Source organism: Bidens hawaiensis, unplaced genomic scaffold, assembly GCF_021521415.1.
Source record: "Bidens hawaiensis isolate Kalapana, Puna unplaced genomic scaffold, B.hawaiensis_p1.1 tig00045888_1, whole genome shotgun sequence".
Taxonomy (NCBI): Eukaryota; Viridiplantae; Streptophyta; class Magnoliopsida; order Asterales; family Asteraceae; genus Bidens; species Bidens hawaiensis.
In genome coordinates, this window is record NW_027498155.1 from 21,946 (window position 1) to 72,520 (window position 50,575).

General features: G+C 34.5%; 4 protein-coding genes across 4 annotated transcripts; all 4 read right to left on the reverse strand.

The window, feature by feature from the left end:
- Window positions 1–7,782: 7,782 nt before the first annotated feature.
- LOC143595930 (protein CDI-like) lies at window positions 7,783–9,774 on the reverse strand. Its single transcript, XM_077074822.1, has 2 exons — window positions 9,288–9,774; window positions 7,783–8,370 (listed from the first exon to the last, which is right to left on the reverse strand). Exons 1-2 carry the CDS (start codon window positions 9,768–9,770, stop codon window positions 8,089–8,091), a joined length of 765 nt encoding a protein of 254 aa, XP_076930937.1. The 5' UTR covers window positions 9,771–9,774; the 3' UTR covers window positions 7,783–8,088.
- Window positions 9,775–14,569: 4,795 nt separating this feature from the next.
- On the reverse strand, window positions 14,570–17,584 carry LOC143595931 (auxin-responsive protein IAA1-like). Its single transcript, XM_077074823.1, has 4 exons — window positions 17,400–17,584; window positions 15,774–15,958; window positions 14,951–15,065; window positions 14,570–14,843 (listed from the first exon to the last, which is right to left on the reverse strand). Exons 1-4 carry the CDS (start codon window positions 17,582–17,584, stop codon window positions 14,771–14,773), a joined length of 558 nt encoding a protein of 185 aa, XP_076930938.1. The 3' UTR covers window positions 14,570–14,770.
- Window positions 17,585–23,453: 5,869 nt separating this feature from the next.
- Window positions 23,454–26,419, reverse strand: LOC143595932 (auxin-induced protein IAA6-like). The gene is made up of 3 exons (XM_077074824.1): window positions 25,964–26,419; window positions 24,836–24,911; window positions 23,454–23,693 (listed from the first exon to the last, which is right to left on the reverse strand). The coding sequence occupies exons 1-3, from the start codon at window positions 26,286–26,288 to the stop codon at window positions 23,624–23,626; spliced, it is 471 nt and encodes a 156-aa protein (XP_076930939.1). The 5' UTR covers window positions 26,289–26,419; the 3' UTR covers window positions 23,454–23,623.
- Window positions 26,420–34,327: 7,908 nt separating this feature from the next.
- Window positions 34,328–39,776, reverse strand: LOC143595934 (N-terminal acetyltransferase A complex auxiliary subunit NAA15-like). Its single transcript, XM_077074827.1, has 25 exons — window positions 39,584–39,776; window positions 39,422–39,504; window positions 39,164–39,313; window positions 38,940–39,055; window positions 38,728–38,833; window positions 38,535–38,606; window positions 38,323–38,438; window positions 38,106–38,238; window positions 37,922–37,999; window positions 37,793–37,846; window positions 37,651–37,721; window positions 37,515–37,569; window positions 37,339–37,434; window positions 37,135–37,263; window positions 36,957–37,039; window positions 36,637–36,867; window positions 36,326–36,455; window positions 36,131–36,238; window positions 35,918–36,049; window positions 35,738–35,794; window positions 35,561–35,658; window positions 35,408–35,466; window positions 35,208–35,319; window positions 35,004–35,104; window positions 34,328–34,914 (listed from the first exon to the last, which is right to left on the reverse strand). Exons 2-25 carry the CDS (start codon window positions 39,491–39,493, stop codon window positions 34,754–34,756), a joined length of 2,520 nt encoding a protein of 839 aa, XP_076930942.1. The 5' UTR covers window positions 39,494–39,504; window positions 39,584–39,776; the 3' UTR covers window positions 34,328–34,753.
- Window positions 39,777–50,575: the final 10,799 nt, after the last annotated feature.

Genomic DNA, 50,575 nt, shown 5'->3' on the forward strand with positions numbered 1-50,575 from the left:
ACTTCGTCATGCCAAGCTCTAACTTTGTTCACCTGCAAAATGTAAGAAAATACGTCAGCAACGAATGCTGGTGAACACGCTGACGCAAAAATAACTCTTTTACTTTACTACCCCTCGAGACTACGCATGCCTCGGCCCAACGTGGCTTAGGAATAACAAAGTCAAATAACACATTATAAATATGAGCCTCTACGCTAGATCACCTCAGCAAACACCGCAGCGTTTGACTTAGTTAAGCACCCGTAAATATACACATAAGGTCGTACTCCCTGCAGGAGAGCGTCCTACGACCAAGGGTGGTGCGATCATGCCCATACATCGCATAGTACCACCTATGTAAGGATCAAGACATACGTATACCACAGCCTGAGGGCTAGGTTTATACCCTTTATTTATAACGGTTTTAGGAACACATAGTTCCTTGTAAACAATTTCAAATAACAAGTTTGACTCATTTTAAATAAGTAAAAGTTTGGGGGCGTATTCACCTTCTCTCTTTAGGATCGGCTTCACTCACCATCCAATGGTCTTTCCCTTTCTTTATCTCGCACCTATAGTACGAGTATAAATATTTGTTAGTCGGATACACGATCCGGCTTAAGACCTTTAGTCTTATATCTCAATCCTCGATTGAACCTTTAGTTCAATTCTTATTTACTTGAAAACCTTTAGTTTAAAAGTAAGTTATAAACCTTTAGTTTATATTCAAACCCGACGTTTCTTCTTCTCCAAGAAACGTAATCATTTTCTTTTATTATTTAAGAATACTCATTATTCATTAAATAATATTTTCATAACAAAGATTATATATACATATATACTTACACACATATATATGTAATCACAATATTCAATACACAATCTTTTATTCATTTCTTTGTTATGTTTATATTTCTTTTCTTTTATCGAGGTATCGAGTATAACCTCGACTTAAGGCTCAGCCTTTAATATAATATTGAATTATATTGAATTCCTTATTACGCCTAACCTTAGTGGCATATAGAAACCCTAGGGACTCGAGCAGCACTCCAACGCCACTTTAATCTTCTCGGCACGCAAATCGAGGAACGTCAAATCTTCAACACTTGATGACACGACTTTCAAGACTCATTGTCATCTTAACAACACCTTCTTGATTGAGTGTGGGTGGAGGGTGGTATAAACTTCGAGGAAACGTTGTTACACAAACGAGGGATCTGCACGCTTATCGAGGCAAATCGTTATATGTTCTACAGAGAAGTGAGAGAGCAGATTTGGTGTGTGAAATTGATCTGCCCATGGCCGCTATTTATAGGCAATATTTTGGATCCCATCGCATACAGCGATGGGTCCTTTGGCTGGCCCGTCGCGTACCGCGATGTAGGCCCGGCCAGTCATACACTAGACCTGCCACGTGTTGACACGTGGCAGGCACCGCTCCACGTGGCGGCATTGTTGCCACGTGGTGACACGTGGCGGCAGACGTTGCCACCGTGTGCCACGTGTCACACATTGTCAGTCACCTCATCGCGTACCGCGATGGGTGTTTTCTTCTGACATGTCGCGTACCGCGATGGGTCAGGAAAATCAGAATTTACATTTTAAACCCTCCACTTTGGAATTTGACAATTTTAGTCCCTAGACTTTGGAAAGTTGATACTTTGAACTCGAAATTTTCACGTTGTTACCTTTGATTACTGTAATAACTCATATCCGAACTACACGTACGCTGTCGACACTATAATAATTTCCTGCACAAGCAAAGACAAACAATACCAAGTGTAATACCGAACTTAAACAAAAAGAATAAAAAGAAAAAAAAATTTGAATTTTTTTTTATAAATATTTTTAACTAAACAAGCAACGCCTCACTGTTCGAGCCACCACATCAGAATGCAAGATCTTTTGAGACACCAATTCAGGATTGCTATGAAGGAAGTCAAAGTAACTATCAAAGCAACTTGCATAATCAATGGAATAGGCAAGTGAGTCAGCATGGGTCGAATGATAACTCCATCAATGAAAAATTGGATACAGTTATTGAGTTAATGATGGATATTCAAAAAGGCAACGAGATCAGAGATAAGGAAATCAAGGCATTGTCACAGCAGGTTGGACAATTAACCGAAGAAGTGGCAGTCATCAGAAGATATCAAGGTAAGCTTTGTAGTGATACTCGGATTTGTCCAGCTCACAAATCGTCTAACACAACGAGTGTCCACATAAATGAGGTAAGTGCTCGTCCTCCTTCTGAAATTTCTATTGTTGAAACTCATTCACCACAATGTGTTGAGGGTGGGGTGAATGATATAACTGAGTCTAAGGGTGATAGTGAACATGATCAGGAAGTCAAAAGTTTTACAAAGTCTGAAAGTGATTCAAATAACATGTTTTCTGAAATTAGTAATTTGAATGTGAAAGTTCCATTTCCAATGGCTTTACTTGCACCAAAAAACAATTTAAGTAAACGGGAACAACCTAAGAGTGAAAAGTGGGAAAATTTTGAAAAAGTGAAAATAAATATACTGTTGCTTGAACAAATTAAAGCGATTCCTGATCATGTTGAGTGTTTAGAAGAGTTAAGTACCCACAAGCGACGTCACAAGTTTCCTAAACAACTTGATTTAACTGCCAGTGTGAACGCCGTTTTGATGGGTACCCTTCCCCCGAAACTTCAAGATCTAGGAACACCTATTATTTCAATACAAATAGGTGATTTTAAATTAGACAGGGCTTTGTTGGATCTTGGAGCTTGTGTAAGTATTTTACCGGGGAGTTTATATGATCAGTATGATTTTGGGCCACTACAAAAAGTTAAAACAACAGTGGTGTTGGCTGATCAAATTCCTAAATGTCCTAGGGGGATTGTAAAGGATGTGATTGTGAAAGTTGGTGAATTCTATCATCCTGTGGATTTCCTCGTGTTGGATTGTGTAAAGAATACACAACCGAATGTTATTATGGATATACCGTTTTTAGCTACAACAAAGGCTATTATTAATTGTGGTGAGGGAACGGTCAGAATGAGGTTCGGGGAAAAGAAAATGAGTTTGAAGGTGTTTTCTAATTCGTTTAATCATAAAACTGAAAAGTGTGGATCTCCTGAGAAGGAGAATCAAACAGAAAAGAAAGAATGTTTTATGATTGACAGGTTAAATGAAGAGAAGGTAAAGAAGAAGCCAAGAAGGAGAATAAGAAAAAAGATGGAGTTTGATTGTTACAGAGAAATATGAAAATTTTATGATCAGGTCTGGGAAAAATCTCATGAAAGTAGAACAAGTTTTGGAGCGGAAGGAGGCAAGAACCCTACGAGACTACCATGAATGGCACATCAGGTATGGTCCGGCTGAAGACCTTAACCAAAATTTAGTGCTAACCGGGAGGCAACTCGGCCTTGTATTCAGGTACGTGTATATTATGTTGTATTTAAAACTTTGTGGGTGTAGTTTCCTATAAACCCTCACGAGACCTCACTCGTCCACCCGGGCTACCGGGGGGGGGGGGGTTTAAAGGGCTTGTTGCATACGCTAAATGCAATCGTGATTCCTACGAAAGTGAGTTAGGTCTTATAACAATTTCACTAGTTTAACAAATTTAATTATGAAATTTATTTAATTTGGCTTGGTAATTAAAATTAACGGTTTTGCAAACGGTTTAAAAGACCTATCCTAATGGTTGTGAGAAGCGTGTTTCTACATGTGTGAGAGTTTGCAGATACTGTTGAGTGAATTGAATAGCCGGGTTTGTAGAGCGCAACAAAGAGTATATCTGAGTGGCTTATTTTTCTTATCAGGTGATTTTGTTTTCATAATTCTTTTTGTTTTATTAGTTTTATTGTTAAAAGTGTAATTGTATAGTTGTATAATTTTTAGGACCATCACATTAAGCCCAGTTTTAAAATTTATAATCAGTCAACTTTAACCCCGTCCTCGTTAATGTTCTTTTAAATGCTAAATTTTAAACATTGAGGACAATGTAAACCTCAAGTGTGGGGATGGGGGAAAAACTAAATGCTAAATTTTAAACATTAGAGTACCTTGATTGTGCGCAAAAGCCGGGATTGTAAATAATGTATTGCTATTATTAATGCCAAGTAGAGGTCTTTGGTCATGGTCAGTTTTTAAGCTTCTCGAAAGTCTTCTCATGCAAATGTTTTTCAAAAAGAAAAATATAATGGACCGTTTAGATGGGGATAACGAGTCATGGGGACAGGTACACATGTTTATATCGGCAACCTTATTCCTCCGGTACGTGTGTGAGTTGACCACATATATATAATACACATATAATACATAGTATATACATATGTCATACGAGTGCCATTATAGAGAGTAACCAGTATGTCCATGATATCTAGAACTTGGTTGTCTCATGCATTCCGAGATCTTAATACCACCACCTGTATGGAGAAATAGGACTGTAGAAACCACATATAATGGCCTTTAAAAATAATAATAAATAAATAAATACTCCCAACCCTATATTATCCCCTAAGAGCCAAGTTTGTGCCTTTTCCCTTTCGTTTGTTTAACCCACATTACAAGCCGTGTTTGCCTTGGCCTTTATTATTTTTAACCCTGTGGATGAAATTCGGTATGTCAAGAGTTGTATATAAGTTGTTTGTAGATCATAGTACACAATGTACGTATGCCTCGATTCAGTTGTTTGTATGTATTGATGATAGTATTTGTTTAAAAAAAAGAGAAAAAAAAAGTTGGAAAATTAAAGAAAAGCTCAAAAAGAGTTGATGTTTGAGTTACTGTCGTTTGTAAATAATAGTGAGTGAGTTGTTTGTTTGTTTGAATATATTGGGTCTCATCCACCATAAGCTACTAAATAAATCCGCTTCCACACCCTAACCTAAGCCACAACAAAACCCTAAGTTCTATTCTCTATGCAATCGGTGGGTAATGGGTGGAGATATGACTTGCTTTCAAGCTTATTACATTGTGTTCATACTTGGTATAGAGGGCGGAGAGACACTAGCACATTTTTTGTTGGTCCAGATATTAAACTGAGAGGAGAGATAATATATTATGAGGGGTGTGAACATGTGTGCCTTAACCGGAAACAAAGTACACTCATTTGGGCGGTTTCATAATTTAAAAAGTATCATTAAATTGTTTGGTGGGTTATCAACCTTGACAGTGTCAGTTCTTGGGAATTGGGTGTGACCTTATATCTTACTAGTATTAATCATGGTAATTGATGAATTATCGGTCGAGGTGTATGTGTTGCATGAGAGTTTGCTTGAGGGCAAGCAAAAAAATAAGTGTGGGGATGACCGTCGTTTGGTAATACTGTAATATGCGCCGTGCCGGAAAAACGGGCGGTGGCCGTAAAAACGCGGTTTACCCCATTTTACACCGTTTTCACCGTTTTTCGTCCTGTTCGATCCAGATCTGAGCTAGGGTGATCCCTAAGCTCATCTTAAGCTCGGTTTATACCCGATTCCACCCGGATCTCGTGACTTAAACGGTTTAACGGTGTCGGCTCATCATTTCGTGACCACATCTAATGGGTTTAAGCTCAAACAACATCATACTATCATTACCTTGGATCAGGATCGGTTTTCCTTGGTGATTTCGGCTAGATAGAGAAAAACTAGAGAGAGAGAGAGAGAGCTTAAGTGTGTGTTTTGGTGGTGTATGGAATATGTGTGAAATGAATGATTAATGGGTATTTATGACTTATATAATTATGGATCATGGGCTTAAGCCCATGGTCTTTTCCTCTTTCTTTCATAACCCAAATCCATAACCCAAATCCATTTGACCCAACACTAGCCCGACTCATAATAACTCGTATTATCATTTATTAACCGAAACTAGAAAACGGGATGTTACAAAACCCTATGCACTTGAATGGTTTGAAGAGGATTACATATCTTATATTTTAGCGGCTATATCTGTTTTTGGTTTCACCCCTAGCAACTTACACACATGAACGATTTCACGAAGTATGTGTCAAGATAGTCCAAAGTCTCGATAGTTAACTCGTGATCTCTTAGGTTTATTCAATGAAACTGAAATCCAAATTAAATTTTTTTTACTGGTTTCGCTAGTAGAATTAATTATAACTGAATGAATTGCATTTCTATCTTATTTGGTTGGAGAATAAATTCTCATCAAGTCCTTCAAGTAAAAGTGAAGAGATAGGGTTCTGGACCTCATCTGCAAGTCCAAGTAAACCATAAGACGGTCTTGGATCGCACTTGCGTGTCTAGTCTTATCACCTTACAAGAGGCATCCGTGGGCAGAAGACTTGCCACTCGTAAAGGAAACAAACAGTACATAACAGCTAGTCCTTGAGCCAATCACAGTTTAAGACTCCTTAAGGGTGACAGACAAGACAAAAGGGAACTGCAATTGCACGTTGAGCCAATCACAAGGCACCAGTATTGTACCTCCGGATAACAATCGTCCATATCTGTCAATTGTCACAACACCAATCAAAGACCTCGTATGTGCTCTCCTATGATAATATAAGGTTCCCCTGTTAGTGACAGTTTGACCAATCCTTCTATACCTCCCCGGTTTTAAAATATCTCACCTCTTCGGTTATAAATATCTCACTTGGTCCAACGGTTTAAGGACACTCTCTTTCACACACTCACACACACACACACATTACTCTAGAATTGATATTGATTCTCATGCCGGAAGGTGGTTACGAGAACCCCCCCCCCCCCTCATCTTCCTCGTCTCGTAACGAGTTCATGGTGTTCTGTTTTGCAGGTGCAGCCGGATTAGAACTTGTGGTGATTAGATTAAACCCTTACACAGTCGAGCCTAGGCTTAAACCCTTGAGTTAAACCTTTGTTTCTTCAAAAAGAATTTCACCTTCGTTCAAACTCTGAAGAATGGTCACCACCCATGGCCATTCTCACTTTGGTGGGATGGTAAGGTGGTTAGGGGTGTGAAATAGGAGGTCATATGTTCAACTTTATATGGTGCAAAAAGTTAGTCGTTTAAAAAAAAGAAGAAACAAACGGTCACCGCCCCTAAACTATAGTCGTGCTTCCAAGACTGTCTACGCGCCCGCTGTCATTGTGACAAGACCGATCCATGAGCCGCGCCGGCTCATTTAGAATTGAGTTTTTTCAAGTGGGCCGCGGAATTTTTGAATAAGTCGTATTCTTGAGAACCAGATGATAAGTAAGATACCTACCTACTCACCTGCTCCAACAATTAAGAGCATGTGCTCTCTTTCAATAATTCATGGATATAATTAGAACCATGTTGAATTTTTGTGATTCATATCAATGTCATTGTAGTCACACTATTAAAAAATCTTAGCTGTACCTCATGAAATTGAAATCCAAAATTCATTTTTTACTAGTGTAGCTAGTAAATTTTATTTTAACATAAATAAGTTTGAATTGCATTTTTATCCTGTTTGGTAAGAAAATAAATTCCAACTCTCACCAACCCTACCATAGCCTCGCCACCAACACTGTTAACGCTTACTCAAGTTACCCCTCAACTTTATGTATGAATTGCAAAATTAGTTCAAATTTTTCTTCCTCTTCGTTTTATGTATCAGATAGCTCTAAGAAAATATTATGATACGCATAGGTCCAAAAAAGTATTTTGGGATACCACTGAATTTTTCTTATATATAGTCACTGCAACGCACAGTCGCACGCCGCCACAATTTAGCATCACCACCACCACCCTTTCCATATTCTTTAACAATTTAAATAATCAAAAAGTTTATTAGGTCTATCAAATGCATCACAAATTCCAATTCTTTTAACAAATCTAAATTCTAAATTCAATTCTTAAGAAAAAACCCAATAAAAGCCAATATGTACACCCATTCACACTTGGTAAAAGACTATTGAATTCAAGGCATTCTAGTTTACAATTTTACATCATGACATCCAAAAACACCTTGTCGCCTTTAATGCAGAAAACAGAAAGTACTTAAATAATCCAAACATGTACAACAAAGGAAGCAAACAACATCAAGAATTACACCCAAACAAATGCCTAAATCATCCACTTATTGTAACTTAATACCCAAGATCAATAACACCACATATTATCAAACACATGATATGCAACATTACATATATAACCAACATATCTCCATCTCCATCACATATCACCCAAGTTTCTTTTCTTTTTCCTTCACCTTCTCATACTCTTCCAATTCCTTTAGCCACAAATCTCCAAACTCACAATCTTTGTAAGCCTCGAACCATGGCCCTCCGGACGTGTAATGTATCGCCTTTGGGTACGTACTTGGATCACCATCGATAACACGGTTATGACCCACTAGAAAGTTCCAAACAAACGGAACTGACCCGATTTCATGATCTTCTAGCCACTGAAACCTATGGAGATACGCACCCGACTCCTTATTCACAACCTCCGGCGTCAAAACCTATTAGACACAATGTAATAAGAACAATGCCATAGATAGTAATTTGTAAATATGGGTTTAGTATATAATCACAATAAAACCATAATCATAATTATTAGGGTACGCATGAAACCGAAAAACTGAAATAACCAAATCAAACAAATACCAACAGTTGGGTTTTATGTTTTGTAAAACCCGAACTTTCGGTTCGGTTTTGATTTTGCGTGTAACTAAAAACGAACAGAACTTAAAGATTTTAATTTTTTATTTTATACTTTTAAGAAATTTTATAATAGTTTAATATAAAGCTCAACCCACATCTCTAGCCTAAATGTATAATAATCAATTAATCATTAACTAACAAAAATTAAGGCATTCATTAATTATTTTTGGATAACTCTTTTTCTGTCCAAAATTTTCAAGCCTAAATGGAAAACAGAAACCGCATCAAACTCAAACCAAAAACCGAAATCAAAATGTTTCAAAGATTCAAAAACTTGAAACAAGCTCAGCTCGGGCCTCAAATAGCTAGTTTAGTCATCAAGTCTGGGCACGAGCCTTGTATGGGAAACTCGTTTAGGCTTGTCGAGCCTTAACGAGCTTGTGTGTTTTTTAAGTTTGACCTCAGTTGGACTTCAATATATTAATTCCTCATTGCACAGTGGAGCTCGAGCTGAGCTTTGGCTTGTTTAAGGTACTGTACAAGTTCTAGCCGAGCTTAGGCTTGTTTGAGGTATTTCTTAAAATATATAAAATAATTAAAAACATATATAAATAAATTAATAAACAATAAACAAGCCATTCCCTGAGCTTGAAAAATAACTCACAAGCCGAGTTCATGCTACAGAGCTTTAGTAAGTCAAAATGAGCTCAGACTTGGCTCGTTTAATCCTGTAACACAATCATTTACACACACACACTTAAGAGTTTAACTACACCTTATTCTTCGGATGGCCGCAGTTATACAACACCATCGACGACCAATTCTTCCGCGGGTAACTCGTCTGAGCCACACCGTCCATCTTCGTACTCTCCTTGGGCGCGTAATCATGTTGCACACACATTACCGCGTACTTGTCATCAACAACCTCACTCAACTCCTTAACATCTCCAATGTACAAAAAATCACAATCCACGAACACGGCCCAGCCCTCGTACCCCGCCAGAAACGGGGTCAGGAAGCGCGTGAACGAAAATTCGGTACTCTCAAGTTTGTTACGTTCCCGCCAAAAGTAGTTATTTTTTCGAAGTTCGGACTGTTTGATTGGAATGACTTCTACAGGTATTGAAGAGCGTCTCATGATCGAGTAGCGGCACACCTCGAACGCCACGTGTTCGCGTGTGTCGTAGCCAACGAAGATTCGAAATGGTTTGTTCGGATTGACATTGGCATTGACATTTACATTGACCGCGCCAGACATTTCAGCCTGTAAACATAAAAAGATTTGAATAGTAAGAAATTGAATATGTTACTGTTGGAAGAACTAAAAGATTGTAGATCAAGATTGCCTGTTGGGATTGAGGTGTTATGTTAAAGAGTGAGATGGCAATGTTACAATAAGGTACTTTTATAGAGTGGAACTAGAGCAGAGTAGTAAATAATTAAACATTTGTTGCAATCATCCACAGACACAAAAAATTCAATAGTCATGGCTAGAGGTTGGCAAATAAACTGTCAAACCGGTTAGCTAAACCGACCTGAAAACCGAACTGGTTTGAAACTGATTATGTAGAAACCGGTTTGGAATCGATTGAAACCGTAGGTTTGGAACCGGTTTGTAATTTTCTTCATCAAAACCGGTTAACCGAACCGAAACCGATCAAAACCGAGCAAAAATCGGCCGAAACCCGAACTGAAACCGATTGTAAACCGGTTTTGATTTCTGTTGACCAAATCGAACCGGTTTTAAGTTTTAAACCGTTTTGTGCACCTCTAGTCATGGCATCATGGGTGTTGTTCATTATTGTCAACAAATGGTTACTTTTTTTTATTGATTCACCATCATTTACTTGATTCGTTCCTATATTAGGGTTTCCTAAGCTGCATCGATCATTTTCTTTTTTTTTTTATAAGTATTCTAGCCGTCCAAGGACTACGATCCATGGCCACCGATCTCCGATGTGATCTAAAAAATATATATACTTTATACAAAATAAAATTGTATACTTTTAAATTATTTGAGTTGGTTTTATTAAATATTACTCGTTCCTAATTCACATTTATAGTTTATTGATTTTAAGAAACAACCCGGTAATATAAAATATTTATACTAAACTTAAGGCTGATGATGATGAGAACTTTTACGTTTATTATTAGTATTATTATTGCATAATATAATTGTAGTATTTAATTATTTAAATAATAATAAAAGAATAATTAATGAATAGATGAGATTTCTAATGATAATGTTTGCTTGTCTTTTCTTGTTTTATATTTGTCACGTTTATTTTTATTATTATTATACTATTAGTGTTATTATTGTATAATTTAATAGTAGTAGAATACTAGTTAAGAAAAAGAATCTTTCTTACTATTAAAGCAATACAAGGTATTCATATGACATTCAACTAGTATGTCCACATAAGCTTTAAAGTCATCCGGTTTTCATTATAGAATTGGCACATAATTCACTAACTAATTTTTCTAGAATCATAACCTAACTAATTAATTTTTTCTATTATCATAACCAACGATTTCCTTTCAAATGATTTAAAAACCGATTTTCACAACAATTAATTATTTATAACTTATTTTGTGTTCCTCTCTTTTAGCATGCCTATTATTTTAGCAAATTCAATTATTTGTATATCTATATAGTTTCTCATTCCATCATTTATGCATATTTTTCCTACATTTTATGATTTTACAGAGAACAAGTTAAAAAATACTGATAATATCTACATATATATGACATTTGAAATATTTTTCACCCGTGTATAACACGGACCAGTATCCTAGTTAGTAATCAGTAGATGAGATTTTAATAATAATCGTTTGTTTGTCTTTCTTATTTTATATTTGTTACGTTTGTTATTATTATACCTCTAGCATCATTATTGCATAATTTAATAGTGGTATTTATTAAGAAAAATAATTAGTAATGAATAGAAGAGATTTTCTTTTGACGGTGATGTGAGAACAAAAGATGACAAGGTGGGCCATCACACAATTAAAAAATTGCTCCAGGCCCATCAAGAAAAAGTGAGTTGGTGAATTAGGGAATTAACGGAGTTTTTGTGAACAATCAAATAAAGACGGTTAGGCATCAAAATAGTAGAAGGACTAGTTTGTAATAGTTGAATAGTATAGGGTGTTTTTGGTTAGGTATCACCTAAGTCTTTAGCATATAATGCTTGTTTACTTGATCATCTCTTGGGTTCTTGATATGAAACCCTAGAAAGGACTTAGTATCTGCAATATAAATGCTACATGATGTTTATAATGTTATATAATGGATTAGAATGTTAGGGGTGTTCGAAAACATGATTATTGATCGAGTTTTGCTTAGACCTGAAGTTTAACATATTTGTACTCGCTTATTGATTGGACTGTAACTCGTTGATAAATGCTTAGTTTTGGTCGATTCTTGATTCTAGATTATAGTACGTCGACTCTAGTTTTTAGAAACTAGGTTTTGTAATCTTCGGACTGTGGATCATAATTTTTCTAATTTTACAAAGTTTCATGTCTAAACTGATTTGGAGAGTTGTTTTCTAGTCCGGATTCCCGCTATCATAAATTGTTATTGACAAAGCCAAATGGGTTGGTTTCGCTTCTGAGACCTAGTATTATGAGTTAGGAAAACAACCTAATTGGTCTCGTTTGAATTGGTTAAGTGTGGTGGATTAACCAAGTCCGTACTTTTTGTTACTCAATTTGATGAACTGTTTGTACATATCTGTAATGATTAATTTATTGTTGTAATTTTGTGCACTATAAAAATATAATAAAAATTATTTGGTAAACATAACATATATATACTACTGTGGTAAAAATTGTAGAATTTATTTTCATTGTATGTTTATTTAATAAAACTGGTTGTACATGTCTACATATGTCTTGTAAAGTGCATGATAAGAATTTGAGTTATATGATGCATGCTTATTTGCTTGATCACTGTGAGATGCAGGATCCATAGTGCATTTTTCTTTTCTTTGGATTGAAACCAGGAAACAAAAAGGTCGAAGTAGTTTGGACAGGGTGGCTTCAAAACCAACTAATTTTAATGTAATTTTGCCTTTTGTTTGTTGGTTAGTTTTTTCTAACCAACATCTTTTATAAAATCACTATTGCTGTATAAAAAAAGGAAGCATGTCAGAACATCTTAATACTATTAACATTAATGTTATCACCAACGAGTCATCGGGTCAAGTTTATGTACATGTGTGAGTCTTTACATGAATCATAGGGTCATGTGTTGTTGAACACTTATAATTTAACACTTGTATTAGATAACATTAACGAGTCAAATGCATTCTTTTACTTTACGTGAAAAACTTTTATACATTCATACTTTACATTACATGTTTCAAGGAGAAATTACAAACTATTTTCATTTATTGTTTTCGAGAAGACACGCAAGTGCATTATTTAGTTTTTCACTAAAGTCCTTATATTTGTGAACCATTAGAGATGTGATTTTTGCGAGGTAATTTTAAGTAGTACTACTGGGTTTGACAAACCTCACTCGCGCTAGTCGCTCTAGCACGACTGGAGGTCGTAGAAACATGTGTATTATTGACCTATCATTCTTGCTAGTGTTTTGTGACAGACCTGGTTTAAAGGCAACAACATTGACAAACTACATTGTTTTACATATATAACTTTTGGACTTACCAAACTTGGTTGACACCTGAGTATTTTACTTGCCCAGGTGGAGTTTGTAATGGGGGTTGTCCAATAAATGCCACATAGATTCAAACCTAGGAACTTGGTATTATGAGTGCTCTGAACACCACTCCTCTCTCCTTCACTTCACTAGTGACGTGATGAGGACCCTCACGTGGCTCACTGAGACTCCCCCACCCCCCATCTTTTTTCCCAATCCCCCTTTTTCTTTTCTTTTTTTTTCATTACATTTTTTAATAATATAAATAAATGGAATGGTGAAGAATGATAAGGATGTATAACATGGGTTGAATGATATGTCGAGTGATGGAGAAAAAACTATTGTAATGCTGATGTAAGCAAATAATAAAGAATGAGAGGAGTGAACTATACCGCATAGCCTAATATGGTTAAAGTCGGATAAAGCTATGTTATTAACATATTGGATAACAAGATATGAGATTCATCTAAATTTCATCATATTGGGCTGGGAAAGAGAACAAATAAAATAAAAGAAGAAACAAAAGTGTGTTGGGCTTGGTGACCAACCGGCCACAAACAAAGCAGCCTATGATTAACAAGAATTGGGCTAAATAGATTCGGTAAAGCCTTGAGTTTTGGATGAAAGTTTTATTTCATTTTTATTTATTGAATAAATAAATTATTTTAGTCTAAATCAATTTTAATACACTGATTTTGTTTCTACATGTATGTGAAACTATTTTATGACTAGTTTGTTTGTGTGATTCTTGATCTTAAAATCGGGCCTACACCATTATATGTTAGATTGATAATAAACTTAATCAACTTATTAGTTTTTATAATAAAGTTCATCGTTCTTTAAAATCTTAATCAAGTTTTAATTTTTGACACAAGAAACAAATAATGTTTTGTGTTTGTAACCATTTTTTTTAACTCAATTTCATTCTAGAATCAAATAATATAATTAAACATTTCGAAGGATGACGTGTGCGTTTAACTATAATCGATACTTATATCACGGTGACCTACATGCTAAGATCCGAACGACATGAGGTTAGAGTAGTGGGTTGACTAATCGCTGATTCATGCTTGTTTAGACATTAGATAGAGTGATGTTAGAATGACATGATATTTAGTATTGATACAACTTGTTTAAATAAAAGATCATTGCATCATGATTTTTGATGATCATAAGCTGAATCTAATCGACAATTTGTCTTCGTGTTTAATTTATCAAGTGATAAAGATGGTTCATGAATAAATGAATAATAATGCTATATACATAACTCCATACACTTTAAGAATATGCCAAGACAAATGGTTAAAATCTCAAATCAGTCATAACAAAACAGGTAACTTGATTCTTCACCAAGTTATATAAGTTGGTACATATCTTTATAATAAAAATAGAAAAAGGAAAAAAAAACACAAGAAAAATGATAAGGTTGATTTACTAAATTTTGTTATAGAATTTACGTATTATAAGTTTATGCTTTGTACCATCATTTTCCGCTAATCTTCTATCAAAATCCAAAAATACTGTCACGTCAATCTTAAAAGTACTTCAACAACTTGAGACCGCGTGAGATTTTAACTTGTTTGGAGCTGCATTTACCTAGATGCTCCATTAATTGTTTCCGAGCTTCTCATTAATCTTATTCTCTTACAAGTCTGAACAAACATCCTGCGATTAACAAAATAAACAAACGAAAGTTGTTAAATTCATCCCGAAAATTTTGACATAATAATAATATTGAAATAATAATGAATCAAATTTGGGAATTAACTTACTTCCATGGAACATCACCAACAAGCATCCAATCCCCATCATTATCCTCATATGTTGATACATAATTTATTTGATTCACAAGATCATCCATCCACTTTTTTTCAATCAATGCATTTCCTGTGAGTGAATTAATATAGTCACATTAATTAATCATTACAACCAACCCAAGCTTACAGAAATTCAAATGAAAAATGAAGTTTTACGCACCTATGGATGCGCATGAAACCGAAAAACCAAACAAAAACAAAAACCAATGGTTTGTTTTATGTTTTCGTAAAAACCGAACTTTTGGTTCGCTTTTAGTTTTGCGTGTAACTAAAACAAAAAAAAAACTGAACCGAACTTATATATTTATTTTAAATTATAAGTAATTTATAATAGTTTATTGTATAGTTTAACCCAAATGTTTTAGCTAAAATGTATGATAATCAACTGATTATTAACTAACAAAAAAATTTCGGCTCAAATTCATTATTGTTGCCCAAAATTTTCAAGCCTAAATAGTAAAACCGAGCTGAACTTATGGATTCTTATTTTCTATTTTTAAATTTAGATAATTCATTGTAGTATAATATATAGTTAAACCTAAATACTTGAGCCAAAATTGATAATCAATTAATTAACTAACAACAAAATTTTAGTTTAGCAAAACTTCTTTTTCGATCCAATATTTCCAAGCCTGAAACCGAACCCAAACTGAAAAACCGAAGAAATCAAACAATTTTAAAAAACTAAAAAACAAACATTTTGGTTTTTGGTTCGGTTTGATCACAAAACCAAACCGAATCAAACCAAATCAAACATCAGTTCATCAAATATAATTACCAACTGTGAAATAAGAGAATTTGTCCACTAGATCACATTGAAGCTGCTGATATCCATCGTATGATTCAAGATCCACCTTTCTCATATACGGTGCACCGTCAACCGCCACCTTTACAAACTTATTATTACTCGTCACCACGTTCTTCCTGTACAATGCCACCGGCGGCCACCCGGTCACTTGTTCCCTGTAACATTGATAACATGTATTCATCAATTGATACATTCACCGAAGTTTTTAATTCGCTAGCATTGTATCGATTAATATTTTTATCTGACCGACAAAGTTACAATACTCATAATACTCCAAAAACTATTATATGTCTTTACTATATATAATACACAAAACAAGGGCAAATTAAGACACTAACTTTTTAAGTAATTTACAACTTGTAATGCATATGATACATCTCATAAAGCATCTAAGATAAGGGTAAACTTGTCTATTACAAAATATGCTTAAAAATAATTACAATATTTCCCCTTTTACTTAACTCAAGTTTTATAAATTTATAAAATAGTTTCAACATTGGTCCATCATCTTTACTCATATATTCCTTATAATTTCTATTTTAAACCAACTTCCCACCAACAATTTTTAAACGACAATAACTTTTTCGTACGTTAATAGTTTTTTAAAAAAATTACACCATAAAAATGAGCATTGTATTGTCTTTAATTTAAGTATGGTAATGTTATACTCTTTTTTTCAATTAAAAAATTTAACATGTAACCTATATGTGTTTTCTTGATTCGGTTTTGACGGTTTTTAAGTTAAACCGTGTGCCAAACCGCCAGTGACATTTTGTTGTCGTTGAAGATCGAAACACATCGTTGAAAATTTAATCTGAATCGCTACTAACAATTTAGTTTCACGGATGGAGCTTTAATTATTAATTTACTGTCCGGTCAGGTTTTATATGGTCGGTTTTCGGTGTAAACTGCAAACTTAACTATCTGCTATGGTTTAAAAAATTAGAAACCACATTACCAAAAAAGGAAAAAACCAACCATGAAACCATACCGATGATTAGTAATTTAAACGGTTTCAAGGTTTCAAACTAACCATAAACATCTATAACTGTTACGTGATTATTAGAATTTAGTGTTACCCGCTGCATCGCGCGGACACCCGTCTAGTATATATATATACACACACATCTTTTGCCTGAGTTAGGACCTAGGACCTCCTAAAATCCAAATTAAAATAATAATAATAATAATAACACCGAAGAGAGACTTTAATTGATTAATAATAAGCACTTTTCGTACTTTTTTTTTGGTATGGTGGTTGTTATAGTAAAAAACTTTAGAATGTCGTGGATAAAGTGGTTCAAAAACCATTGGCGAACCTATAGTGCAAGCATGGAGGATCATAATATTATTTATACGGTAAAATCCCCCATGGAAAAGGTTCTGAGTCCGCCACTGTTTATGAAATTAAAATCCCGGTATTGTTTATGTAAATTTACTTTTATTCTTACTTTTTACTATAAGTTTTTGTTTTAATAAAATCCCACCATAATAATAATAATAATAATAATAATAAACCTGGCAACAAGAACTTCTGCCAAGTAAGCTAGCCTGTACCGGCATGTGTCAAAAATGAGTTACGAGATTACAACTTACTCATCCGGAGGAGAACATTCCGTATCATAATTTTCATTGCTGCTTGAATTCGGGTTGGATAATCCTCGCTTTCTAGACATTCTGCTTTGTGATTCACCCGGTAGACCTAATGTAAGTTCGGTTTCGTTGTGATCGAGACCGTAAGTGGTAAACTCGGATGTGATTTCGGACATGTCCGACGACATTATTATTATTATTACTGTTATTATTATACCCGGTGATGGAACTAGAAGTGGTTTTTTGTTATGAACTTATGATATGACTTTTGTTAAAAAGGTTTTTGGTGTGAAATAATACTATAGATGTGTTGTGGTATATTAATGGAAGAGACCACAAACAATGCTCCAGTTAGGAGTTGACACGTGGAACATATGGACGGTTGAGATTGATTCGTGTGGGTGATGAATATGATGATGAATAGCTGGTAGATTGGTTGGTGGGGGTACCGAATCATAGCCATTTGCTCGTGTGTGTGTGTTGATGTTAAAGGAAGTTAATAATATGGATCCACATGGGGGTCTTTGGTTTGGTTTGGTTTGGTTTGGTTTGGTTTGGTTTATTATTATTATTAATTTTGTAATTTTGTTTTCATGCATAAGACCATCCGTAGTCGCACAGTCTTTTGCGGCGTTTTAAGATAAACGCCGGGGGCACACCCCCCCCCCCCCCCCCCCGTTGTTTTGGTTTTTATTTTTCTTTTTCCGGCATTTTATACATAGCGCGGGTGAAGGCACGAGAATTAAGAATCTGGTGGTTTCCATGGTGGGTTTCATAATCAAGTCAAGATCTGGTGGTTTTCATGGTGGCCGATGGGTTTCATTGTGGGCGGAATGAATGGATCCGGTGGTGGGTTTTCATGGTGGCCGGAATAATTGGATTCGGTGAGTTTCATGATGTGGTGGGTTTTCATGGTGGGCGGAATAATGGATCCGGTGGGTTTCATGGTGGGCGGAATGATTGGATCCGATGGTGGGTTTTCATGTTGGCCGGAATAATTGGATACGGTGGGTTTCATGGTGGCCGGAATGATTGGATTCGGTGGTGGCTTTTCATGTTGGCCGGAATAATTGGATCCGGTGGGTTTCGTGGTGGCCAGAATAATTGGATCCGGTGGTGGGTGCAAAAAAGTGTAAACGTGACTGGGCGCCATGTGACGCATAGCGCCTGGGGGTGGGGCATTATGACTACACCCAGTTTTTATAAAAAACAATAACTCTGACTGGGCGCCACGTGGCGCATAACGCCTGATGGTGGAGCTTTATGACTACTCATGGTCTAAGTGTTCTTGAATTAATGGTTGAATGCAATTTTTAGTTATTTATTTAGCAATGGGTATAAAAATATACGAGTATGTGTTATGGGAACTGGGAAGGCCTCGAGTACAATTTTCACGTGATATTTTTTGGATTCCGGTAATGAAGGATTTGAGTTACGTTTTATGAGACTGTCGGTTTGAATCATGAGCCCACCCGGGTTTTTATCTCATCGTGTGTTACGTTAGAGAGTTATGCACTTATAGCGGTACAACGGTTATCAAGTGGCGGTCGGTGGCATGGTTCCCGGGGGAACGCCCAAGCAAAACACTGAAGCTAGCTTGGGCCCGATTAAGACAACATAGTCTGAACAAAGTGGGGCATCAGTACTCTCAAATTCGAGGAGTATTTACACAAAAAAATAGTCGTCGTTCTAAAAAAATGTGTTAAGAAGCCACAGTGGCTTTTTTGGGTGTGCCATCTAGCTAGGACGCTATGGAGAACGACAAAGGGTGTCGTAAGAGTGATTGTGGATGTGAGAAGGGAAGGGGGGGGGGGGGGGGATTGTGTTCATTGGTTTGCTTTGGCAACTGAGACTAACGGCTCTATGCATTAAACTGAAAAAAAAATTATTTAATTTATTAGAAATAAATTTTTATATACTAATCAAATTGACACATTTATTTTTTCACAACTCCACTATCCTAAATCTTAAAAAAAATTGAAAATGAATTTATTATCGTCAAATTCACCTGAAGAAGACGAGTTATTTATAAAAGCTGCTCTGGTTATCTGATAATATGATATATTAACCATAATGCCGAAAGTTCGTGTGTATCGTCTTGTACATGACCGCATATACTAAATTTTATTTATAAAATATTATAAATTTGAATTCCTTCATATTCTAATTCAAATTCTTTTCTATTTACTTAAAACAAATCTTGATTTTCCAATAAGTTATTAACATGCTTTTCATCATGTGATGGCCCTCCTTTTGTCTTTTTCCAAACATGCTTAGGAACCAATGATTACGTGATAGACAAGCAAGACAGACCTCCAAGGACAACGTTAATACTTTAATTTCTTATCTTAATTTGTATGTCTAATTTATCGAGTTTATGAATTTAAGTTAATTAATATAAATAAAGGGATCAAGAAAATTAAAGTAAATAAAGGTACTTTTAATCATTTTGTTTAGATGATGGACCCAAACGGCGAAAGTATGAAATTTTATAAAATAAGAACTTTTCAGTATATTAAATATGAGATAAGATAGGATACAATAATACCATTAACGTACAATGGGTACGCGAATACCATATATTCATGAAATCGATCCATGAAATCACATCCAAACATCTCGGAATCGTCAATACATATCTAATTAATCACTGGTTCACTGAAAAAAACAGTTTTGGATCGTTAATCGATCAATTTTTTGCTTTTTTTCACGAAACCCGTTTTTGAGCGTTTTAGGTTTTTGGCTAAGCGTTTTAGGCTTCGTTAACATTTATTACCTCACGATGTATATTTTTGTTAACATTCATATTTCACGATTAAATTACTTCCATCTTTTATTTTAAACTAATTACATTTCTATTCTTATTTAATTTGAACTTTGTATGGCGCTACTCGGTCTTAATACCAGTTGATCAACCAATGAGAACCAAGAAGGCAGATTTAATTTTTTTTCCCTTTAAAATGACGACTTTTATTAAAAAGAACTAACAAGACACTAGATGCCAAAATAACAAATTACAATAATTAGAAATTGAATTACGCCATTCAATCGACGCCAATGACTTAAACAAAGACTTATTTTTTATTCAAATATGTACACATATTGATGTTTGACTATTAGAAAAGATATTTAAAAATAAAAGAACAGTGTAGTGATGGATTCGGGTCGGGGCTGGACAAGCATGTGAAGGTGTTTGTTTGTCGGATGAAAGTATGAAGCCATTACTAGATGTGTTTTAAGTCACGGATAATCTCATGAATATCTAAATAAAGTTACTAGTTTGTTTTAATATCTTTAATAAAAGCTTATAGTTTGAAAGTTTTTTCGAGAAACTATATAACTATGATGAAAAATAGTAATAAATAAAATTACTTTTCAGGAAAATTTATTTCTAAAATGGTCATATTCAAAAAAAAAAGAAAAAAAAAGAAATTATTGCTATCAGTTACCTTCTTTCAACTCGACTCTTCTATTCTATTTAGGGGTGCAAAACGGGTCGTGTTTGTGGGTTGATGGGTCCAACCTAACACGGACCCGAAATATGTGAACCCGAACACGACACACATATTTACAGGTCGACCTAAACACGGCATGTTTGACCCAGAAGTTTTATTTACCTTTTAGTTTTTTACATATAACTATATTTACATTTTTACAATAAAAAAATACAAAGTTTTATTAAATAATTCGATTTTAATTTTAAAATCTATTGTCAATTTCCATTTTAGTTTTACTTTTAATAAAACATTTTAGAAAACTAAAATAAAAATACATGGATTAAACGGGTCAACCTGTAAAGCATGTGAGTCCAACCCGAAGTCGACCCGTTTAACTAAACGGGTTTGCAAGTTGAACCTAAAATTTACCCAAACTTGTAAATTTCATATTAGGTTCATGTCGTTTTTCGAATCATGTCGAAAATTACCCCTAATTCTATTACAGACTAGATCGTGTTATTAATTGTATAAATATTAAACAAATTGTATTATTGAAACTCATGTACATTTTTTTGAGTGAACCTTGAATATGATGGTATAACTATAAAGTATCCATCTTCACTAAAATCAATGCCTTTTAATTAATATTAATTAATATTGTGTAGAATTCATAGTGTTTATCCAAGTTCATGTATCAACCAAATTTAGTGTTGAAAAGGACAATTGAGTGTGGTTTCGTTTATTTTGAGAGTACAAGAGGTGGTTAGTTCTTTAAAACCTTTCTATTTTGGCCTAAACATTGCATTTGCATACACGTGCATCTTCCTTTAACACTTTGAACAAAGACAACATAATTAAAATGATAATTAAAGTGACACGTAAATAATTATGTTACGTTTATTCATGTTTCTTTAGATTCTTTTTTCTTTAGAGTCTATCTGTGGTTGGATTTCAATAAATATTTATAATTCGGTCTAAACTGACTTGTAATACCGGTTAAAGTGGATGTCAGGCAATTGTCCCATATGTTTTAGCCCGGTAAACTGGGCGACCGGGTTGTAATTTCAATCGATACCGATTTGTAGCACCGTACTAGGCCCAAGGAAATTATAGTGGACTTTAATTAGCATATACCTGTATTTACCTCATATTAAATACTTTAACCTAGCATTATCTATTCCATTGAATCAATCAATTTTAGCATAGCGGCTTTTCAAATACAATAGAATCAAGTTTTTTGGATTACTTTTTGAGTTAAAGTTGTATTTTATGAAATTATAGTGTTAACTAGCTAAACCGGGTTGAACCGTCTGGTACAACTGATTGTACCATTTTTGAGCCTAACCTGGTAAGGTTCAAAACTGGTTTTAAAACATTGATTTCAACCATCATTAGTTTATTGACGCTTTGGATCTAACTTGAAACTTTTTACAGGAAAAGCAACGAGATTACCAGTAAACCAGCTTTAGATTCTTTTTAAAATGATGAATGAGACATTGCGCGTTTCCTCATGTTATTTAAGATTCTCTTTAATAGGATGAATGAGACATTTAGGCTAAAGTATACTAGATTGCTTTTAAGTGACATTTATCTACTTCAATCAAAACACAAAGACGTGTTATATATCTATTTTGTTTTCCATTCAATATGGTTACACTTCAAATACACACTAATCATGACTAGGTACTACAACATATTCAAGCCTCGTGCATGTTTTTTTTTCCTATGTGCTTCAATTTTTACGACCACTTAATGTATCACTTTATTCGTTATACATAAAGTGCGTAACACACGATCGTTGTCAAATACGTGCAAGTAGCAAGCCATGGTGTACGTATATATGTATATTCGCATGTAGTTATGATGCTCGACACCAATCTATTAGGTGTTCAAACACGTTTGACCAGATACATTATCGTTGTGTATGGACTGGAAAAAGTCGATCTGTAACTGAGAAAGCCGAAATAATGAAATCCAAACAAACACTGACAGTTTGGTTTCATGTTTTCATAAAACTCATTTTCTTTGGTTTTAGTTTTGCGTGTAATTAAAACTGAGAAAACATAACTAAACCGAATTTATATACTTTTAGTTTTCTTATATATAATGCTAAGTAAAATATTTCAAGACCAAATGATGAAAAACAAAAACCAAACCAACTCAAAACAAAAGCAAAAAAATAAAAATAAAAAAAATACTGAAATTAAAAGGTTTTCAAGAACTTAAAAACCGAACTTTCGGTGTTTGGTTTGATTTGACCAAAACGCAACCTATACACACTAGAAAAGTATAAACTTTAAAGAGAGAATTGATCAACATTGCGAGAGATGGAGCTCAATACCACATTCGTGAGGTGCGACATGGGCGCGCAAACATCGCAACAAGTGGCTTGGAAAGGGCAAGGGATTGATCAGCTAGATTTAAGGGCGTGAAGAAGGTTGATGGATTTTTTCTTTAATACTAAATAATGTAACATTTTAGGCCCACAACACACCGTTGGTTGTCATATATTAAAAAAAATATGTCTATACGGCGTCACGTATCAAAGCCATTGAGTACAATTAACCATTATGTCGATAATAAAACATTTTTGAGTACGTACATATATAAAAAAGTCTCATGCATCACCAACTTTATAGTAACTTAACTAAATAATTTAACATATGCTTGATGACATTATTAATCAAAATATTTAACTATATATAGATAATTGAACTTAATCAACTAAAGATCATCATTAATTAATATAACTTTCATATATAGTCTTCACTCTCACCTCGATCATCAAGTTTAGGTTTGAAATCCACCGTCTGACACCCTTTTCTTCATCCTTAGCCTCTTGCATGTTTCGATAAACGTCCTGTAATTAATTTCAACTTTGTCGTTAGATTATGTATATGTATATTAACTGTGTGTATACACGTACGCGTTGTTCAAATTAATTAGATTCTAAACTCGTATATTTTTCATAAACCCGTTTTTTTTAAATGTCCTCTTCTACATAAGTTTTCATGTTTATTTCGTTGTTAAAATTTACATAAATCCAATCAGGTCATTTCAACTATTTATCGAGTCCAAAGCGAATAATAATATTTGTAAAAGAAAAAAAATGCTTTGTATACTAAAATTTTATGTATCATTTGTGTATACACATAATTATAGACCACATACCTATCACATCATCAATAATCCATCATAGCCCAAATTAACTACATATGTATAATTTTTAAAAATTCATGGGCCTTAGAAAGTTGCGTCCAAAGCACTTGCTTTATTTCATTTCCCATTAAGCCGATTCAGAATTCAACAACATTAGCACTACAAAACATAAAACTTAATTTCTCCAACCCTAGATTCATAACTTAGACACTAATTGTAGAGATGTCAGTGATCTTAAGACATATCACTGACTAATATTTACAAACTAATAATTTTGGTTGTCGGTTAAGTTGATTACTTTGCTAGCAATTACTTTTTTTTAACAACAAAGTTTCAATATAACTATTTATCTATGTTAGAACTCATGACCTACCATCAAGAGTACGTCAAGAACCTCTATCAAGTGAGGTCAGTAATTACTTACGAACAATAATTTTCGTTAAGATCGTGTTTTATTTCCGTTGATCATCGACCTACTATGCCACTAATTCTTTTATAGGCTTAATATTTTTTTATTTTCCTACTATATATGTTCAAAATGTTCAATGTCCAATTTGCAATGTACAGTAGATTTTCTTTTTAAATATTATTCATCATGTGCTTATGCCGTACTTTTTAGGGTTCATTTAAGGTATATATATGAAAACCATTAACCATTATTTTATAAAATTTAAAAAAAAGAAAAAAAAAACGTACACATGGTACAACCTGTTAATACATGAAATTAATGTATCGGGTAGGGGCTGTGTGTACAACTATAAACAAGCATTTATTGCATTTAAGTATTTTAACGACAAAAAAAAAACTTTAAATGATTAAAAAATAAAAAAATAAGAAACTTACTCCCATGGAACGTCCCCCACAAGCATCCAATCTCCATCCTTGTCTTCATATATTGGTATGTACTCACATTCATCACCTTTTTAAGAAAAAAATATTTATTATCATCATATCCATTTCTCACTTTTGACTATAATTAAAGGACTTCTTGGGTCAAATTTAATTTCGTGTCGGTTAAAAATAAAAATGATTATTCATATACTGTTTAGTAAAAGGCGAAATAATAGTTTTATTTCTCCTAATTGTACTCCCTCTATTCTGAAATTGAGTTTAGAGTGAAACGCTGAATTGTATACTAAAATTTTTTAGGAATTCTATCGGTTATTCATCGATGAAGATATCGAGGGTAGTACTAGTGTTGTATGTGTGTATGTATATTATGAGTAGTTTACAACACATCTTAGGTGGAGTGATCCAAATCTAGTAGTAACTAGTAAGCATATTGGAGTTTTTGGGCTATGTTATGCAATATAAATGCAAACTTTAAATGCTAAAAATATCATAAAGTAAATGGAAAATAGAGTTATTTTTGTGTTATTTTAGTATATTCAGAAAATAATAGAGATAGATAGCAAATTTAATTTGTTTTTCTTTTTTTGGACTATGTTATACAATATAAATGCAAACTTCAAATGCTAAAAATATCATAAAATAGAAAAAAAAGGTTAATTTTGTGTTCTTTTAGTATATTCAGAAAATCATAGAGATAGATAGCAAATTTAATTTGTTTTTTTTCTATTAATCAATTACTAATTGCAAAAAAGTATTAATTTAATAAATCATGATAAAGAAGCTTAAAACTTAACTTATGACTATCTTCCATACCAGAAAATTTATTTACATTGATGAAATTTTTTGTAGTGTTGGTTCTTTTCTTTCAAATAAGATTAATATTTTATTGTTTAGGTATTTTAAAATTTTTAATTAGTTATGCATGGGGGGTGTGTTTCTTTAGGTTTTGCCAAAAATTTTGTTCATAAAATTTACATAAAAAATTAAATGTGACAATTGACATAACTTATAGTTACTAAATACAAGTACAACCCACTAACTTTGTGCAAGTAATTAACAAACTTGTTAATGAACCCTAGCAAATATTTAATATCAAGAATACAAAGAATGAAAACTTACCTAGGCCAAAGAGGTTCTCAAGAGCCCTAACGAAGTCCGAATATCCTTTGTAACCATTAACATCAATCTTGCGAAGAAATGGCGCTCCGTCCATGCTAACTTTCACGTACATTTTAATTATAGTTCTCTTCCTATACGAACAAACTGGTGGCCATCCCACCGCCACTCCAATATTTCTATTTTTTACATCACCACCAGCACCGTCACCACTGTCCCCACCAAGAATATCCAAAAACACTCTCTTTTTCTCTTTCCTCTCATCGCCACAGCCCGGTAACCCTAGCCGAAGCTCGGTAATCTCAAGCCCTAGCCCTTCTGTACCCATGTTAATTTCTACAAGTTATAATTAGGGTTTGTGTGCTTTTAACAATATAAAGAAAAGCAATGAGTTGTGTTTGTACACAATGCTTGTTATATATAGGCAAAGATAATTAAATGAGAAGACATGGGGAGGACAATCATGTTACAAGTGTGGGGTAGGGTGTAGGCGGGGTGGGGGTAGGGGTAGGGGTGTACTCATATTACTATATGTATTCCAACCAACAAGACACTAAAAGGCCGGCAAAGATATAAAATTAGACTCGGATATTAGGCAAGATCGTAGGGCTATAGATTTTCTTGATTATTTGGTGGGTTTCAATTGTGGCCGTGTGATGTAGAATTAAATTCGAAATAGGAAGAAAGAGGATTTTGTTTTTGATTTTCAGGTGATCTGTTATTTGAAATGACGGATCATAAAAATTGTACATATGTTATCAGCTATTGTATTGTGAAATAGAATGTTTTGATTAGTCAATCGTATTTACCAGCATTTATGATGACGTATTTTTTAAACAGGTAATTAGTAAGGAAATTGTCATGAATGTGGAAGATTATCGTTAGATGTAAATATGTTGGCTCGGGTATGTTGGAAATATTTAACTAGGGGTGTGCACGGTTCGTTCGGTTCGGTTATTAGCATTAACTCAACCTAACCGATCGGTTCGGTTAATTTCGGTTAATAACCAGTATCAAACTTGGGCTAAAATTTTGTTTAAAAATACATGAAATGAATGCATAACTACATGAAATGATGATATAAATATTTTAAATTGAGATATTAGTACATGAAATGAAGATATAAATACATGAAAATGATAGTATTAAATTATTAATACACATAATACATGAAATAGAGGGAAAAAGGCTTGGAAATATTAAAAAATGAAGAGTTCGGTTCAGTTCGGTTAATTTTGGTTAATTCGGTTTTCGGTTATATCGGTTCGGTTTCGTCGGTTTTCGGTTCGATTTCGGTTAACTATTCAGTTATTGCTCGCCCCTATATTTAACTAGTGTAAATTATGTTTTTGAAGTTAAACAATGTTTTGTAATCAACTACGGTTGTTTAATTACCGCTTTATTTTAATGAATATCGGGTGTTTGAATCCTCGATAAGGATCTACACAAAGTAAAGTTCTTAAGCAAAGAAATATTTTCCGTTACATAATCAAACTATAATAAATTGACAAAAATAATACCAACTGTTGGTCATACTCCTAGGCCTCTGTTTCGGGTATTCTAAAAACCATTTGTTTCCATTCTTTTCAATTTGATTTAAAAAAAAGTGTGACTTGGGTTTGTGGGGACAAACCATGTGATATTTGCCTTCTTAAACTGGGAGTAGACTTGGACCAGATTTGCAGACCATCCGTAATATTAGTTCACACCAATGATCACTTGATTAAAAAAATATATGAACCTTTAGTATCTTTTTGAAATTATATAGTATTATGGTTATCATCACCTTGGAAGTTTAAAATATTAATTTATTGTTGAATGTCTTTTGTTGTTTCTAGACCAAAACCATATGTTAGTATGTACTCTAGCCCTACTATGCTTCTTTAATTTATCACTTTTAGAATGGAGTAACAATAGATTTGTGTTAATTAGTTGGTAAATATATGATTATATATGTTATATTATTATGTGATGCTTGTTGGTAATAAATATTATTATTATTGAGGGGTTTGTGTGGTTTTTATGAACAATCACAGACGATATTTAAAAATAAAAATTTATTATGAATATTGTTTGCTGATCGGTGATTATCGAAGAAATCAGGGATCAAGCCCAAGATTTCTCACCAAGCGAAGCAAAACCATAGCTCATAAATGACATCATATGCTCATAACCCTCACTCTTCAAGACAACCATGGGTAGAAAGTATATAGTTAATTACATTCTATAACGAGTTAGGGATCGGAGATCGATCCATTGGTGTTCAATTGGACACAACCTTCAATCGATTTAAATGATGTTCTAAAGATGTACAACCGTTGATCAATCCAAATGATCATCGTCTTCTTTTTTTTTGGGTCATTTTAACTAACTAAACCAAACAATGTGAAAAAAAATTCTTTACTAGAGTTATCAAGACAACATGAAGAATACTATTAGTTTTGTTTGCGTAAGTTAGTGTAAAATGCCCCACCCCCCCCCCCCCCCCCCTCAAAAAAAGGAGGCGATGGCTATTAGTAAACTCTATAATTATTTTTTTAATAAATATTTTTTCTTTATTATATGCGTGCAACTCTTCATTTAACTTTTTTATTTATTTAACTTATTATAGTTAAAACTAATTTTTTATTCTAGGCATGTTTAGTTAAAAATGTAGCTTGTTTATTTTTACCGTTGTTTAAGTTAAACCCTAAAGTTTATATTAATTAATCTACATATATCAGCTATAAATACATATATCAACACTAGTTACACACAAAACGTTTAATAATCTTTAAGCAAAAAGATTTGTAATTATTAATCAGTCAACTTAACTCGACTTGAATGTTGGAAAAATAGGGGGTGATGTATATATTATAGATGATCGTGTGAATCCATTTACATGGTTGCGTTTGAAGACCTTCTTCTATTAAGTCCACCGACAGCTTAAATTTTATGTTGGTAAGACTTTGAATATTCATTTGTTTTCTATTTGTTGGTTTTTAAACTTTAAAAAGTTCAATGAGGTGATTTTTAGGAGTCGAATTATTTGGTAGGGTAACACTTACATCAACTTGGGATGTTTTTCAGGTTCATTTTTCGGGTTTCGGGTTTTTCGGGTTTCAAAGTTTTAAATCTTAACCCGAAACCCAACCCAAATATTTGACGGGTTTTTCAGGTTCGGGTTAATCGGGTTTCAAATATCATAAAAAACAAATAATAATAATAATAATAATAATAATAAAAATAAATAAAAAACTTCATTGCTAAAATTAAATCAACATATTCTTATTTGCTCGTAACGCAAATAATCAAATAAAAAGCCAACATAACTGGATAAAACATTTCAGAAGAAGAATAAAACTAAGTAACTAACTCGAGCCATAATATTTTTCAATCGGACGTGATTTGGTTGTTCGCTTACGGTTTCTATTAGTCATAAACTGAAAACATAAATTTACAATAAACAGTCGATCCATAATAGTTGGAACGACAACTATCAATTAGGGTCAGATTTTGATAACTTTAGTGGATAAGACTAAGCCAATTATACCTAAAATATATTTAATTTCAAAGCTAAAACTTTGTTCGGGTTTTTCGGGTTGACCCGAAACTTATAAATCAAACCTGAAAACCAACCCGAATTACTTCGGTTCGGGTTCGGGCTAGTCTTTTCTCGGGTTCGGGTTAGTTCCGGTACAGGGTTTTTTCTAGTTGGGTTTCAGATTTCCGGTAAAAGTGACAACCTTAACATCAAGATTATATTAGTTAACAGATACGGCAAAATATTTGTTTAATCAGGGTCTATTTAGTATGTCACATGTAGTAAATATTTTTTCATAGTCACCATACTTTTTCTCTCGTTTGTCTTGCAACTATTTATCCTTCACATATACATCATATCATAGTTTTTATCTTATCATTTTGTTTCCAAATCCATGGAAATGCACAACCCTTTCATCCCAAGAAAAACATTTTTAATATTCAACTCAAATGAATAAAATTACTATTATTAATAAAATTATTAATAATAACAACAAAAGGATATGAGTGGGGCACATGGGTGTTCAATAGTTGAATTGGACTCGAAATTCGATTCGAAATCAAAATTAAAGGTTCGAATTTGGTTTTCAAAAACTCGAATCTGATTCGTTTTGAATTCAAATTCTATACACAAAAAAACATGCTTCTAACAATTTTAATTATTTTTAAGATATTATTTTAATATCCAATCGAATTATCCGAAATCAATTTGAAACTCGGTTGGTTCCGTTGAACACCCTCAGTGAGGAATACTATTATTATATACCCAAAAGATAAGTGGGCACGAAAACTCTTTAAATCAAGACTAATTCATCCCAAAAAGAATGAAACTTTCGGTTTCAACCCGTCCCAACTCAACAATGTGTGCCATTGGAGTCGAAATGGTGAGTAGAGTAAAACTTTTGACTAAATTTTTAAGGACAACTTTGTTTTCCCGATTTCTTAACTATTATAAAATTTGGTACATATTTTAATACGATATCAAACTATAACCAAAATCGGAAAGTAATCAAGTTAAAATATCCATTGTAAAACTTTCAAACACTAGAAATATAATGTTAGCATTTTAAATTAGTTTTCTTTATCACGGGTTAGAAAGAATTTTACTTTATCGTGTATTCGTGAAAAGACAAGCGTAATATTTAAATAAGTTGACAAGCGTGTTAAATAAGTTGTAATATTTAAGTGGAGAATTGTCATTAAAAGCCGCTTTAGCACGTTCCAAAACGTGGAAATTTAAAAAGACAGAGAAGAAAACAAAAGGTGTTGTGTCTATGACACATGTACGTGTAATCGTATTGTCAATTAAGAATGAAATTAAAAAAAATAAAAAATGAAATGTAGATTACAAACTGGCCTCACCTTCCAACTTCAACCGTTTTGTACACAATGGTGAAAGACAATTGAGTCCTTAAAATTCTCCCAAAACGTCTAGAGGACGGTATATACAGACGTTTTAGATCATTTTCCTCCTTAAAATGCCCCACTACAGATAATCTAAGTATAGAATCAACTAATGTGCAACAAGACCTAATAATTTCTTACACGTGAACTGTAACAAACCGAATCGATACCCATCAAATTGCTGGAAAAATCCACTAGCTAATATGAGAACTGTTGCTTTCTCAAATCTCAAGCACTTATTTTTCTGATATTAAATTTGCACACATTTGTAAAAAGTCTTGTGTGACGGTTGGGAAACACTAAACGAATATTCATTATGATAAGATGCAAGTCAAAGATTTGTTATTTAATCATTATTTTTACATTTTTCTAATCGTTTACACATGACACTTCTACGTCATATTATTTGTATTACTCCGTAATATAAAAGTTTATAATTATGAAATATTTCAATGAACCTATTTTAATTTCCTAAACATTGTTGGCTCGATCTGAATCTGAAATGAAATAAAATAAGTTGAGTCAAAATATATATATATATATATATATATATATATGATGAGTATCATTACAGAACCTTTAAATTATTTAAGAATTTGAAGAAACCATTGAAAACTAACGTTTTTTATAAAAAATTTTGTATGTTAATGTTATTTGAGTACAGTTTCATCATTTTGTATATCTATATTTATAATTATATTTTTGAAAATTAGTTTTTATACATATCTATGTTTTATTTTACACCTATGTAAATTTGTTAATAAATAAATTTTACACATATGTAAACTTGTGATTTATATATGTAATTAAAATTTTTTATATAAAATATGATAAAACTACTCTTAAATAATGTTAGTATATAAAAAAAATTAAAAAAAATGTTTGATTGTTTAGAGTTCTAACAATTTTTAACTTTTTTGGATTCTTAAATGATACTAACCATATATATATATATATATATATGGGTTGACTCGTTAACCCGTTTAGGTATTTAAAAAACGTTTATAATACACTTGCACTTTCCAATTCATTTTCAATAATTTTAATAATTTTTAAAGAAATATTCATATTACTAGTTTACTTGATCTACCGACACTAAGTTATATAAATTTTGTTTTTAATCTTTTTTTTGATAAATGGGTTAAATGGGTCGTGTTCGTGTGTAACCCGAATTTATGTGTGTGCGGTTATAATTGAAATATTTGACACGAATAATTATATGGGCTGAGTTGCACATTCCAACCTGTCAGCGTACCCACATACTTGACACCATTAGCATAATAACACCCCTACATAAAACTCATAAAACTCACATTTAGAAAAGTAAGATTTATGGTGGTCGAAGACTAATTATTATATGCTTTCAAAATTTCAATCGCTCGCATATGCTACTTTTGAAATGCTAGCTTCAATTTGAGTTTCAGTATATGCATATATGCTACATATATTTCATTCAATTCGATTATAAGATAGGGTTTTGATTATAGATTGTATATCAATGTGTTTGTTTGTTAGGCTGGTCGTTGTGGAGGTCTTGAGAGCTGGTATTATGGCTGATGTGTCAAGCCCTTAACGCCGGCTACACCACGCCTCAGCGCTAAGGGCCCTAAATTATGGTTAGGATGTTAGCGTGGTAACGAGCATGATAACGGTTGGAATGTGGGTCCACCTACAAACAACCAATTAATTTTTATTTTTCTTTTTTTGTTTCTTTATTTTTCCCATCATCATAAATAGCTAGTTAACGGTTGTACTAGTTAGTTAAAGGTTGCTGCAAGCGTGACAGTGACAACGCTTTAACAACCAAAACACATAGCCTATGGAGGTTTTGTGAAGCGTGTATAATTCACTCTATGTTTGAAATTTATATTTCCCAGCCGATTTCTAGTTTTATCGTTCGGTTATGAAAACATCGTGTACTTCTAAATTGAACAACGATTCATCTCACACGTTAACATGTGTTTATCTTCCCTTTAATATTTGATTAGATATTTGTTTTATATAAAAAAATAAAATAAATAAAAACTATTTTCTACTTATAAAAGTTATTGTTTCTTACCAACCCAACATATTCTGTCTTGAGGGTCACTATGAATTTTCTTGGTCGTATTATGTATTTACAAAGGTAAAGAAAACAAAAATCATTTAATATTTAAAATGGATTTTATTCATCCTTAAATACTTACCGTAAAACTATTTAAATGTTATAGTATACCCCACTATATGAGGGGAAAACCTGAATTTGTTTGCTCCATCTTGTATCAAAATAACGTGTTTAACGTTTAGTTCGGAAGCATTGCGTGTTTTTAATTTCTTTAAAAGAGAAATTTCTTTTACTTATAAGGGCTCGAACCAGGACCTTTAGATGTTTAAGATACATTATCTCTGTCCCCGACAACTCAACAAGCAACAACCTTGACAAGATTGACGGACGACAAGTCAAGTTTACCAGTTTTTCTTATCTTTTCAAAAAATACAAAATATTTCAACTAAGATCTACTACATATTCTTGGTTATAAACAAATAATGCATATCATAACTTATACTAATTTTCAATGGAAAAAATAAAAAATATATAATTATTAATAGTTTGATACCTATATTAATGAATTAATTTATATTTAAATAAAGAATATGAAAATAATAATATAGCTGTTTCTTTAAAGGCAGCACAGCCCAATACAGCTATGGTTTTGGTGTTTCCAGCTTTGACTGATAAGTGATACCCCATCCCTGGCCCTAATGTTCTAGGGCCCAAGCCCAAAATCAACATCACGGCCCACATCTTTTAACATATGCTTTAATCACACGGTTTGACCAAACCTGTCGGCCCAAACGGGGGCCACTAACCAGAAGTAGGACTGTTCACGTGCCGAGCCGAACCGAGCGAAGGCTTGCTCGTTTCTTGGCTCATTTACAACCGAACCGAACGGCTGAAATTCGAATCGAGCGAAAACCGAAACTGGCCAAAATCGAATCAAGCATTTTTCGATCAAACATCGAGTGATTTCGAGCATTATTTGTTTTTTTTCACTTTAAAATTTTTAATAAGAAACAAATTTAAAAGTGGTAAATAATATATTTTATAAATAATTTAGTAGTTTTTAGACAAAGGTGTAATATATTGTAAACTTTTATTAAAAATACATTTGAAGTCAAATATAATGATCATGTAAACAAACTTCTAGCATTCAAAAAACTTGAAGCGAACAATAAAACTGTAAAATTAACGGAATATGAAAACATTTAGGGCTAAAAACAATTGTAAGCTTATATTTATGTGTGTTGTCTATATATTTATATATTTGTTCATATATAATTACATATAAAATAAATTAAAAAATATTCAAGCCGAACCGAACCGAACCGAGCCGAGTGGACCGTTGCTCGTTGCTTGGCTCGTTTACAAACCGAACCGAGCAGAGCGGCTTGTTTTCAATCGAGAGAGCAATTTCCGAGCGAGCGACGAGCAAGTTCGAGCAACGAGCGGTTTGGACAGCACTAACCAGAAGTTGGGACCCTGTACTGCCCGATTCACGGCTCGTGCACGGCCCTAAATGTATCAGTCATGATCTGTTCGACCGAGTATGGTCAAGTGATTTAGCAAGTTATCAAAGTTATGCAATTTGGTGTTTAAATCATTTATCATAAGATCTAAATGTCAAAACTTTTGCGGATTAATATAGCATTTATACAACAAAAATGAAAAGAACCAACCAGTACAACATACTCTCAAGATTCACTACCCCGATCGGTGTACTTGTCTAGCATCGGGTCCGGTGGACACGGGAAACTGTTATCTCATGTTCTGTTTCCTTTTCTCAAGGGGACCGCGTCCTATAAATTCTGATTAAAAACATTTTTCCCCTAGATGGCTAGATTCTTCATGGTGTCCACTGTACCATTTAATGAAATAGACCCGTTTTCAGCATTCGGTTTGGAAGCTTTGTTTGCGGTTACAGCAGAGGAGAGACTGCCTTCAAAGTAGGTCGAGTATGGAAACTCTACTGCACATCGGTTTTTCCATCCTAACAAAAAGACAAAAAAGCCCTTCAGATATAGAATTGGCAGATGTGCGATAAAGAAAAAGTAAAGAGAAAAGGAGAGTAAGACGGACTTAGTGCAGCATCTTGATCATCAAAAGCGGCTTTTATAATTTTGTGAACTGCAACACAATCTTTCAACTTCCATTCTTTCACGGGTCCGAGTGGTCCGTTGCTAAATTGGTTACAAAACAGACAGATGTGCAAAATTAGACTCACTTTCCTGAAAACGTATCTCGGTAATGAAATTATGAAATCATTTTATTAGATTGGCTTACCTTGAAACGGGATTATTAGCAGATGCTTCAATCAATTTAATCGCCTCTGATTTTTTATTTGGTTCTAAACAATACATCATTTCAGCTGCTGCTGCCCAATGCATCAAGGAATCTGCAAAATCACGAGTGTGGCATCTTAAACGTGTTCATAGTACGCAATTTCACGCACGTGTAATCATTAGTATTAAAAAAAGATTTACCTTTATGTTGCTCAAGGAAAGCCGCATTTATTTCCATCAGAGATTTATTTTGCAGCTGACTACAAACAAAAAAGACAGAAACATAATAAAACACTACTAAATGAATCAGGGAAAAATGGATTAAAAATGCACAAAATGAAGTTGGAAAATAACCTAAAAGTTAGTCTTTCTGCTTCTAATACTCCTGAAATGAGTTTTTCAGTGTCAGTTGTAGGAGCGGGCCTTGATGCCACTTTGTGAAAGAATCTTATCTGTGAAATCCACCTTACAAAAATTAATATTCCACCTTTTTCAAGTTAAGGAAAAAAGATATATATACAGTTGACATACCAAGCACCGATGAGTGTCAGGGTTTTCAGCATCTACTTGTACCAGGTGCTTCAAAGCCTTGATGAAATACAAAAGTAATTAAACCAAACGTTTAGTGTTTACAAGAGTACAAAACCGAAAGAACATATAAAAAAGATGAAATGTTTTTAGTCGAAGTAGATACTGTAACAATAAGATTACCTGCAAGGCGAGCAAGATCTTTTCCTTTCTCATGTTAACTTCAAACGACACTAAATGTGTCTCCAAGTAATCAGATGAGTGCTTCTGAAGCAGTTTCAGGTACTTTCCAGCTTCCATTAAAGGATCTTCGGTCTAGCTCAAACACAAAACTATTACTTTACAAACTGCTAAAAAAAGACATTATTTTCACAACAGAATTAGTATATTAAAAACCTGCAATAATTTGTCTCCATGAGGATCCAAATCAACTGCCTTGACATTTCGTTTCCCATACTTGGAACCACCACCAGCATGTGCTTCCTCACTCTTTACTTCTTCCTCCTGACAGAAAATCAAAGTACATATATTAACAAGTTAACCAAGAAAAATAAAACTGTTCAAGATGAAAATGAGTAAGGATGTAGATACCTTTTTCGCCCTTGCTTCTGCCTTTCTCTGCTTTTGCCTCATTTTCTTCTTTTGAGAAGCAGGTAATTTTGCTAATTCATCATTTTCCTCTTTTGATGTCTTTGGAGTATCAAAAAGCTTGATGTAGCATCTACATCAGTCAATGGATAAAAAAATGATCAAACAATAATAACATTTTAGACACAAGAACTCAAATGCCTAAAAAGGTAACCGACTATGGTCCAATTTCTATTCCAGATAACAAGCTTTTATGGGCCAAAATAATCATCAAAGATTAAAATGTTGGTCAAACATGACCTCAGATACTTCACCTTATAGCTCCAGTGGCTGCCTTGCGAAAGTAAGCATGAGCATGAAGCCGATCTTGGAATCTTAACATTTCAATATAGGAACGCAGAGTCATTTTTCTTAAACAATAAGAGTGGAAATCAAACTGGTCTTCGGTTATATCTGCATAATGTTTCTCAACCGTCACAAAGTTTTTTAATGACCGTCCAAGCTCACCCTGCCGAAAGTAACTTTCACCAGAAGCAAGTTCATACCTTCAAAACGAAAGATTCGGTAGATTATTCACATACTTCTGTTTGTTATATATAAATATATATGGTAACAAGCTTGTAACAACACTAACCACATGCACTGCATATCATGCAAGTTAGTATGTTGTTCACCATCTTTTGTGAACAATACAGCTGTCTTTTCTGCAAGGGGAACCTAACAAAATACATATAAAACCAAAATAATATGTACAAACGTTTAAATTTGGTAAGAGATTGACACAAACATATAGCGTATTTGGAGGTTTGAACCTGATCAGCCTGAAGCATTCTTTTAACACACAGACTATTTACATAACGATCTGCAAGATCCATGCACCTAGCTTCATCTGCTAATGCAGCTGCTGCTGTGAAGTCCCCAGCATGTTTTAGTATCTTGCTCTGCAATAAAACAAAAAGACATTAACAACCTAAGATTATATATAACAAAGAAAAAAAAAGATATCATAAGCAGACCTTGACAGAATATAAATCAATAACTGTTGGAGTATGTTGCATAGCCTCCTCGATTTTAGCAAGGGCTATATTATACTGGGCCCGCCTATCAAAATGCTGCATAATCACAGCATAAGAATAATAATATGATATGCAAATTAATTCAAATCCAAACAAAATGTGCAGCAAGAACAAACCTGAGCCAAGTAAAACAAGGTCCACAGGAGTGTCGAAGGTGGCTCTTTTTCTGATCTGGATAATAGATTTAATAAAATATTACACTACAGTCACAAAAAAGGGACCCAATGACCAAAGTTTGTTATCAAGTTTTACCTTCCAGGGTATCCACCAGTCTTTCTAAGTGATTTCTCCAAACCAAGGATCAAATTTTCAAGAATATCGGCCTATAAAAAGATCGGAAATATGTCACAATAAATGCAAAATTCTAGAACCTTCAATGATAGCTTGCACAAACCTTGCCAGCGTGATCATACAGTGGAGAAAGGTCAGAAAACAGAGACGGGACTCCCTGCATGTTCCATTGAAAAATATAAGTCCGCGTTAAAAAATGTCACCAAATAATAAAAACTCAAACTACAAGTACCTTTGTTAACAGAGGCCTGACATAATTATCTGCCGCATCCCGAAACTTTTCACCATGCAAAAAATCTAGTGGGATCCTCTAAAAGATAACATTTTGATTTTAAAACATCATTCAAGACTTAATAAGGACATCTTCATTGAGTCTTGAGTTAAAAATTGGTAAAAGTATAGAAAAACTTTATTACCTTAACAGCTGAAGACCAGGTGTACTGCTCTGCAAGAGACTTGTACAAAGCATCCAACTTATCTATCTCATCAGAGGAATATTGAACAGTCTCTGAATGCAGTCCAACACACTTCTGTAATCCCTCATAGTATCTAAATTGAAAAGGGTCAATATTTTTAGTATTGTTTCACAGTGAGAAATCAAAAAAACAAATCAAATATCATCATTTCACGTACCTGTAGTTGTCAGGATTCATGGTAAGTAGTACCCTGTACAACTTTTCACCTTCCTCGAGAAAATTAAGCTTCATAAGAAGAGAAGCTTCCATTTCCTTGTAGGATATTTTATCAACCTATTAACACAAAATAAGTTATGAAAAGAAGTTAACTAACCTAGTCAGTGATGTCATCTTACAAATATACAAAGTAAATGGAAAAAAAAAACTTACAATCTTGGACTCTTTTCTGCGCAACTCCTCAAGTGCTTTCTCAAAAGCACCACACTCCTCCAATAAAGATACCTAGATAAAGAATTTTCTGTATAAGTTCTTAAAAAAAGTTATGCATAATGGTTTCAAAACAATCAATGAACAGGTTTGATTGTTGTTAGAACTAGCCACTATTACTTATCATAAATATTACCTTGTATAACAGCATTTCCCCGTGCTCACAGCGTTCGCTTTCTGGAGGATAATCATCTTCAAGAGTCCCTTCATATGCTTCCAGAATATCAATTGCTTTTGATGCACTTGTAAAAAATTCCATAAGATGCACGATAAACAATTGTACCCCACATGGATATAAGATGTAAACAAGTTGTGTGAATTAACTACCAAGAACTTATAAAAACTTACTTTGAGTGTAGATGATGAGAAACAGCAAAACCAATCCAATTCATACGATGATTAGGTTTTAAAGTCAGCAATCGTTGTCTTGTTTCAACAAAACCTGCCAAATCACGCATTTGTGCCTGTAATCGAATGGAAAAGACTCTGTTAGCTACCCAAAACAAAGAAAGCATGGGATGACAAATCTAACATCATTGATGATATGCTAAATAAACATCAAGGATACATACCTGTAAGAGAGATAGATCCCTAAGTATTTCGATGTTGTCGGGATCTATCCTCAGAGCATTCCTGTAACATTTTATTGCCTCCCTATAGTCTCTGTCTGATCGATAGAGAAGACCAAAAACGTGCCAGCAAACATGGCTTTTCAGGTCATTCTACAATTAAACACTAGTGAATTCAATATGTGACAATAAACTGATATAATAAATGATTTCAAATAAGTATACTTTAATGTATAGTTAATAGTTTGCAAGCTAGCCAACCTTCAATCCTAGCTTTACAAGCTCATATGCTTCTGGTTTACGGTCCATGCAGTTCAATGTTAATCCCTTCATCGAGAGGGTTTCTAGTAAAAAAAAAAGTTAAACAGACAAAAATATTATATATTTAAAAGTTTCTACTAGATTAATAAACTTTACACAAACCTCCATGATTTGGGAACTTCTTCAATATAGCATCTGCAGCCTTAAGACCCTTTTTATACTGTTTGATTTCATAAGATTTCTGCCAAAGTGACAATCGAAATACTATGTATCATTTTCTCAATATACAATAAAATAGATTTGGTTTCAACAGTATAGCAGCAGCATCAAAGCAATAAAATACAATGATCATTTGCAGCTTAACCATCATAAGGGGGTCAAATACTAGAGGAAATGAATATCAAAATGTATTTGCATAAACTAAAATAGCAGGAGCGACATATAAGTGAGTATGCTTTTCACCTATGATATCATTTGAATAATGGGATTTGCAAATATTGAAGTGGTGTATGCCTTCTTAACTAGAACTAATATATTTAAAAGATTGTCAAGTAGCATTCTTTAAAAAGCTGAGAGCACGTTCAATATATTTAGACTGGCTAATGCTTTTATAGTTTCTTGTACGGGACACTTAGAATACTCCTGTATCCAATACTCTATTAGGCATTTAAATTCCAAGATTTACTAATGCTTCTGAATGAATGTTTAACTAAGTTAGAACCTTAGTCCAAATAGTGTTGCAACAGCAATTAAATGAATAACAATATTAATAATACCATATACTAAAAAAAAAAACTTGCAGCAGTACAACAAACAGTCTCTAACTTAACTCATTTCTATTTCAAAAGAGTTGCAAAACTTGCAAATGACATAAATCTCAAATTATCACCAAAAACTGTTGGCAGCTCATTCAAAGTAATAACCCTATATGCATTGCTAATCATAACATCAACATGCCGCCAATTTCCTGAGTCAAACATGCGTTTTAATTCATATTTTTCCATAGTCTCTAACTTCTATTACAAAAAAGTTGCAAGTGACATGAATCTCAAATTATCACTAAAAACTATTGACAGTTCACTCAATTTAATAAACCTAAACACATTACTAAGTATAACATCAGCGTGCCGCCAATTTCCTGAGTCAAAATTGCATACAGAATCACATGTTTATATTGACAGTTCACTCAATTTAATAAACCTAAACACATTACTAAGTATAACATCAGTGTGCCGCCAATTTCCTGAGTCAAAATTGCATACAGAATCACATGTTTACGTCTATTCACAGTTCAATCTATACTCTACTAAGCATTAGGTTCCAAATTTTATACTGCTTCTAAATAAATAATGTTTACTTAACTTAGAACAATAATTCAAATAGTGTTACAGCAGCAATTAAATGAATAACAATAATAAATGCTAACAGAAACTTGCAGCAGTACAATAAACAATCTCTAACTTGGCTGAATTCTAGTATTCAACGAGTTGCCAAGTGATATAAATCTTAAATTCTAACCAAAATCTATTCACAGTTCATTCAATTTAATAAACTTAAATGCATTATTACAAATTATAATAATACATGTTAAACCGCACGTTTACGTCAATTTCAATAGACAATCCAAAGTCATTACAATACAGGACTAGCTATGGTTTTAAATATAACTTAACTCAATTCTATTCAAAAGAGTTCCAAGTGACATAAACTCAAACTGTCATCAAACAATGTTGACAGTTCAAACCTAAATGCACTACTAATTATAATAATACATGTAAAACCGCACGTTTACGTCAATTTCAATAGACGATCCAAAGCAATTACAATACAGGACTAGCTAAGGTTTTAAATACATGTTAGGTTCGGAGTCACACACAAACACGAATACAATAGTAAAACCGAAAGAATAAACGAAAGAGACACAAGGATTTAAGTGGTTCGGTCACGGTGTATGACCTACGTCCACTGTCGATAACTAGGGTTTTCTTATTATTGAGTGATACAAACTTACAAGTACAGGAGAGAATATATAGACTAGACAATTAGGGTTTAACCCTTTAACTAAACTGGGCCTGATTAGAGCTTTTGGGCTTGGCCAAAACTCAAACAGCTTAATCTCCTATTTCTGTCTATTCGTCTAAACCGGACCCGACCCATGATGGATCGGAGACCACAACATAACAATCTCCCACTTGGGCTTCGAGACATCTTCTCTAAACCACCACTTGGATGCGTCAAACATTTCAACCTGCTCCCATTTGGAGACGTAAAATGTCTTCACCTGCATTGCCTTGTACATGTAAAATAAAACCCATCTGGTTTTGCACCTCCTAGTTACCCTTCGCCTTCTCAACATTATTCCTGAAGGCCTGCTGAAGCTCTGCACAGCTTCAGCTTATCCAGCATCACCGGCTTGGTGAACATATCTGCTGGATTCTTAGCACCTGAGATATTTTTCAAACTGAAAACACCATCACTGATCAAATCTCTGACAAAGTGATATCTTCTCCCGATGTGCTTAGTCTTCGAATGATAGACTGGATTCTTCGCAAGTTTCACTGCACTCTCATTGTCACAATATAAGAAGAACTCTGCCTGTTTCTTTCCCAACTCTTCAAGAAAAGTTCTCAACCATACTAATTCTTTACTTGCTTCGGCTGCTGCCATATATTCTGCCTCAGTGGTTGATAAAGCAACACTTTTCTGAAGTCTGGACATCCAACATACTGCTGTTCCCCCAACTGTGAAAACATAACCAGTAGTGCTTTTAAACGTCTTCTTACATCCACCCAGATCAGCATCTGAATAACCCCTGAGAATTGTATCCTTCCCCTTAAAACATAACCCCAAACTGGAAGTACCCTTTAAGTATCTGAGTAACCATTTCACCGCTTCCCAATGTTACTTTCCCGGATCCGACATAAAACGACTAACTACCCCGACAGCATGAGCAATGTCTGGCCGTGTACAAACCATGGCGTACATGAGACTGCCAACAGCAGATGCATACGGAACTTTAGCCATCTCTGTTCTTTCTTCCTCTGTTCTGGGAGACTGGTCTTTGGTAAGTTTGAAATGACTTCCCAAAGGTGTGTTTCTCGGTTTAGTCTTCTCATCATTCATCCTGAATCTTTCTAACACTTTCCTTATGTATTTCTCTTGGGATAGTGTTATGGAGCCATCTTTCTTTCTGGATATACTCATCCCCAAAATCTGTTTGGCTGGACCAAGATCTTTCATCTCAAATTCATCAGACAACTGTTTCTTCAACTTGCGAATCTCCTTCATATCAGGTCCTGCAATTAACATATCATCTACATAAAGAAGTAGAATGATATATGAGCCATTAAACTTCTTTAAGTAGCAGCAATGGTCGGCCTCGCATTTCTTGTACCCAGTTCTCACCATAAAATCATCAAACTTTAGGTACCATTGCCTAGGTGCCTGCTTCAGACCATACAAGCTTTTCTTCAATTTGCAGACCCATTTTTCTTTCCCGGCAACCTGAAATCCCTCAGGTTGTGCCATATAGATCTCCTCGTCAAGATCACCATGTAAAAATGCTGTCTTAACATCTAATTGCTCTAGATGTAAATTTTCTGCAGCAACAATACTTAAGATCAATCTGATGGTGGTCATCTTCACAACTGGAGAGAATATTTCATTATAATCAATTCCCTTCTTTTGCTGGAAACCCTTGACCACTAAACGAGCTTTGTATCGTTTAGACCCATCATGTTCTTCCTTGACTCTATAGACCCATTTATTCTGTAGAACTCTTTTATCTGGTGGAAACTTGGTTAAAACCCATGTCTGGTTTTTACTCAAAGAGGTCATCTCCTCCTTCATAGCATGCTCCCACTGGAGCGAATCTTTCAACTTAAGTGCTTCATAATAACTCTCTGGCTCACCATTTTCAGTTAAAAGGAGATAATTAACTGAAGGTTTGTAACGTACCGGCTGTTTAGAAACTCTGGTGGACCTCCTAACCCAGTGCTGAGGCGGGTCAGGTTCTTGTGGAGACTGTTCATCCTCAGACTCTGAACTCCCACTGTCAGAGACTCCCTCTGACTCTTCATTTCCACCAATATCATCATCTTCAAATTCAGGAACTGTGGTTTCTTCAGTTTCTGTCTCGGGTTCGGTAGCTGACTCAACTGTCTTTTTCTGAGCATCAATTTCATATTCAACCTGCTCTTTCTGAACCCTTGATTTTGAAGTGTTTCTATCTTTGTATAACTCAGCCTCATTAAAAGTTGCATGCTTGCTTCTGACTACTTTTCTGCTTTCTAAATCCCAAAGCCTGTAGCCCATTTCGTTTGACCCATATCCAATGAAAACATATTTTTTAGCTTTAGCATCAAGCTTGTCATTTTTCACTAGATCATAAGCGCTACACCCAAAGACTTTCAAATGCTTATAATCTGCAGCTTTACCTTTCCACTCTTCTTCTGGTGTCTTGAAACCCAGCGGTACTGACAATCCCCGGTTAATTAAATAAGCTGCAGTGTTAACTGCATCTGCCCAGAACGTCTTTGGAAGCCCGGCATTAAGTCTCATACTTCTTGCCCTTTCATTTAACGTCCTGTTCATTCGTTCTGCCACTCCATTTTGTTGAGGAGTGCCAGGGACTGTAAAGATCATCCGAATACCGTACTCTTCACAATAATCACGGAATTCTTTGCTAACGTATTCACCACCGTTATCCGACTTCAAGCATTTCACCTTCAAATCAGTTACCAATTCAACAGCAGTTTTCCATTTCTTAAAAGTATCAAAAACATCAGATTTATTTTTAAGAAAGTAAACCCATACCTTGCGTTTCGAATCATCAATGAAGGTGACATAATAGTGCGATCCTCCCAAAGAAGAGACTGAAGTTGGTCCATAGACATCAGAGTGAATAAGCTCCAATTTCTGAGCTTTCGGTTGTTTTCCGGTCTTCACAAAAGATACTTTCTTCTTTTTACCGAAAACACATGGTTCACAAAATTCAGATTCAACCTTCTTCAGTTCTGGAATTTTTCCTCTAGCAACGAGCATTTTCATCCCTTTTTCACTCATGTGGCCGAGTCGTTGGTGCCACAAACTAGACTGACTCGGTCCACTGGTCACTGCATTTACCCCATCAGCTGGAATTTCAACCATGTATAAAGTGCCCTTCTTTTTACCTCTGGCGATCACAAGATTCCCTTTCACAACTTTCCATTGACCCCCACCAAACATAACATCATATCCTTGGTCATCTAACTGCCCAACAGAAATTAGCTTTCTTCTAAGGCTAGGAACGACCCGAACATCCTTTAGAGTCCATGAGGTGCCCAATGAAGTTTTTAGTTCAATATCCCCCATCCCCGTGATATCAACAGCATGATTATTAGCCAAACGAACTTTACCAAAATTACCTGTTCGGAGATTCTTCATCTTCTTCGTGCTATAAGTGGCATGAAAAGATGCACCAGAATCCATAATCCATGAATCTGTTGATTCTTCAACACAGCAGATAAAAGTCTCTTCTGAACCTTCTGAATCATCTGAACCGGTGGCCAGATTAACTTCCTTCTTAGATTCTTTCTTTTCTTTTGAAATTGAGGGGTTAGGGCATTGGTTTCTGAAATGCCCCATTTCTTTGCAATTCCAATACTCAATGTCTTTTCTGGGCTTTGACTGACTTCTTCTTCTAGACTTTGACCTACCCCTGCCATTACCTTTCTCTCTTCTCCTACCTCTCCCTTCGGTGCTCAATATAGAACTAGATGTCTCACCAGAATTCCTTCTTCTTATGTCCTCCCCTAAAATCAAATCCAGGACTCCTTCAAAAGTAAGCTTAGTATTCCCAGAAGAACTACTAACTGCAGTAACAGTCCCTGACCAACTTTCGGGTAACGAGGATAACAAGAGTAACGCTTGAACTTCATCATCAAACTTGATATCAACAGAAGACAAACGAGAAATAATAGTGTTGAAGTCATTAACATGAGAGGTAATAGATGCCCCTTCCTTCATTCTGGTGTTAACTAGCTGTCTAATCAGAAATACCTTGTTTGATGCAGAAGGCTTTTCATACATATTTGACAAGGCTTTCATAAGACCATACGTGGTAGTTTCATTTACAATATTGAATGCCACATTCTTAGCTAGTGAGAGTCTAATAACAGCTATGGCTTTTCTGTCAAGTACCTTCCACTCATCATTTTTCATACTTTCCGGTTTCCTCTCTTCTAGTGCTTCCATTAAGTCTTTCTGACATAGCAAATCCTCAATTTGCATTTTCCACCATCCAAAATCCTGACCATCAAACTTCTCAATCTTGATCTTTCCGTCCTCAGCCATTATCCAAACTGAGTTTTGATTACAGCAAACAACCAAACTACCCAAGGAATAAAAGGACTGGAAACTGATCAGAAAAAACGAACCAGCAGCTGCGGAACCCTAATCAGCGGCGGCGGAACTGTAGCGGCGGCGGTACTGTAGCAGCGCAGCGGTACTGTAGCAGGCGGTACTGTAGCGGCGCGCGGTACTGTAGCGGCGGCGGTACTGTAGCAGCGGCAGCGGTACTGTAGCAGCGACGGTGGAACTGTAGCAGCGGAGCAGCGGCGGCGGAACTGTGTGTATAATCGAGAACCAGGCTCTGATGCCAATTGTTAGGTTCGGAGTCACACACAAACACGAATACAATAGTAAAACCGAAAGAATAAACGAAAGAGACACAAGGATTTAAGTGGTTCGGTCACGGTGTATGACCTACGTCCACTGTCGATAACTAGGGTTTTCTTATTATTGAGTGATACAAACTTACAAGTACAGGAGAGAATATATAGACTAGACAATTAGGGTTTAACCCTTTAACTAAACTGGGCCTGATTAGAGCTTTTGGGCTTGGCCAAAACTCAAACAGCTTAATCTCCTAATTCTGTCTATTCGTCTAAACCGGACCCGACCCATGATGGATCGGAGACCACAACATAACAATACATAGAGTTCTAACTTAACTCAAATCTGTTCCAAAAGAGTTGCAAGTGACATAATAAATCTCAAACTGTCACCAAAAACTGTTGACAGTTCATTCAATTTAATAAACCTAAATGCAGTACTAGTCATAATAATACATGTAACATCGCACGTTTACATGAATTCCAATAGACGATCCAAAGCGATTACAATACAGTACTAGGCTACTAGCTAGGGTTTAAAATACATAGAGTTCTAAGTTCTAACTTAACTCAATTCTATTCCAAAAGAGTTGCTACTTGCAAATGAAATAAATCTCAAACAGTCTCCAAAATCTATTCACAGTTCATTCAATTTAATAAACCTAAATGCATTAATCATAATAATCATAATAATAATAATAATTCATGTAACATCGCACGTTTACGTGAATTTGAATTGACGATCCAAAGGCATTACAATACATAATAATAACTAGTAGCTATGGTTATAAATAAGTAAATATAGAATAGAACTGAAAATTAAAGTGATTGAGCTTACGACGATGAGTTTGAAGAGATTAGCCTCTTTAGGAGGAAGCGAAGCGCCCATTGCTGATGATTAGTATATAGAATGAATGAGGGTTTATTACTTTATTGATTGATTATTATATAAGAAGACTAGTTTGTGATGCGAAAGAAAGTGGTGAGAGTCTGGGGGCGGGCGTGTGTTTATTATTATTATTATTATTACTACTACTACTATTATCTTCTTTCTGCAGCCCTACTACTCACTCTACGAACTAGGGATGATGGGATGGTACCCGATTTCCCAATTTCGAAAATTAGAAATTCTTGGTACCGGTACCAAAATATTCGGTTCAGTACCGGGATAGTACCGGTACCGAGGGTTAAAAATCGGGAAATACCGGTACCGTACCGATCCCGAAACTTAAAACTTTGGTACCGATTCGGTACCGGTACCGATTTTGCTCATCCCTACTACGAACGAACCAAAAATGAAATTGAGGTGCGAGGGTGGAAAATGATATTGGGGTGAAAATGAGGGGTTGACTTTGTCATTTTATATTTCGATGTACACTGCGTTCTCGAGTTTCAGTTAAAAGAGGAAAGGGATGGAAAAAATATGTTACGTTCCCGAGTTTCGTTTAAGAAAGGAAAAGGAAGGAAAAAATAAAAGAAGTGCTTAAGTAAAATAAAAGAATTTATGTATTCCCGAGTTCATTTAACGAAAAAATGAAAATGAAAGAAAAGTTTTCCTATCCATTTTACTCTTTTCTTTTTCTTTCCCTTTCACTTTCCTTCCAATTTGGAAAGAAACATTTTCCTTTCATTTTACTCTTTAAACATCCGCATTTCCTTTCCTTTAATGAATCTCTGGAACACCCTTTTTGTTAGTTCCTTCAATTTCCTTCCACCAAAAAAACTCTGGAACACACCTCTTTTATTCTTTCCATCCAATTCCTTTCCTTTCTTTCTTTCTTTAAGTTATACATCTTTTCAAATTTGAAGGATTTGGAAGGAAAGAAAATTGAAGAAAAAGTAAAGATGTCAAAAGAAAAGATAGGAAGAGAAAATTTTCTTTTCCTTGTCATTTTTTTATTAATAAACTCGAGAACACAGCAGTAGAGTTAGTTAATTAATTACATGGTTGATCCATTTAGTTTACGTGTATTAGCTTTTTGTCACCAAGTATTATTAAAAACTTTGCTAACGGTGAAAATAGCCCTGCTTGCGGTGCGCACATATGATGTATATATGTGTGAACCCTCGGGTGGGCAAAAGTGAAATTGCACTAATTTTGACGTTATTTTACTAATCTCGTGAAAATAACGTTAAAAGTGACGGACGGTTAATCAGGCATCATGTAGTGGCGTTGATAGCTGAAAGATAAGGGTACATGCACCGATCAGCTGGTGTCCCGATGATTGAGTGCTATGTGCCTTATGTCCAAGGCTTGATGCAAAACTACTATCGAGCCGGGGTCTTACCGGAAGCAGCCTCTCTATCCCTATGGGGTAGAGGTAAGGCTGCCTACATCTTACCCTCCTCAGACCCTACCATAGCTTTGCTATTGGTGGGATATACTGAGTACGATGATGATGATGATGATGATGATGATGATGATGATGATGATTTGCTAACGGTGAAAATGCTTACTAATGTTAACATTTTGTTAGTGGTCATGTTGGAATGTTCAATTCTGCAAAATAAATGTACATAAGCGGTTTATAGAAGTATTTAGGAGTTCAGAGAAAAAAAAGATCGTCTAAAAAGAAAAATCTAGCATGAATCTAATCTAGATGTGACAAACATCAAAATTAACGTAATCGTGTTATAAAACCTAAAAGTATTAACTATTGTGCTCCACCTGTGTCGATCTATCTAAACAGGATGGGCTACGTCACTATCTATTTCCAAGACACTTTGGACAAACGGCACATAATACTTTGGACCCAACCCGGTGGTTCCTACCCGAAGCTAGACCTGACCCGACAGTACCGGGATAGTACCGGTACCGAGGGTTAAAAATCGGGAAATACCGGTACCGTACCGATCCCGAAACTTAAAACTTTGGTACCGATTCGGTACCGGTACCGATTTTGCTCATCCCTACTACGAACGAACCAAAAATGAAATTGAGGTGCGAGGGTGGAAAATGATATTGGGGTGAAAATGAGGGGTTGACTTTGTCATTTTATATTTCGATGTACACTGCGTTCTCGAGTTTCAGTTAAAAGAGGAAAGGGATGGAAAAAATATGTTACGTTCCCGAGTTTCGTTTAAGAAAGGAAAAGGAAGGAAAAAATAAAAGAAGTGCTTAAGTAAAATAAAAGAATTTATGTATTCCCGAGTTCATTTAACGAAAAAATGAAAATGAAAGAAAAGTTTTCCTATCCATTTTACTCTTTTCTTTTTCTTTCCCTTTCACTTTCCTTCCAATTTGGAAAGAAACATTTTCCTTTCATTTTACTCTTTAAACATCCGCATTTCCTTTCCTTTAATGAATCTCTGGAACACCCTTTTTGTTAGTTCCTTCAATTTTCTTCCACCAAAAAAACTCTGGAACACACCTCTTTTATTCTTTCCATCCAATTCCTTTCCTTTCTTTCTTTCTTTAAGTTATACATCTTTTCAAATTTGAAGGATTTGGAAGGAAAGAAAATTGAAGAAAAAGTAAAGATGTCAAAAGAAAAGATAGGAAGAGAAAATTTTCTTTTCCTTGTCATTTTTTTATTAATAAACTCGAGAACACAGCAGTAGAGTTAGTTAATTAATTACATGGTTGATCCATTTAGTTTACGTGTATTAGCTTTTTGTCACCAAGTATTATTAAAAACTTTGCTAACGGTGAAAATAGCCCTGCTTGCGGTGCGCACATATGATGTATATATGTGTGAACCCTCGGGTGGGCAAAAGTGAAATTGCACTAATTTTGACGTTATTTTACTAATCTCGTGAAAATAACGTTAAAAGTGACGGACGGTTAATCAGGCATCATGTAGTGGCGTTGATAGCTGAAAGATAAGGGTACATGCACCGATCAGCTGGTGTCCCGATGATTGAGTGCTATGTGCCTTATGTCCAAGGCTTGATGCAAAACTACTATCGAGCCGGGGTCTTACCGGAAGCAGCCTCTCTATCCCTATGGGGTAGAGGTAAGGCTGCCTACATCTTACCCTCCTCAGACCCTACCATAGCTTTGCTATTGGTGGGATATACTGAGTACGATGATGATGATGATGATGATGATGATGATGATGATGATGATGATTTGCTAACGGTGAAAATGCTTACTAATGTTAACATTTTGTTAGTGGTCATGTTGGAATGTTCAATTCTGCAAAATAAATGTACATAAGCGGTTTATAGAAGTATTTAGGAGTTCAGAGAAAAAAAAGATCGTCTAAAAAGAAAAATCTAGCATGAATCTAATCTAGATGTGACAAACATCAAAATTAACGTAATCGTGTTATAAAACCTAAAAGTATTAACTATTGTGCTCCACCTGTGTCGATCTATCTAAACAGGATGGGCTACGTCACTATCTATTTCCAAGACACTTTGGACAAACGGCACATAATACTTTGGACCCAACCCGGTGGTTCCTACCCGAAGCTAGACCTGACCCGACCCTACCCGCGGGTATGGATCGGGCTTTGGGTTTCCCCACGAAACTGACCCGGTGGAACCTGTTTCGTCA

Bases quoted from the DNA above. Each gene is read 5' to 3' on its own strand.
- LOC143595931 (XM_077074823.1), bottom strand. From the start codon at position 17,584: ATGTCGTCGGACATGTCCGAAATCACATCCGAGTTTACCACTTACGGT. The intron at 15,066-15,773 runs GTAATTATATTT...ATTCACTCACAG, and splicing joins ATTCTCTTATTTCACAGTTG to GAAATGCATTGATTGAAAAA. The intron at 14,844-14,950 runs GTAAGTTAATTC...TGTTAATCGCAG, and splicing joins GTTGGTGATGTTCCATGGAA to GATGTTTGTTCAGACTTGTA.
- LOC143595932 (XM_077074824.1), bottom strand. From the start codon at position 26,288: ATGGGTACAGAAGGGCTAGGGCTTGAGATTACCGAGCTTCGGCTAGGG. The intron at 24,912-25,963 runs GTAAGTTTTCAT...TTTCTTAAAAAG, and splicing joins TGAGAACCTCTTTGGCCTAG to GTGATGAATGTGAGTACATA. The intron at 23,694-24,835 runs GTAAGTTTCTTA...AATTAATTACAG, and splicing joins GTGGGGGACGTTCCATGGGA to GACGTTTATCGAAACATGCA.
- LOC143595930 (XM_077074822.1), bottom strand. From the start codon at position 9,770: ATGTCTGGCGCGGTCAATGTAAATGTCAATGCCAATGTCAATCCGAAC. The intron at 8,371-9,287 runs GTGTAGTTAAAC...TGTGTCTAATAG, and splicing joins GCGGCCATCCGAAGAATAAG to GTTTTGACGCCGGAGGTTGT.
- LOC143595934 (XM_077074827.1), bottom strand. From the start codon at position 39,493: ATGAAGGGATTAACATTGAACTGCATGGACCGTAAACCAGAAGCATAT. The intron at 36,456-36,636 runs GTGAAGTATCTG...TGACTGATGTAG, and splicing joins GCAGCCACTGGAGCTATAAG to ATGCTACATCAAGCTTTTTG. The intron at 35,320-35,407 runs GTAAATCTTTTT...GTGATTTTGCAG, and splicing joins TTTCCTTGAGCAACATAAAG to ATTCCTTGATGCATTGGGCA.